This window comes from Paramormyrops kingsleyae, chromosome 21 (genome assembly GCF_048594095.1).
Source record: "Paramormyrops kingsleyae isolate MSU_618 chromosome 21, PKINGS_0.4, whole genome shotgun sequence".
Classification (NCBI taxonomy): Eukaryota; Metazoa; Chordata; class Actinopteri; order Osteoglossiformes; family Mormyridae; genus Paramormyrops; species Paramormyrops kingsleyae.
This window is the reverse complement of record NC_132817.1, coordinates 13,031,082-13,088,168: the sequence shown is the minus strand read 5'-3', so window position 1 is coordinate 13,088,168 and position 57,087 is coordinate 13,031,082. Positions and strand designations below refer to the sequence as shown.

General features: G+C 52.6%; 4 protein-coding genes and 2 long non-coding RNA genes across 17 annotated transcripts; 1 reads left to right on the top strand and 5 right to left on the bottom strand.

Moving 5' to 3' along the window:
* The first annotated feature begins 2,802 nt into the window (after positions 1-2,802).
* On the top strand, positions 2,803-29,815 carry klf2b (Kruppel like factor 2b). Of its 3 annotated transcripts, XM_072704130.1 has the most exons (8): positions 2,803-3,255; positions 9,499-9,661; positions 14,493-14,820; positions 14,932-15,074; positions 23,663-23,745; positions 24,848-27,833; positions 28,011-28,944; positions 29,070-29,815. In XM_072704130.1, exons 6-8 carry the CDS (start codon positions 27,762-27,764, stop codon positions 29,243-29,245), a joined length of 1,182 nt encoding a protein of 393 aa, XP_072560231.1. In that variant the 5' UTR covers positions 2,803-3,255; positions 9,499-9,661; positions 14,493-14,820; positions 14,932-15,074; positions 23,663-23,745; positions 24,848-27,761; the 3' UTR covers positions 29,246-29,815. The 3 variants fall into 3 exon arrangements, with proteins under 3 accessions (XP_072560231.1, XP_072560230.1, XP_072560232.1); XM_072704129.1 differs by lacking the exon at positions 2,803-3,255 and having other exon boundaries at positions 9,103-9,661; XM_072704131.1 differs by lacking the exons at positions 2,803-3,255; positions 9,499-9,661; positions 23,663-23,745 and having other exon boundaries at positions 14,502-14,820.
* LOC140581462 (uncharacterized) lies at positions 11,518-15,211 on the bottom strand. The gene is made up of 3 exons (XR_011984536.1): positions 15,062-15,211; positions 11,882-11,921; positions 11,518-11,732 (listed from the first exon to the last, which is right to left on the bottom strand). It is a non-coding gene; the product is annotated as an uncharacterized lncRNA (long non-coding RNA).
* Positions 29,745-33,784, bottom strand: LOC140581463 (uncharacterized). The gene is made up of 2 exons (XR_011984537.1): positions 32,052-33,784; positions 29,745-31,991 (listed from the first exon to the last, which is right to left on the bottom strand). It is a non-coding gene; the product is annotated as an uncharacterized lncRNA (long non-coding RNA).
* Positions 33,785-33,798: 14 nt separating this feature from the next.
* Positions 33,799-44,705, bottom strand: LOC111847688 (epidermal growth factor receptor substrate 15-like 1). Of its 4 annotated transcripts, none has more exons than XM_072704124.1 (23): positions 44,561-44,705; positions 43,203-43,244; positions 42,637-42,726; positions 42,495-42,542; positions 42,316-42,411; positions 42,125-42,187; positions 41,828-41,953; positions 41,672-41,731; positions 41,352-41,585; positions 40,914-41,071; positions 40,532-40,688; positions 39,483-39,545; positions 38,031-38,116; positions 37,615-37,687; positions 37,192-37,353; positions 36,914-37,111; positions 36,652-36,783; positions 36,428-36,533; positions 35,970-36,085; positions 35,852-35,885; positions 35,394-35,458; positions 35,189-35,279; positions 33,799-33,862 (listed from the first exon to the last, which is right to left on the bottom strand). In XM_072704124.1, exons 1-23 carry the CDS (start codon positions 44,585-44,587, stop codon positions 33,849-33,851), a joined length of 2,241 nt encoding a protein of 746 aa, XP_072560225.1. In that variant the 5' UTR covers positions 44,588-44,705; the 3' UTR covers positions 33,799-33,848. The 4 variants fall into 4 exon arrangements, with proteins under 4 accessions (XP_072560225.1, XP_072560227.1, XP_072560228.1 ...); XM_072704126.1 differs by having other exon boundaries at positions 36,428-36,530; XM_072704125.1 differs by having other exon boundaries at positions 33,836-33,859.
* A 1,640-nt stretch (positions 44,706-46,345) lies between these two features.
* Positions 46,346-50,507, bottom strand: calr3b (calreticulin 3b). 2 transcript variants are annotated; one of them, XM_072704128.1, is made up of 10 exons: positions 50,270-50,507; positions 49,664-49,847; positions 48,975-49,076; positions 48,375-48,578; positions 48,194-48,288; positions 47,888-48,097; positions 47,477-47,590; positions 47,224-47,367; positions 47,037-47,129; positions 46,346-46,942 (listed from the first exon to the last, which is right to left on the bottom strand). In XM_072704128.1, the coding sequence occupies exons 2-10, from the start codon at positions 49,749-49,751 to the stop codon at positions 46,754-46,756; spliced, it is 1,239 nt and encodes a 412-aa protein (XP_072560229.1). In that variant the 5' UTR covers positions 49,752-49,847; positions 50,270-50,507; the 3' UTR covers positions 46,346-46,753. The 2 variants fall into 2 exon arrangements, with proteins under 2 accessions (XP_072560229.1, XP_023674694.1); XM_023818926.2 differs by lacking the exon at positions 50,270-50,507 and having other exon boundaries at positions 49,664-49,904.
* A 282-nt stretch (positions 50,508-50,789) lies between these two features.
* cherp (calcium homeostasis endoplasmic reticulum protein) lies at positions 50,790-56,856 on the bottom strand. 6 transcript variants are annotated; one of them, XM_023818867.2, is made up of 18 exons: positions 56,743-56,856; positions 55,776-55,949; positions 55,460-55,632; positions 55,240-55,377; positions 55,004-55,155; positions 54,806-54,917; positions 54,625-54,714; positions 54,237-54,462; positions 53,738-53,883; positions 53,162-53,621; positions 52,833-53,077; positions 52,597-52,730; positions 52,430-52,516; positions 52,211-52,333; positions 51,983-52,099; positions 51,798-51,877; positions 51,543-51,728; positions 50,790-51,435 (listed from the first exon to the last, which is right to left on the bottom strand). In XM_023818867.2, the coding sequence occupies exons 2-18, from the start codon at positions 55,876-55,878 to the stop codon at positions 51,398-51,400; spliced, it is 2,610 nt and encodes an 869-aa protein (XP_023674635.1). In that variant the 5' UTR covers positions 55,879-55,949; positions 56,743-56,856; the 3' UTR covers positions 50,790-51,397. The 6 variants fall into 6 exon arrangements, with proteins under 6 accessions (XP_023674635.1, XP_023674634.1, XP_023674631.1 ...); XM_023818866.2 differs by having other exon boundaries at positions 55,460-55,554; positions 56,589-56,785; XM_023818863.2 differs by having other exon boundaries at positions 56,589-56,784.
* Positions 56,857-57,087: the final 231 nt, after the last annotated feature.

The window sequence follows — 57,087 nt, the reverse complement described above, 5'->3', positions numbered from 1 at the left end:
AGTGGGATTACAATATTAATAACGTTTGGGAAGAAAACCAGGTCAGAGAAACTGGAGATAGAGAGTAGTGGTGAAGGTGTCTAAGAGCTGGAGGAAGTTCATGATGAGTTTTTCTCTTCAGAGAGAAACGGTGCTTTCTGAGATGCTGGAAGGACAGCCAGCCACCTCGGGTAGAGTGCCAGTACAAGATGTCATTCATGAGTACTATACTGTCACCTACTGCTCTTACTTTTTATATAGTCATTTATATAACAAAAAATCATGTTGGGAAAACGCTCAGACTAGAATCGCTGCTCACATGTAATTTTAGTAAAGATGCTAAATAGTCATGTGACCTAGAAGACATTTTGAAATATAATCGGCGGATGTCCTACCGGTCTTTCTTGTAGGTGATTATGTCAGCGATACCTTCAGTGACGAGGAGAAGGGCTGGCTGTCTGTCAGCGATGATGTAGTGCAGAGGTCAGAGGAGGAGCTGGAGATGAAGAAAAGACAGAATGTACATGCTGTTCTACACCCAGTAGGTAAAAAAAGAAACACTGAATACACTCTGTTATATTACAGCCAGCAGGTAAATACAAACACGCTGGATAATGTCCCTCAAACAAAACACTCGGTTACACACCTTACAGCAATATGCCAAACCTACAGCAGCAGAGAACACAGTGTCTTGTAATTTATGCTACACTAATAAAAGGCAGCCGGCTGGACCACTTGATGCATTTGTAAGGTAACGTCGAAAGTGTGTTATTTTGTAGGAATCCTTCCAGAAAACCACTGGTGCCTCCAGACTGGGGACTGATACTTGAAAGGCAGGTTAATCTCTGTGTCTTCAGGTGTTCTCTGCTGAAAGAGGAAGGACATGGTAACAGTCAGTGTCTAATTACAGGCACTGAAGGACACGGAGGGATATCACTGCTGACTGGGGACAATAGACTTCAGTAAAAGATACAAATAAAGGAACTGATAGGTAAATAAGGAAGTATGCGTGCTTAGTCAAATCAGGTCATCTTATTTATGTAACACTATTAACTAGCTCAGGCACATACTAACCAAGATGCTAAAAGAATAACAGAAGTATATCAGACATCTGAAAGGGTTAAAAATCACCAAAGGTGGATTTAAGGAAATTGATTTGCAAAATATCTCGGGGCTCATAACTAGACCTGACGCTAGGGTGCGTGACAGTGGGGTCATCATGTCCCGTCATGTGTTGGGTTGGGGGGTTATGTTTTCAATCAGGGTGAAGACAATGGTAAGTGTATTCCAGCAAGCAGCGCCACCATGTGGCCAGCCTGTTAGTATACTATAAGACTTATTTCGCATTTACCCATGAGGCTGACAGCCTCCTACGTGAGACCTGCAGAGCCTCAGATCATCCAGCAGGATTGTTTTGCGCAGGAATCTGTTCCTCTGGAGCACTGACACTAATGGTACACAAGGTGGTGCTGTTTGACCACCTCTCATCTCACCTTTAGACCTTTTCCTGACAATCTTTCAGGCTCTAATTGCTGTAATATACATACTAAATAAAAAGTAAACTGATGCTTTGTACATGAATAAGTGGCGCAAGACCCAATTTCAGAAGATGTTTTTGAGACAGCATGCAAGCTGGGGACCAGGCATCTCACACAGATGTGAGTCTTGGGAAGTTGCTAGGAATTTATTTTAAATGACCAAAATCACTTCTCCGCAAAGGAGGGAGACCCCAGTGTCACCCCCTTCCCACTACAATGTTCTCACCCACATGTGATATTCAGCCTCACCACTAGGGGGCAGCCACACAACATCAACACATCAACTGCTTTGTGTGCTAAAAAAAAATCTGGATTAAAACACAAAAATGATAAAGAAAGAATCAGAAATAAATGCACTAATTTAAAGCCCTAGAAAAGAAGAAGAGGAACAGGGCCAGAGAGACTGTAGATCAGAGACGCCCCCCACATGCTGGCTGAGACCACCACTTCCTTGGTGTTCCGTACCACCCCCCACCCCCCCCAGCCGCGATGCACCAGGGGGGCCATCCTTATTACAGGGTAGGACCCCCTCACGTGGGGACAACCACGCGACCGGCGGGCTGATTGCCCCTGGCTGTGAATCAAAGCATCTGCAGGAACGTATCATTACATCACCGAGGATGGGGTTAACCCCCACCCCCCAGGAGCACGTGTGTGACTGTTGGGGGGAAATTACTGTGCTTGTGGGATGGGGGGGTGGGGGTTATGAGATGGCAGGGAGACCACATCAGGGCAGAGCCAAACACCTAATTAAAATTACCTCTGATTAGCCCCCTCCCTGAATAGAATCTTTTTTCTACCCTTACAGCCATCTTGAAGGGGATCTCATGGCGCTGATGGTCCCCCCAGGGCCTCAGGGGTTCTTAAAGTACCGAGAAATCAGGCAGTACATAGACAACCCCCTTCTGAAACTCATTCATTCCCCTTCAACCCTAATACTGTTCTCAGTCAATACAAGCGCACTAAGCAACATTTGCATCAAAGGAAAGTTCACCGTGGAGAATGAGACACAGTGCCAGCACCCCCCCCGCCCCGGGCCACACGCACCCGCCCCTCAAAACATTGAGGCTTTTCCTAGAAGCACGTCTCCTGTTGCCAGGGAACAGACGCCTGAAGGATCTGACCGGGCGACCTGGTCCAGTCCATCGCCAAGGAGACGGCGAGAGCGGCGGCTCGATTTAGCACGGCAGGCCATATTTAGCAGTAGCGCAGCCTTTCTTACCGCCGCGGCACTTTAATCAGCGGTAGCGGCCGCCAGACGGAGACGCTCCGGGAGCAGCCCCACCCGCCCCTGGGGAGGCCAGAAATCCAGAGCGTCAGCACTTTCTGGCACTTTCTGTGGGGTGGCCAGGACCGTACGTCTGCTCCGTCACCGTCAGCGACGCCGGCCCAGCTCCCGAGCTACACGCATGTGGACGGCGGTGCACCCAGAGCTTACCGAGTTCACCCTCGCCTTCATCGTGGCTGACCTCTGACCCCTAACCTTTCTCTGACCACCTGGCTCCCAGAGACAACCTGCTGGACTTTGGCCAACATCAGCAATCGGAGAAAACCGACCTGGTGTGACATAGGGGTTGTGATTTTCAGCATAAATCAGGATAATTCTGGAACCTTCAACTACAGATCTCCCAGAATCCTCGGGGCAGGCTCAGTGTCCTGGTTTTGGCTGGGAACGGGGAACCCCCAGCATGCGGGTCACCATCACCCAGCGCGACAGGGACACACGGAGACGGCTGAGGTATGACTGGTTTGCCGTGAGCTGTAACGGAGCATGACAGGCATTGGGCCGGTTCCTGCGAAGGCTGCCCCAGCTGGATTTCTGGCGAGCAGCTGCAGGAAAGCTTCCGGCTAACTCAGGCGAGGTTGAGATCGGTGCCCGTGTTTGCAAGGTCGTGGGTTTAAGTCAAGTGGAGAGCAACATGGGATATATGAGAACTAGCCAGTTTCCACACAGGGTCGAATAAGGTACGTCTAATCTATTCTATCAGACCGGGGGTGGGGGGGTATGGTAGCTTAGTAACACTGTGGTCTCACCCCTCCAGTGCTGGGGGTTCAGATCACACCGCTGAGCTGTGCGTGTGTGGAGTTGGTAAGATCTCCCAGTGCTGTCTGGGTTTCCAATGCACACCAGTCTTTTGGGCTGACTGCCATTTCTAGAAACCCAGCTTGTACGGGCACCAGCGCCCCCTGCAGGCCCTGACCAGGAGAGGCAGCTGAAAGTCGGATAACTGGGGCTTCCAGGCCCAGAGGAGGCTCACGTGTCACACTAGCACATGGACCGCAGCGAGGCGTGACCTCAGCACACGTGTTGGCTGCACTGTCAGAGATCCAGAAACACACCTGTTTGCAGAGTTAATACTTGGCTTTCTCCGTGGGGGGGGGGGGGGGGGGGGGGGGGGGATGTGTCTAAATGTGTCTCTATTTGTTTTCATGCACGCTGATCGTCTGGGCTGGTACACTCTGGCTCATTCTACCGTGACCACAAACATGCGGAAAGACGAGTTCTCCCGGCTCCGGAGAACGGTTCACGCCACACGTGGAACGCTGTGGGAACGCTCTCCATGGGGGCCTGGCTCGGCCGATGGCATGTTTAACGTCGATGGGAGACTTGCGTGTGCGGGGTGTTTACGTTCGGCCCAGATGGGCAGAAGATGCTGTAATGGACACCGGCAGCGATAAAAGAGCTCCTGGGAGGAAACGGAGGAATGGTGGCAGGGAGAAGAGAGTGACTATCAGCAGGAGGCCGGATGGGGGAAAACGTGGTTGAATCCCAGCCCTGAGCCCCCAGTGTGTCCTCAGTCGCACTGGCCATCCTCCTGACATCACTTCCTGTTTCTCTGATAGCAGGGGGGTGGAGGGGACGGGGCAGACTTCGAGCTTCAGTGATGTCCCCCGATTGTCACCGAGAGAAGGGAATCGCAGGTGTGCAGGTTGGGAGGAGGACAGCAGCAGCCGGACTGGACATGTTAGGAGTCCCACAAAGGAAGTCGGGAAATATGAAAATGATTTAGCTGCAGCCAAATTTTTCTACAATCAAAACCGGTTTGCTTTAGGGTCAGTAGACTGTGCAATTTCGTGAACTCCGAGCTGCGTAACCGCCATCCTGACCTGGCAAGAATGTAGCTGACACACATAAACCACCTGCCCCCCCCCCCCCCCCCCCCCCGCCAGGTCGCAGGGGTCTCCTCCAGCCTTAACCAACAATTAAACAAAGCGCACTTGACTTCTACAACGGTTCTCAGACCACTGCTTCATTGCAGGATACATTAGAGAAGTAGATGAGTCAGAGTAGAGAGGGCTTGTAGAGGGCTTTGTCTTGGGAGAGCAACTTGCAGCTCAACATCAGCAAGACTAAGGTGCTGGGGGAGGACTTCTGGTATAACAGGGAGCCCCTGAGACCAGTGACCATCTAGGGGGAGGAAGTGGAGGTGGTACAGGACGACCTGGGGGTTCACCTGAACAGCAGACTGGACTGGCCGGACAATATAATAACGCTGTACAAGAAAGGCCAGAGCAGGCTCCACATTCTGAGGAGACTCAGGGCTTTTAGCCTGTGTGACAGGCTGCTGTGTATGTTTTATCAGCCCATAGTGGTCAGTGTGCTTTTTAACGTATTGACCTGCTGGGGAAGCGCCATCGGTTCTGGAGATGAGCAAACTGATCAGGAAGGGCAGCTCTGTCGCAGCACTGACCCAGGACCCACTGCAGGGAGGAGAACAAAAGAGGATGTTGACAAAATTAGATATTATGAACAATTCTTCCGACCCTCTCCAGGGGGCGCTATCCTAGAGCACAACTAGCCATTGGCTCATTCCACCATAAAAAATTCTACTGGGGATTGTTCCTGCCTGCTTTTTAAATATTTATTTCTGTAGTATCACAATATTCTCTTTTAGAACATTTTATTTGTACTGTGGTCTTTTTAATACGTTTACTTTGTCAGCACGGTGTGCTGTGTTTGCACCTTGTCTCTTTGGCACTATTTGCATTTTCATGTTCTTGCTGCTAAATTTCCCACAGGGATCAATATAGGTCACCTTAATGTCGATCTTCATCTTAATCTCAATCTTAATCTTAAAACATAAAAGCTGTGCTGATTAAACCCTCCTAACTAGGGGAAGGCGACCTAGGCTGCATGCCCTCAGCGTGAAGGCAAGTGATGTGGGTGTTCTTAGGGGCGTTGATGTGAGACGAGTTGCATGCCAGCGCATGCTGGGTTACTGGGGCAAAAGCGGCTCCCATGGGAGCGTAAAAGTAGCACCGTTCAGGGGTTCATGTGGGGCCCAGTGGGGCTGAACGAGTCCAAGAGGGGCCGAGCAGGGCTGAATGAGTCCAAGACGGGTCAAACGGGGCTGAACGAGTCCAAGAGGGGCCGAGTGGGGCTGAACGAGTCCAAGAGGGGCCCAGTGGGGCTGAACGAGTCCAAGACGGGTCAAACGGGGCTGAACGAGTCCAAGAGGGGCCGAGCAGGGCTGAATGAGTCCAAGACGGGTCAAACGGGGCTGAACGAGTCCAAGAGGGGCCAAGTGGGGCTGAATGAGTCCAAGAGGGGCCGAGTGGGGCTGAATGAGTCCAAGAGAGGCTGAGTGGGGCTGAACGAGTCCAGACGAGTCCAAGCGGGGTCGAGTGGGGCTGGACGAGTCCAAGAGGGGCCGAGTGGGGCTAAGCAGAGTCAATTCCTGTAGACAGTCTTCCCGCACTCTCCAAAACAGAAAAACTAGAAAAGAGCTACTTTCATTGCTGAATATTTTTCCCCCTGGGGGAATGACTCCGGCTTAGTAATAAACACTCATATTGTCCTTGCGAAGCCCAGCAATGCTGACAAACTGACTTGCAGCACTGACTATGGGCACAAACCCAGGAACTCTTCGGGCTGTAGTTCCCCATCAGGGGACATAGAGGGCGCTGCTGTGCCACGTCTCTGTTTAGAGGGAAATGGAAAGCTGTCATGCATTCTCCCAGTGTGGAGAGACTAAGAGACGCAAAACACGAGCGTGAGAGACGGAGCAGCCTTCTGAAGGCAGCACACTAATGACCCAAGTGGCGAGACAACACTACTGTGGGCAGCACGCCAGGCACCATAATCATCTCCCTCCCCGAGAGCAGCCTCTGGCCCCTGCATCCCCAGGGTCGGGTCCGGGTCGTGACCTCTGACCAAACCGACGTGGCCGTCATCTGTAGTTCTTTTATCTCTCTTTACACATCCCCCCCTCCCCCATCATTAAAAAGTGATCCATTTACCCAGCATTGTCTGGGCATTGACTCATATCTGGATCTATCAGCAGCGAGCAAACAGGTCTGTGCATTAACCGGAGGATTACTGCATTCTCCCGGGAGAAGGGGGGTCAGATCCGTGTTTATCTAAGGTGAATGGGGCAGCTGAGCTCTGGGGGCGGGAGAGTGGGGGCAGCATGGAACCAGAAGGGTCTTGCTGTTGAACCTTTGAGAGAGGAGCTTCTTGCGGCTAGGTCTCTTCCCAGGCTTCCTCCACACACATAATTCTCCTTTTCGTACCTTAAACACCTGCATAACAGCAGGTTGCCGTCAGACCCCAGGTGGGCTACAGGTGTCCTCAGGCCAGCCTGAAACGCAGAGAGGCTAATGCTAGTGTGGCTAATGCTAACCCAGGATGTGGCGGCACTCCCCTCTGACCCCGTACCCATGCGTGGGCGAAAGTCAGCCTCCCGCCGGAGTTGATAAGGTGGAGTGGGCTGTGATAACACCCCCAGGGCGTGGAGACGCGTGGGCCCTGACAGGACAGACAGTTCGGCGTGTTTGTTTTGGCACGTCGCCTAGCGACGGGCGCTCTCAGAGAGGGAGTCCTGGCGTGTGTGAAGGGGGGAGGCACGGCTGGCGTCAGCTCGACGTCAGAGTGCTCACCCCCCCCCCCCCCAACCTGCAGGGGAATCCTCCTGCAGGGACCCACCCCAGGGCAATTAGCACATACGCAGGAGAAGGTAGGTGGGGGTGGCAGCAGGAATTCATTCCAGCAGATTGGAACCCTACTAACAGCTGGGACTATGACAGCTGCTTTAGAATAAGCAGCCCACCTGCAATCTTCCCTGTAGCTGCCATTTCCTGTCCACAGCCTTCCCTGTACTCTACATTTCCTGTAGACAGTCTTCCTGCACTCTCCAATTCCTGTAGACAGTCTTCCCTGGACCCTCCACTTCCTGTAGACAGTCTTCCCTGTACCCTCCATTTCCTGTAGACAGTCTTCCCTGTACCCTCCATTTCCTGTAGACAGTCTACCCTGGACCCTCCGCTTCCTGTAGACAGTCTTCCCTCGATCATCCACTTCCTGTAGACAGTCTTCCCTGTACCTTCCATTTCCTGTGGAGAGTCTTCCCCACGTTTGTGACAGCTTCAGGTGTCTCTTCAGCCCTTAGTCACCTCATTTTTTCGTTGATGTCCCTGTGAATCCAGAGGAATGGTGATAGTTTCAGTGGAAACTTTTAGATAAGGGCGGGATGCTGATTAATCCCCACCCCTGCCAGTCTCTTGATCGTACGGCATAGCAGACACCAAAAGATGTTTCTAAAAATTTCTAGAAGCGGTCGGAATTTTGTTTATGTTCCGATAGCCATCGGAACATAAACAACTGGGGTTTGCCTTCACCCCCAGAGAAACACATCTGATCTTGTACATGGAGAAAGGAACCTGACTCCTTCTTAAAAACATCTGGAAACTTTATAAATGGGTGAGATGGTGACAGAGCATGGGGTTCGAAGTGCGAGACCCTAACACCTGTGCACAGCTCCGGGGCGACCCAGCGGCCCAGCTGACAGGTCTGCATTTTCTCCTCTGCGAATGTCTGTCTCCAGGGCAGAGTCTTGGGCGGCAGTGTGCATATTTTCTGCCCTTTGAATTTGGTTTCTAGGCACCAAAATGACGTCTCAGCACATGGTGACGGATTCCTGGTGAAACCACTCCGGCGAATTACTGATCACGTCAAAAACCTCCATGGTTTCAAGATTGCAAACATCAGGGCTGTGAGGGCGCAGGCAAACCGCCCCCAAAATAGGAAGGGCTATTTCTGTTGCTCTTGGGTTTCTGGGTATGTACTGCCTGCTCCCGCCTTCAAAGCTCTTGACAGTGCTGACGAGTCGACCTGCTTGGATCGTCTCCCCGCCGTTCCAACCCGTAGCCCCGCCTCCTCTTGCGTGAGAGACCCCAGATCCTGTGCCTGTTCCTCACCTCACCCTCCCTGAAGGACCCCCACAAAACTCCTCAAAGCAGCCATAGTACAAGTCAGTCTGAAACATCTGGTTCTCATCTGAGGTGGGGGGGGGGGGGAGTAGGAATAGGGATTCTGGTGGTGACCTACTGGTTTTGATTCATCGTGTAGGGACGCACGATGGCCAGTCCGCTGTGCCCGCGGAATGTGCCCGTCCTCCCCCGGCAAAGAGATGGAGGCCCGGTTGCTCAGTGGAGAAAATGCAAGGGAAGGACGATCACACAGCAGGAGAGCATAGCTCAGTGTGTGGACAGGGGGGCAGCGGACCTAGGGTGAGGTGCAGGAGACGGGGCCCTGTGTGTGGTCACACAGTGCAGGGGGGACTGGAGCTTGTAAAGGCACGTGCGTGTATGTGTGTATGTGTGTGCGTGTATGTGTACGTGCATGAGTTTGCAATGTGACTCACAATAAAGTGTTTCTCAACACTTCCTGTGGGGGCAGGAATTATATAGGTCAGCTGATACACAATCAGTCCACACCTGCTTCTGTAGGTGCGTGACAGGTGTCATTGAGCCCTGCCCCACTCCTCTCTCTCTCTCTTTCGCCACACATCCGCTGAGTATAATCACGCTATGGGGTGACAGTCGACAAAGCTGTATCGGCCCTGGGATAGTCCACCTCGTAGAGCCTGTAATTAGGACCAAAGCAGCCAGTGTCCAATGAAAGTGCCAGAAGTTCCTGTGTAAGCTGTGCATTGCTGATGGTCTCATGCTTCTCCCGTGATGGACGGCTCTGCTTCTGCAGAAACGGCCAGAGGGTGGCGCTCCAACCTGAAAGGTCTCTGTCATCAGGCCTCTGCCAGAGTGTCATGCCCACTCAGTCCCCTGTGATCACGCCGGCTGGAGGAACCCTGAGGGTCGCCCGTAATTGACCTCACACCGTATCCATGAAGTATCCATGAAGTCCAGTAAGACCGTCGTGAACATGCCATTAACCATTGTCCGTCTGTAGCTAGGAATGAGTCAGGTCTGACCACGACCACAGCCTCAAAGCCTCTCCGTCAGAAAGCCATCTCCAATTCATAAACTTCCAGGAAAATGGTTTTCCGTGTGGTTTCGTTCCTTGTGTTGGAGACAGAGGAAGGCTGACACTGGGGAAATACCAGTCGTGCCAATCTGGCTTTACATGTGGCTAACCTTCTGGCAGATGGAGCACCAGAGAAGTTTATGAGGCTGTGATCAACTCCTCATGCATGACGCCGCAGAGATCTGGGGTCTCAAACAGTCCAATCTTTACAATTTAATCCAGCCCTCAAGTCAATCTTTACTTTATACTGTGATATTTTTCCTTCAGTTGATCAGTGGGTCAATTTTTATAGGTCATGGAAATAGGTAAGGAGAAGAGAAACATAAAACAGGCCTTTTTATGTTTTTTTTTGTTTTTGCAGCCCAGTCGCTGTAACAGTTCATTGGCTACAATCCACTGATAAACTACAGCGCACCTCAGCACCTGCCGCAAGTGCAGGGTAGTAACAAGACCATTCGCTGGTCTCTGAATGACTGATGTATGCCAGTCTGTGTTTGACAAAATGTCTCTTTCCAAACTGAAAAGAAAAGTTGACATGGACGGTTGCATGAAAGGTGGACAACTGCCTTATGTGCAGAGAGAAAGTAACTGTTGTAAAGGAATGTAATCTCAAGTGGTATTGCTGTAACTCTACTAAACACACCAAGCAGTGTATGCATGGCTGAGGGGGTGTGGAGGAGAGACAAGTTACTCAACTGCTTAGGGGAATGTCCATGCAGCGAAATCTTTTCCAGGCAGCGAAAAGTGACAGCAGTTGCGGGTAGTTTTGCGGTGAGCAAACTAATCCCAAAAGCTGGGAGACCGTTCACAGAGGGACTGAAAGATTACATGCTGCAGGTTGCTAACTTGCTCTGCACGGAGAAGGCGCAGTTGTTCAGAAACGTGAGTTTGACTGAAAATACCGTGACGGGGCGGATTAATGAGTCATCAGATCCTCACGTGGCCCCCTTGAGGGAGTGCTAGATAGCCAGTGGCCTTCAGGTAACTTGAGTATGAGACATCTGCCGTAGATTCTTGATGATTAGCAAGGGGCTATTATCCTGAGCTTCATGCCAGGCTTACAGGGCTGACACACCAAGCACCACGGAGAAGATTGCATCACCAGCTTCCTTAGGGGCACCAGACCGCACCACTCAGCAAGTCTAAGACCCGTTCTGCTAGAGTCATCAATATTGCAAAACATTTCTCAAGACCCACAAACAATTTCTTAAGTTTACTTCTAAGGAAAAAAGGTCAAAGACTAGCGGAGGTCACATCCGACCAGGCTTGTATTTGATTTTTTTTTTTCCCTGAAAACACAAGGATGGTCATGTCAACACTCTTGGGTACATCTAGAGAAACCGCATGCAAATCCCGATGGATCAGAGAGATCCGACAGCTGTGTTTACAAGAAGGGCATAGGTAGGGGCATGAGAAGGGAGGCGACGGACTGCACCATGATCTCCACGTGAAACGTCGGGTTGCAGAGGACTGGATTGTTAGTGGCTCACACGGTTACTTACCAGCATTCTGGCAGTCTGTCATCAACACTCTGGCAGGTAAATTGGTCAGCATACCATTACAGGCTATCACACGTCACGGTTTGGACGCAGACAAAACAAAAAGTTGGAGACACGTGGATACTGCAGCACTCTGACAGACAGCCGAACTAATGTCCGCACACTAGGTCCATCCAGTCCACAGGCATTGAGAAGCGCTTTGTTGGGGTCACGGGGATTATCCTCTGCACTTCTGCCAGCAACCTTTCTGGGGCTAATTATCAAGTCATGCATCAAAACCTATTCGGGCAAGAACTGATACCAGTGTCATCACAGAGAAGGGAAAAGCAGCTGTCTGGGTGGTGTGGAGTGTTCTTCACCTCATCTGGTCCACAGAGGAACCCTGCAGAACGGGCGCCCTCTTTCCTCAGCCGGAACCAGCTGGCCGGCTTCGGGTCGATCAAGGCCCAAGAGCTAGAATAGGAGAGATAGGGACAGCGAACTCATTCCAGGCTGAGTGCAGAAGAACGGAGGCACACCACACACCCCCGAATCCACGGGGACCTGTTCTTGGAAAAACAACAACAGGAGATTTTCCAGTGCATGTGGGCGGGGCCTCGTACCTGCAGCATTGTCACCTCAGAGGGGATATATCAGCCAGATCTGGGGAGAGAGGACAGGTCATTGACAGTGAATGTGACACGCCCATAGAGTGTGTCACATTCCAGCAGAGGAATGACATAAACAGGCATAGAGTGTCACTGTCGTGCAGACGATAAGCTGGGCCTCCCCCCCTGCAGCACTCTCACACAGTCAATGCACCCCCCCCCCCACATACACAGTCTTGCTTCCTCCCAGGCCTGGGCTTTGACCTACCACAAGTACCTTTATCTATCCTGCTTGTGGGGGGTCACATTCGTCTGAAGTTTCAAGGCACGTGGAGGTGTCAGTTTGATGGGCTTGATCTTTAGCAACTGTCTCCTGTAACTTTATTCACACTTTACCCTGGGGTTACTCATGCTTTACTCCGGAGTTACTCAAACTTTACTACAGTGTATGTCAGCACAGATCCCACTTCCCTGGACCCGAGCGGCCCGGCAGTGTTGAAGGACACACTGTCAGGTTCTCACCACCAGTGTTTGCTGTTTCAAGTGTGAGCTGAGGGTTTAACTGTGACCGGCTGGGTTTAAACAGTGAATGTGGTGGTTCCCTCAAGCAGGATCCAGATCCTGGAAGGTGTGGGGGGGGGGCATTGGCTGTGTGAGAGTGAGAGTGGAGGGGGGAGGGCCAGGTTACGGTCTGCATGACAGTGACACTCCATGCTTGTTTGTTTATGTCATTCCTCCGTTGTGGGGCCCGGAGTCACATGACTTCAGGAAGAATCCCCTGGCTCAGGTGTCTTTTCACGCTACCTGCTTGACACAATTCTCACAGCTCATTGCCTAGGAAGGCGTGGATGGTCTTGACATTCCTGGGAAGTTTATGTTCCCACAGGGCCCCAGAAGACCAGTCCCCTCAGGGGTGAGGGTCCGCTCACGCTCCACTGTCTGTCCCAGCCGCATGCAAGGCCGTTTTGTCCTCAGTGGTGGCGACACAGACTTCCCTGCCAATCCTCGGGGAGTCAGAGGGCATCGGCAGAGTAATGCGCAGCTTTGACAGGATCGGCCGTCTGGAATCACTAAGATTTACTCTGCATTTAGAACAGAGATCGAGCCAGAGCCTCAGTCATGCGACAGGGTGGAAGAGGGTTGTCACAAATTTGTTGGGGGTGGGGGGGTGGACTTGGTTCATTCCTGGCAAATTTTGTGTGATGATTTGTTATCTAAAAGAGCACTTCCGGGGGGATGCCCCCCCTCCCCTCCACTACTGTCCCATCCTGTGGGGGGGGGGGGGGGGGTGTCTGTGCTTTTAACAAGCAAGAGGCTCTACTTACCCACCCCCCCACCCCCAAAACACACTAAAAACCCCAGCTGCACGGTTTAACTGTGTAATTATCTCCGAGAAATGGCTAACTTCAGGCTTGCAGCTGAAGGCCTAAGCTCACGCTGACTGTAATTTGCAACGCGTGCGAGTGCCGTCAGACTGCTCTGCGACTTCACGTCCGCTGTGCAAGGTGGGGAATCGGTGGCAGCGCCAGGACCAGCGAAGCAGCAAATACGTTTGCCCTCCCTTCCAAACACCACGTGCCCTAAACAGAACTCACGTGTCTTGGCCCAGTCCCCAGAACGCCTGGGAGGGTTTCCACGGCGACGCACACACCGCTCGTCGCTGAGTCATGTGTGCCGGTGTCCTCCCGCCGATCTACCAACCTCAGCCAGCACCCCCCCCCGGTGACTGGGGCCCACGCCTGGCACCCGCATGGACGCGCCCGTTCACCAGCCGCCGTCGCCGAGGCACACGTGAGCCCCAAGACGTGCTTTTACACGCCGCCCCATCAGGCGAGGCCGGCGCTCCCAGTGCCACAAAAAGTGCAAAGAACAGACAGGATCCAGAAGCCAGACGGGCCGGCACATCTGACCACAGCAGACCGGCACGTCCACCGGGTGACGTTGACTCCCCAGTCCAGACCATCAGAGTAAAGCAGCCCCTGGTTCGAATTGCGGATCTGGATGGTGTGTGAGGGCAGCTGAGCGGTACCGTCTTCAGCCCCGTCCACACACCAGAGCAGCTTCCCACTCCACATTCCCAGTCATCGAGATCCGGTCGGGGGACTTTCTGTCAGGCCTGTACTCACTTGCCGGCTGGAGGCCGGACCCTCTCCTGCCGTTTGTCATCATCGTCGGCAGGGCAACCCAATGAGGTCATTCGTTATCCTGTCTTCTGGGCAACAGATGCAAAACTTTAATCAAGCATACCCCTCCCTCCCCAAGTACAACCTGGAAACACAGGGGTGTGTGTGTGTGTGTGGGGGGGGGGGGGGTGCTATTTGAAAATGGGTGTCCCTGGGGGGCTGCTGGGAAAACAGCCTTCACAAAGAACAGGACTGAGCACCGGGGTGTTCCTGGAGGAGTGGGAGGCGACGGTGAGGTCAAAGGTCACTATGCAGAGGGAGGGCCTGCGGATCCATGCTCACTTGGCGGGCGCGGATTGGCCGGATCACGGCCTCAGATGGAAATGCAGACAGGAGGGGTGGGGGGCAGTTAGACACAGGATGCGTCACATGACAGCCTTGCCTTCTACTAATCCCAGCGCCATTTTAATAACGATTTCCTGTGCCCTTACCCCATTACTCAGAGCCCGGCCACCCCCTCAAGGCCACCTCCCAACACGTGACCAATCAACCATACCCCACTCGCGTGTGACCGCCACACGTTTCCTGAAGCGTGCCAAGCGGCCATCGCTGACGGCGGGCGTGGGGACAGAGGTCAAAGAGCACAGTAGAGAGGATCCTTCTATCTACCACCCCCAGTCAGGAAGTACAACCTGATCCCCCACCCCGCTGTGTCCCTAAAGCTGGTACAGATCCAGCACCGCAGTCCAGCTCCCCCCGCCTGTCCTCACCGTCCCAACAGCTGATTTTCAGCAGACGGACATGTTCAGACATCCCCTATTCGGCATTTGCGTAAGTTCAACAAATCCAATCCTGCGAATTTAGGTCAGATCTGGGGTACGGCAAGGAAACATGAGGCTGACCCAGGTAACGTGTAGCTGAATGTATCCCCCACCCACACAGGTAGCCAAGGTGCGACTGAACACGCAGGAATAACGAAGAGACGGGGAAGACGGGGATTCCCCGGACAGAGCGGCGAGACCTGGACCGAATCGTCTCGGGACAATGGGCGGCAGGCGGCACATGCTCTCACGTCAAGGTTAATTGTACGTTATCCGTCTCATCACGGGCAAAATAGCTTCTGTCGTTCTTTTCTTCTTTTCGGGTCGTGTTTGGAGTCTGCCGCTTCTGTCTCCACATCAAAGCGCCTGCGTGTCGCTGGGAGTCCGGGCGTTCTGATCCGACGCTGCTGGGGTGGGAATGGCACTGCCCTGCTCCTGCCCTGGGAACAGACAGGAGAAAATAGACCGAGAGAAAACAGACGCAAATAGAAGAGAAGAGTCCGATACATAAGGAGCGACTCTATGTATACGCCGGAGGGCCATTTTCGGCACTGGAGGAGAGCTTAGGTGGAGAGGAGGGTGAAATTAGAGTCTATTTCAGTTAGAATGGATTTAAATGGAAGGATGACAGACTAAACTTGTACGAAAGAGGTCACTAGTTTGTATTTTAGGAAGATAACCACTGTTGGACAAGTAACTTAAACGAAATTAGTATGGAACAAAAAGCAGCTGTATAAACACAATCCACTTTAACCGTTTTGGGCATCGTCAGTATTATCGGTAGGTTTGACGTCACCGTGACCCCGTCTCCACTGAAACTCGCATCTCGGAGGGATTTAATCTCCCCCCCCCAGTAAAACCACTCAGAGCAGCTGACAGAGACACTGGGCCCAGATGTCAGGCCAGAGAACAGAGTTGACACGAATATTCTCAGAGGAATGTCTTTGCTGGGCTTTTAGTCAGTGCCACATTCCACCTGGGCCGAAGAATTATGGCGAAGAAATAAAAGGGATTCAATTGTATTTGTTGTATCTGTTGTATGAAACATCGTGTGTGAGAGTGAAGTGCTGAAGGTCATATCTGATATGCTTTTCCTGGAAGGTATTCAACGGCAACACAACAGGAATGTGCGGAATTCAGATTCACTTGAGACGTTGGCGTGTTCAACACCGTCGGGCCGAGCCCCCGTAAAGTTGGCGCGGCGTGGACTCCCACCACGGACGTGGCCCGTCGCTTGTATGGAGACGGACATCCTGGGAGCTTCCGGGGAATTAAGGGGCAAAGGATGCCAGTTTGTGAATGCCCTGCTTGTAACAGCGCCGCTTATCAAAGAGGCGCCAAGTAAACAACCGCGAGTGAATCAGCACCCAGGGCAGGGGGGGGGGCCACGTCAAAGCTCCCAGAAGCTCCTACACATTCCAAGAAAATTTCACTTTTCCTGCCAGACCCGTTCAGGAGAGCCCGGCTAGAAGGGGGCGTGAGACCCGTCCCAGGACCAGAGGCAGAGCGGGGCTCAGGGTGAAGCCAGATCGCACGACATGGACACCGTGCCCGAGACAGAGGCCGGTCCAGCGTCGGGTGCCACAGTCCTGCCCTCTTACCTTATCAGAGTGCCGGCTAACCTGCCACTGTGTTTTTCTCGTGTTTACAGGCCTTCTAATCAGGAAGTTATGAAACCATAACTTCCTTAGCATCTCCAACGCTGCACCTTATCGCACAAATTCCGACCGTGGCGAGGCAGGGAGGACTCAGCTCGTTACCTGGGCTGCTTAACGAGCAAAGCCCAGAGGGGCCTGGACAGACAGGCGGGATGGAGGATGATGAGGGGGGAAGTCACCCCCCCCAGCCCCATATCTGTCCGTCCCCTGTGCCTACCAGTCTCCCATTGAGGGGGGGGGGGGGGGGCTCACCTGATCCAAGCCACCTGCAGGGGCCGTTGTGTGGCTCAACGCAGCAGCACGAGGGAGGGAGACCAAGATGCCGGCAGCAATCTCCATTCACCGAGCCCCTTGTGATTCCTCTCCTATGCTTCCCGGTTGCCGGACGGGAAGCTAACAGCTAACGTCCCCTTTTCATGAGTCTTGACTCTACGAGGACGGACAGGTGGAGCAGGGGGTTAACTTTCCTGGGAAATGTCCTCAGATCATCTTCGGCATCTTGAAGGTTGTCCATCTTCAATCTCAGGCCAGTCTTCTGCTTCCAGCTGCCCTCATAACAAACTGAACAAGTATGATGATAGATCACATTCTCTTCTACTGATCTGGAACAAGTTTGTACACCCTCAGTGGTGGCGGCTCTGGGTTTTGGGCAGTGTAAAGGTCCTCCACCACTGGGGGAGAGTACTAGGCATTAACCCCCCTCCTTTCAGGTAACTGGAGCTCCCCCTTTCTGATGGGCCTGAAATGGCGAATATCCTGTTGGAATCTTCAGCTCACGTAATCTCTCTGGATCTTCCTCAACCTGATCTCAGCCCAGTGAAATGTTTTAAATGCTGTCACAAATCCTGAATGATACCCCCCCCCCCCTCATCATCCCCCCCCCCCCCCCCCCACACACACACACCAGAAGTCACAGTCTGAGTTCCTGGAAGTGTCTCATCACTGCTCCTGTGTAAGTTCCTACCCTGAAGGATATGCATCACTGCGTTATTCACATGGAAATCAGCCCGGTTTACCAGAAACTATTTGCCTTAATTTCTCAGAGGCATAACAGCAGCTTCTGCTCACGGGGCAGACAGAACGGCCTGGGGGAAGGCATCCTGTCCCAAGGCACATTGCTTTAATGACCGGGTGCTAACAGGGGGAATTCACTCAGTGTTAAATTGGTGTTTCGCTCCCACTTCCTCATGCTTCCCCTACCCTCAAGGAACAACAGAGGAATCTCAAACAGTCATCAGCTCTGCTGAGCCTCTTGGGGGGGGGAGGGGGGCAGAGACCAGGGTGATCCTGAACTTACACTGCACCTGGGGGGGGGGTCCTTCCCCAGCCCTGCCCATGTTTACATGGAACACGGCTCCAGGTGACTTGCTGCTGGAATGGATCTCACTGGGGGCTAAAGGCCTGGGGGTGGGTGGGGGGTCCAAGTCCTGTTGTCACCCGCATGCCTTGCTGACCTTGGCCCAAACCCCCCCTATTTGCCCCCAGGTGCACCATAAACTCAGGTTTATTGAAGAGGTGGGACCAGAGGAAAGAGTCCTATAAACCACAGAAAGAGAGAAGAGGAGAGGAAGAGAGGGAGAGAGGGAGTGGGAGAGAAAGAGGGAGAGAGAGAGAGAGAGAGAGAGAGAGAAGAGGGAGAGGCCCCACTTGTTCTGCTGCCTCTAAAATCACACCCAGCCTGCGTTTAAGAGGGTCAGATGCAGGCGAGTGTGTAAAAGCCACCCCCCCCCCCGGCCCAGCCCCGATGTCCCGAGCCACCGGCAGTAACAGGACTGAATGCAGCTCACCGGCCCCTGGCGAGTGTGGCAGGAAGAGGCTGCCAGAGGTTCGAGTCCCAGAGATGGGAGGAGCTTTATTAGAGATCCGGGGGGGTGGGGGGAGGGGCTTCACAGGGCTTAGTATTACACATTTTGGGTCACATGCCCCCCACGGACACGCCTGACAGGTGACTGCAGACATGAGATGGCAGTCGCACTGACGGCCTGGTTTAGGGTTTATGGTTCTTCTGAACAGCTCAGGACCCATCTGGTGGCTTCTGAGCGCTGATGATGGCGGGGCTTGTCACGATGAGAGTACACCTGCGAACTTATCCCTGAGGTGTGACAGTGGGCCGGGTGCGGTGACCGCGCCCCCAGCCAGCTCGCAGCAGCATCGTCAGCACGGAGCGATTTATAGATGCCCTTTATCTGACTGCTATAAAAGCACAGAGCAGCGTCAGTGTGGGGGGGGGGGGGCCTGCACAAGGGGGTGGGCCCCGCACAGGGAGCCGCTGACGCCATGAGACGCCCACGTAGCCACGTTCGTGGCGTCGGCCAGGCGGTGCTCAGGGCCGCACCGGGGGAGCGCCCTTAGCGCGTCACAACTCAGGTCCAGAAGGGGCCCATTGTGTTTGTTATGGGTGGGGGGCATTACCAAAAGGTGACATTTGCCATCTATCTATTAAACAGACTGCTTCCACAATTCTGTGACATGGTAGACTGGCGTACCTGAATTTTTTGTGTCCTGTGATGGACCTGGCATCTCATCCATGGTGTCCCTCATGTCATGCCTGGAATCCCACAATCCTTTGCCAGAAACATTTGGAGTAATAATAGATGACGGTGAATTGATTTTTTGTCCCTCCATCAGTACACTTTTCACTGATTCAACGTGCTGCACCATTGCGAAGAACCCATAGTCTGGGACCGGATTTCTAACCACTACTCCACCTGCTGGCCACTGACAGCGGTGCTGCATGCGCAGACCATGCTGAGACCACACGTACACCCCCCCACCCCCCGACAAACCCAAACACGGATTTTCACACAACGCCTGGATGTTCCCCGCGCTTCCTCGGAGGCTCCGGGGGTCAGAAAAAGTGCGTCAGTCCCGCGACACGCCGCCCCCCCAGTACACGCTATCGGCAGGAAACATCTTTGCCAGTGCAGGAAGCGCCACTCTCTGATTGGTCCGGTGTGATTCAGAGTGTCCCCTCTCTCGGCCAATGGGGCAGCAGCTATTTTAGGCCTAGGTATAAAATGCTCAGACTCGGAGACTCAGAGGGTGCATGGCGTGTCTGGGTACAGAAACGCAGCCGCTGTCACGCTCCCCCGTCCCGTGTGGCCCAGGGACTCTCTGCATTCAGGCACGTTTTTCGTTTGAAGTTTAAAAATGCAACGTCCGTCCTTCACGCCAAAGCGTCAGCAGGCTTATCGCGTCAGGTCCCTTCCCTCATCAAATTATGAAAATTTAATTATGAAATTAAAGTTCCAAGGACAGCCCCCTTCACAGCCATATGCCACCCTTTCTGCACGACCCAAACAGAAACACCTCCCAGGACCCCCCCAGGGACTTATAGGACTTCCCCCTGAAATGCACCCAACAAGTCAACACACCAAAATCAACAGACTCACATCCACTAAGGGGCAGTTTCAGCCCCCTTCGGCGCCCCCTACAGCCCCCTACAGCCCCCAGCAGCCATTTACCGAGGAATCGGCAGGGAATCCAGGCCTGCAGGGGCTGGGGATGATCGCAGCACGACTCGGATACAACTCACATGCCTTCCCGTCAATAGTAAGAATCAGCCCGTGACATCATAAGGCTTGTTACAGCACACCGGGGGGGGGCCCTCTACTGAGGATAAACATAACAATACAGTACAGAAAGGTGGAACAATCCAGACCGGGGGGGGTATTCTGCTACCGCAGATCCAGTCTGACAAAGTCACCGGAAGAGAGTGACACAGACATATGAGCACATAGCACCAGAAATCAAAGACAGGAGAGGTCCTTAATGGGATGAGGTTTTGAGGTCCGAGGCCGGATCCGACCCAAAATCATTCCGCTAGGCATTGCGCGTCTCTCGGGGTGACACCGGGGACAGAATGGCCACTCGTAACGCCAGTGTAAACATTCCTGGACGAGCTCACGTGTGTAAACCTCCGCTGCCTGTCCAGGATGTCGTGGGCTGACACCCCTAGGGGGCGCCCCCTCGTTTCCCAGTGCCGCCGGTTCCTTGCGGCTCCTTGCATCGTCTTTCCCGGCCGACCTGGGAAGCGTTTCTGTTCCACTCAACCGTCTTAAAAATGGCAACAGCGGAAATAAAGGCACACGGCTGCCGCTTCCTCGCCTTTATTCTCGAACCCTCGAGTCTCGGACGGGCCTAAATTTAAACCCCTGTCCCGTCTTTCCTCAAGTTATTTGCGTCCTGGTGCGTTTTTCGAAAGCGACTGAGAGGGCCGCGATTATCTGGGAAACCGCTGAGATCATCCGGGGAGGAAGACGGGCCGCCAGTGATGCGGAGAAGGATTGGGGAACACAAGAGGCTTCCTGGGAATCTTTCCCTGAGGAGCACCGCCCCCTAAAGGCCCCCAGGAGCCAGCCAGGGAACCTGGAATCGGAAGACAAGATCCCTGCCCCATTAGAGTCTATCTCTCATAGCATCACGCTAACACTACACTGATGCTAACATGGCCTTTAAGCGGCCCCACCCTGTTCCCATCCCAGTAAGGGCAGGAGACAATCCCAGAGCCGATGGCGACTCAAGAGAATCGCACAGAATCACCTGAGAAGAAAGCAGAACGTTCTCACTGAACCTCCCCCCCCCCCCCCCCAAAACGCTAAAAACACACCAGTTAACGTTGACATGTGGTTTTTGTAGCTTTCCTGAAGTGACAAGGTTGTTCATTCAAGGAGAAACTGCAGTTAGACAGTGAAAGGGGCTGAGCACGGCGCTTTCGGCTCTGGTGGGAAGGCTCCGACCGCCAGGCGCGTGCAGGAAGCGGTTACTGCACGAGCCCAGCGACGACGCTCCTCCCAGAAGCAGCCGCACCCCGGCTCATGCTGCTTTTCTTACGCCTTGCAACGCACTCAGAGGTGTCAAACTCCTGGATGTGCTTTAATTGGAGGTAATAACCGAAGTCGGTGCACTGAGGTCGCATGCGACGGCGACTTTCTGAGACAGACGGTTTAACCGACCGCCGAGGGTGGGGGTGCCCATGACGAGGCCCAACTCACCAATAGGGCGGCACTGTCTGCAGGGGGGGGTCCTGTTTTCAGGGAGCGGCAGAGCCCCTAAGGGCCTCCCAGGTCTCCGTAATCCCTGACACCTGTGCTTCTGTGCCCCAGGGATGGCGGGGGGGGGGGGGTTAGCGCAGCACCTGACACCTGTACGAGACTGACTGCAAACGCAACGAGCCAGGTGGGAATTCGCATGAGAGGCAAGCGTATCCTGGGGGCGCCTGGGGAGGGGGGGATTCACCATGATATCCTAAAGCACAACCGGCACAACGAGTAACTGGGTGACCTTTAGGCCGCTCATCACGCCGTTTACTTTAATTAACATCTCAGAGCCGGGGGCAGGAAGCTCAGCTGGAGGGTCTTCAGGCAGCAGGTGTGATTGAGAGAAGCACGTGGCAGCGGGCGCGCAGAGCGGAATAACAACGGGGGAAGCTTGGTGACACAAACTGATAAGGGGCGTCTTCCAGGGCTCCTACGGTGATTTGAGGAGGTTGAATGGTGAGTCAACCTGATAACCTCAGTCAGTCAGACCTGAACCTCATGCTCTGGGGCGCCCCCTGCAGTCGCATGTCGGCACCGTGGGAGCCGTTTAAAAGGGCCCATCCGGTGGCATCACTGCAGCCCGCGGGCTGTGCCCACTACCCATCTGGGGCAGGAGGAGCGTGGCCGCGTGGCAGCCAGGCGCTGGCGCCGTCCCCCTCTACCTGGCAGGCCTGCTCCCAGGAGGGCAGCTTTTCCTCGAGGTACAGCGGGGGCCTGAGTACCAGCGGGAGAAGCGTGAGGCCGCGGAAGCTCCCTGCGGTCAGACTAACCCACACTTCCTGTCCCCGCGGCTCCACGTTCGTTACATTGAAACCAATCTGGACGACTGAGGTGCAGCCCAGTGATATCAAAGCGCAAATCGCGGGGGGGGGGGGGGGGGGAAGCCGCCGTGGGGTGGGTGGGGTGGGGGTGCACTCAGAGTGAAAAAACAAGCTCAGTGGAGTAGCTCTGCGGCTGACACGCGCGGCCAAAACCCCCCAGCCGCCGCCCCGGATTCTCTCCATATTCTGGCACCTTCCATCCACCACCTTACAGCCATGTGGCGTAAACAAAACCTCAGAATTAGTAAAAGGGCGTTAGAAACCGAGGGAACGTTGGCCCTGCCCTGCGCAAGGCGCCAAACTGATATTACCGTAGGATTCTGCCCTCGCCGGTCCGTCTTCACGCCCATATAAGGCACTCCTGTCCCGGGACTGGAGGGGGAGGAGCCTCGAGTCCAGAGAGTAAACGGCATGTGATTCAAATGGAGCTGAGAACGCGACAGGTGACAGGTGACAGGTGACAGGTGACAGGTGACAGGTGACAGCACCTCCGGGACCCTGAGGAGCAGGACCTCACACCGTCCGCCGAAGATGGATGGATGGATGGACGGACGGATAGAGACTATGCTACTGATTTTGGTGTGTAGACTGAGAGTGTATGTACATACCTCAGCATAGAGATGCATTCCTGTAACCTTCCCCTTCACTCCGCATGGCCCCCCAGGGCAGGAATTGAGGGGGGAGGGGCCACACAGGTCAGGCCGCCGTCTCGGTTTACGTTGCACCATGATGTGCTACAAAGCAGCCGTGGCTGATTCTGCTACTGCTAAGAAGGCACCCTGTCACCCCGTCACCCTGTCACCCCGTCACCCTGTCACCCTGTCACTCCGTCACCCTGTCACCCTGTCACTCCGTCACTCCATCACCCTGTCACTCCGTCACCCTGTCACTCCGTCACTCCATCACCCTGTCACTCTGTCACCCTGTCACCCTGTCACTCCGTCACCCTGTCACTCCGTCACCCTGTCACCCTGTCACTCCGTCACTCCACCACCCTGTCACCCCGTCACCCTGGATGGCGCCGACATGGCTGCAGACATACAGACTGGCAGGGGGGCCAGGGAGGGGTGTCAGCGTGTCACCATACCTGAAGCGGTCTCCTCCCGGACACAAGACCCCCAGCGTGTTTCAGACGCTTCAGACACGGTGAGGTTTAGGCTCCGCCTTCACAGGTGGAAGGGCGGCCATGTGCCAGAGGCTGGGGGGTCCGGGGTCCATCCAGGCCGCCAAAGGTCGTGCAGAGGCCCCGCTTTCCAACGTCAGCCGGGCCGTTATGAAACCCTAATAGCCCAAACTCGTTAAATGAAACAAAGCTTTTCGTTCTCCTTACGCAGGAGAGCTACTGGGAGTGAGGCCAGGCACGCCGTCGCCCAGCAGACACGCACAGCGCTTATAAGGAGACGCGGCCCTTTCTCTGGTATGTCTGCAGGCGTCAATGCGACACACCTGTTCACATTCTCAAAAATCTGCCACAATTCCCAGTGTGACTGACAGAGCTCTGCGCTACGATCAGCACACTGCCGTGAGCGGGGAGTGATTCTGGGCTGGCGGCTGCTGCTTACGGGCCACAATGAAACATGTCTCATGCAGAACAGCATGCAGCAAGTTGTCTTGGTGTCGGTGGGACACGGTTATGGGGGGATTAGGGCTGTAGGACCTGAGGTTCACACTTCTGTCACCGGAACCCATCCAGCTGTATGCGCTGTCCTGTGGCAGAGAGGCCAGTCTGAGACAGTCAGCGTTCCACCACGTTCCACCACGTTCCACCACATTTTCTCAGACCCCGGCTCTCCCTCTTTCCCTCTTTGTTTCTGCCATTTTTTTTCCCACTGGCTGGGGGGGGGGGGGAAGGAGGGGTGAGCGCTATCACTGTGCAGGAAAGCCAGTTATGTCGACTTCCTGACAGGAAGGCCACGGAGAGGGGGCTTAAAATAACCGGCGTATAAAAGGGCCACACAGAGGCCCCCCATCCCTCAGAAGGCCAGTGCCGCAGTCACAGGAGGAGAGGGGGCGCCGCGATGCTCAAACACAGACTCGCTGTGACTCCCTCTGACCAGTAAATCCAAGTATATGTCACCACAGTCCACCGGACAGCGAGACGCCGGTTCAGTTTGTCGCCCATCCTGACATAATACGATTCCAAAGCACAGATTTCATTCCTTTGACTGCAGAATGCTCTAACCCATTTCTGAGTCATAAATCCCCCAAATTTCATTTTTTTTCAGCTGAAATCTGGTACGAAATCTGTAAAGCAGGTGTGTCCTTCGAGGTTACCTATCTCCAGGCCTCTCCCCTCTGAAACAGACCTGAAACATAACAGTTAAAAGTTTGCCCCATTTCAAAACCACATAAAAGTCTTGCAGATAGCGGCGCATGCTACGTGTTTAGCCAGATCGTCATGGCAACACGGCGGCTTACAATGCCGAAACTAACACTGTTGTTGCTGCAGATCTATATGGGGTTAATGCCTTTATGGGGCTATTAATCTTTGACCTAAATCACTGCTGGTGTATTTTCAGGTGGCGTGTAGATGGCAGCCAGCTCCGAGCGGCGGGTGAAGGCCGCAGTGACGTCACAACACAGGGCCACCAGGCCGCACGAGACCTGCAAATCCACGAGATGCTTTTGCTGGAAACCATGGACTTCCAAACCACTCCAGTCTAACCACAACCCTAAAGATATAACCCTGATATCAGGCAAGACTTGGGGGGGTTGCGGGTCATGTGTTCGCCCCCTATAGGCTAGTCACGTGGCTGCAAGGACGCTCATCCCGTGAGACACAGGAATTCCATGCCATACAGTGTCACTGGTGCAGGTGAGGACACGTCCTGCCGCACAGATGACACGTTTCGCCAAACGCCGCTCACCTGCCTGCCTTTTCACTTGAACTTTAATGTTTTATTCACTGGAAGCCGCCTTTATTCACTTACACGGGACAGAACAAAGACTAACATTACTCCGCGTTGCGTAAAACCCTTTCCAACAGCCGCAGTTGGCTCTTAACATTAATTTCTTTGTTTTTAAAATTATTGCAATAGTACGGTAGATTGCCAAACTGCCCGGCAAAGCGTTGTGTAATCCCTTTGACACATGGAAAAAGACGCCGTTCTCACAACTAATGCTTCTGGGGAACAGCGGATCAGCAGAATCGGACCTTACTGTAGACCTGACACGGGGCCAAGGTGCACGCTTTTAGCTACTGACGAGTTTCCCCAAACCCCAGATCCCAGCAGGGGCCGGCTCGGAATTCCAGATGACCGGCTGATAACCAGCTCTTCCTAAAACACCCCCCCCCCCCCTCCGGAAGCTGCTGTCCAATCTGCCACGGCCATTATCCAGGATGCGTGAGACACAATGGAGACAGAGTATAGACCTGGGAAAGAGTGAAAGGTCTGTGTAAATACTGTGAGAGTAGATCTGCACGTGAATAAAACTCTACGTTATGTCCTGGACAAGATAAAATCCTAAAGATTTCAGAGATCAGTGTTAAGATTGCATTAACGCTGTGCGTTTGATGCTGTTTCGAGGAATCTCCTTGTAATGTGTCAAGTAGCCAATTAAGCAGCATTTAAACAACGTCCAATACATTTTATGATTTTCTGTCTAAGGTGCTGCAGGGTTTATGCATGGTCTGATACCAGCTGCACGAACGGAACAGCATCAGCAAGGCTGTGCAGAGGCGCCATTAGCGAAGCCCAAAGTCAGGGGCCATCGGACAGGCATCAGAAAACATCCAGAGACACACTGCGTTACTGTGGAAGCGGTTATCAAGTGCCACGTCACAACAGCTTTGTTTTAAATATCCCAAAAAAATCATGCTCAGAATAGACTAGCATTTGGCCTGCTGTTTTCAATTGATTTCAACTAGCAAGATGCAGCAGTACAATACCTAACTGCTTTGCTCAACAGGAAAAGATGTACGAGATGTACAGATAATCCACTATTTTTAAAATGATGAAATCATGTATGTCCTTTCACGTCTTGTTTGCAAACACTTCATTTTGGCCACTTCTGTTTTTCGGCAAAGGCTACTTTATACACCCGCAAAACAGCACCAACTAGCGTTAGTAAATGTACGCGGGTTAATTTCGGTCTTCACTTAAGAGTGGGTTTGTACGAATACGCGCAAAGACGCACCGGGTCCCGCAGCTCTGCGCCTCATTGAAAACCACCCAAAGAGGCACGTCAACGAAACTCTCTAATGGGCCCGATACCGGATAAAATGTCCACCTAATTTCCATCTCAATGGATCATGGAAATAAACCCCAGTGCGTAATGAGCCGACGTTTAGAGATTATTTAAAACTCTGAAAGGACTCCGGGTACCACTGCAGAGGAGACAAACTGGTTCATAATATAAACGATGGAGCTGGGGGGAAATGGGCTATATGCAGGTCTACATAACTGGCTTCCTTGATGTTTAGATACGTTTCACAGAAATGTTTGATTTGGTGTTAAGTTTTTGTGAGAAAATGCGCTAAAGCCTATATAAATCACGGCGTTTGGCACAAGTACAGCTGGGAGGCAATTGAGTTGGAGCAAATCCAGGTTACAATGTAAAAGTATTACAATGATAAACGTTGCCGTGACTAGAAATGGACCCCCCCCCCTCCCTCGACGTCAGGACGAAACCTAACGAATTCTTGCAACTGTCAGAAAAACACTCGCTTTACACGCAAGTTATTTAATCCGTTTCCACGCCTTGCAACCTTTCGATAGCTTAACCGTTTTAAGTACACGATTCACTTAACAGCAATGCTTTCTGAAGATTTATTTTTGAACTTTGTTTCGAGTTCATTTGACTATTGATCGTAATTTTTCTCTTCTCCTGACGAGTGGGGCTGAGCTTAAGCGTCATCCGCTGTTACACTAGTTCAGCCGGAGTCGCTCCAACCCGGACTGTGCCCCCCCCCCCCCATCCCGCGTCTGTATCTGCGCATGTGTCGCTTCAAAGCATCGTCAAACTGCGCTCCCGGTTTAAAAGGCACGCTAGTTTCGGCTTGAAGGGAGACTCGTACTGTAGCCCGAGGGGTAGGCGGCGGTTTCAACTTTGAGCTGAAGCGACCGATCGAGACGCTTCTCAGCCGATTTTCGGTGCGCTACTTGCGATTTGCCCTTTTATACCTCAGCTAAATTTAGGGACAGACCTCGCTACGCTCATCCTGAACGCGCTTCCTCCGCACTGCTCAATTGGTCCAGCGTTTGAACAGCAATATTTATAAGGTAGGAGCCCCACTAGGAGTTAGAAAAACTATTTCATAAGAGGCGAGGATTTAAGTGTGCAGATTACTACTGCTTCTGGAGACGGGCAAGGTGGATAAGGAGCGCACGAGCCAGTGCGTGTTTATAGGCTACAGCTTGCAAAAGGATCATTTTATGGTTTATTTTTTTTCCTGTAAGAAACACCGGTTTTTGTCTTGGAGAAAGTCTGGATATGGCTTTAAGCGGGGCAATGTTGCCATCGATTTCAACATTTGCGTACCAGAAGGATAAAGCTTGGGAAGACGTAAGTATCGATCTAACCCAAACCGGTGCTGAGATGTGGGGCTGCAGCCTATGAAAGGAGGGTCTTTCTACTTTACATCACTTAAGTAATTAGGTTGTGCATTTACTATTGTTTGCACCAAGTGCCATTTATATTGGTGTGTATGTAGCGCAAAGGCCAATGTGTCTCTTCTTGCAGAGGTGGAAGTGCGACATGAGTAAATCCGGCATCCCAGCGCTGGACGGGTCACAAACCGCGGATAACTTCTTTATCAGAAAAGACGAAGAGGACCTGAGCAATTACCTGGATTTGGACTTTATCCTCACCAACACGGCGGCCCCGGACATGTCGGCACTTGCGGCCGGCGCTGAATACCCGGTGCTCTCGGAGGCTGGCAGCCTGTACCAGCCCGGTATGGTGCAGGGTCAGTACACCGTGCCCGAACCCAGCGGCCCCCCTCCGCCCTACTCTTCCACCCTCATGGAGGAACTTATGAGATCCGATGCTGGCAGCGGTTACTGCGTGTCAAACGGCCCTGTCGTCCAGGGCAGGTTTTACATCAACCACCACGCCTTCCCGAGGCAGGACTTTGACGGACTGAAAGTGGAGCCTCCGATGGAGGACTACGGACCAGTGATGGGCATGGTGCCTCAGACCTGCTCCAAGATCAAACAGGAGGGCAGCAATGCTTGCAGCATGTCGGTGGAGCAGCCCAGGCTGGCCAACTCGCCACAGACGGCCGGTAGTATAACCCCTCCGCTCAGCCCGGACGACCACATGAGCTCTAGGTGTCAGAACCAGATGCGGAGCACCATGGGGTTCCCTCAGAGCTACCACGCAACCGCGGGATTCCCCCACGCGCACCCGCAGCCTCCGCATCCGATGCCGCTCGCCTTCCAGAGTGCGCACCAGTTCGGCTTGTACGACGACGGCCTCTGCGTGCAGTCCGCGGCTCCCAGAATGCTGCTCACTCCGCCGTCGTCCCCGCTGGAGTTGATGGACCCGAAGCCGAAGAGGGGGCGCCGATCGTGGCCAAGGAAGCGGACCGCGGCTCACACCTGCACGTTCGCCGGCTGCGGGAAAACCTACACGAAGAGTTCACACTTGAAGGCACACCACCGGACCCACACAGGTAAATAACCCCTGCTGTATTTGAAATAATGTTCAAATGGGCGATGTATATAATTCATTTAATTAATGCCCTGGTCCGTCGTGATCTGTAGGACATAAACCTAAATGAGGGCTCTCTGATTTCAGGTGAGAAACCATACCACTGCAGCTGGGAGGGATGCGGCTGGAAGTTTGCCCGATCGGACGAGCTGACCCGCCACTTCCGCAAGCACACGGGCCACCGGCCCTTCCAGTGCCACCTGTGCGAGCGGGCTTTCTCCCGATCCGACCACCTGGCCCTTCATATGAAGCGGCACATGTGAGGTGCCGCTGCTCTGGAGACTCTGCGCAAGTCAGTCAGTGCCGGGAAGATACTGGATATCGAAGGACAATCGCTTCCATTTAATGGCTTTTTAAAGTAAATAAACATTTGTATTTTTAAAAAATACTGTAGCGGGTACTACGTTTAGAATACATCTTAAATACTGTACATTTATTATATAGTGTTTGTTCTGGGGCAAACATCAAACTAACAGGCTGGTCCTAATCTCTGTGGTAACTATTTAAGCAGACTTCACCGTAGTGCCTTTCATATGATTAATGGTGTGTTAGGGCTGAGGACCGAGATGTCGACAAACTCCAGGAACTGCCTTTTTGCCTCGATGTGCTTTATTCCGTGCTTCCCGTTTGTATATCCAGGAAGCCGAAGACACCATGCAGAGCTTAACGTTGGTAAAGATGTATTGACACCTGCCTGTATTTAGTCCCAATTTACACTATCGGAGCAGGAATATACGACTTGTAAAATATTTTTTTAATTCCTGAAATGTTGTGTACATACTTTGGATACTGTATAGTGTATTTATTGTAAATATTAAACAATTGACACAGGGTGAACTTGCAGTGTGTGTTTTTTTTCCCCCTATCTGACAGTAAAGACCTTTCCCAGAAGAGGTGCGCGGGATCGTCCGTGCGAAGTGCGCCGTGGTCTCGTTTTGCTTTGAAACCCCATGCAGACCATGAAAGTGCCTTTAAGATGCTCCCACCCCCACCCCCACCCCGGGTCCTCATTATAATGTACGCTCCGATGTATCCCAGCTGCGCGAGCGGTGCTGCCAGTAGCCCGCGACCGCAGCCTATAAATACAAACATTACATTTACATAATTACAGAGGCCGCTTTTAGAACCGTCTGGACCCGGGGTTACGGCGATCTCCAGCGAAGGAGCCGGGCTTCGGGGATGGCGCACGGACGGATGAAAGGAATCGAGACTTTTACTGGGTTACAATAAAGAACGTGGCTTCTAAAAATGTACCTACGCCGCGTATTCCTTCATGGGAACTATCGTCCTTAATATTAACACTAAAGCCGGGAAAGGGGTTCGGAAATAAGACCCTACAATCAAACTTCAGTTAGAACCTTTCTAAACAGGTAGAAAGGCTGCACACCTTCAGTGCTACAACACAAACCTGTACACTGATACGTTTAGCAACGCTTAAAATACCATTAAACTGTCTCAGCACATGGCTTTAAGTTTAGACTTTTACGCTTTAAGGTTTAACGGCTCTCCCTAATCCCTTCAAAAGTAGCTCATCGGTGTACTGATTCCCAGGAAAGCATCCCGGTCCACCAGCACCGACGCCTTGGGAATAAAACGTGTCCTCAGTTGGGCTGAGGGGATTCACCGCCTCGCTGAGCAGCACGCCGCCAGAAAACAAGAAATACGTACACAAACTGCTATTAATAGGCCATCCAGTCAAGTGGGAAAACATCAAACCTCTCATTTCACTTTTTCCACCTCGCCTTTGCTTCTACAGTCAGTGAATTTGACTAACAGGTGTTGGGGGGCCGGACCGGGATGGATCAGAGCCCTCGTACAGCTTTGCGGGAGTTTGCCCCTGCTCCCGGAGCTCAGCAGCCGCAGACAGCGCCAAACACAAACAAACAAGTATAAACACGCAAATAATATATCGGTGCCAATCTTGCGCAATGACCGGTCGGGGGAAAATTGTTGTCACTTTTACTATACTGACTTGACGTTTCTTGGTATTGTGGAGGATTTGGCAGAATTGCACTACTCTCTCGTGGAAGTTATTTATCGGTGATCTGCTTGCGGTGAATCGCTACACTCTTTAATTTGCTGTCCCTTCAAACGTACCCGCAGAGCGAGCCCGTCGAACCCCCCACCCCCCTCCCTGTCCGCACCACGAGTCCGCCGCATTTCTTAGACTGACTCTCCCCTTTCCCCAAAATCACAGCGGTGGGTTTAGCGTGGGGAATCTGCGTCAATAGTCAGCAATCCACAACTTGAGATATATGAATATTAATATAATGTGTTCTGGGGGACAAACGCACATTACAATGTCCCTCATAAATTGAGGGGGCGGGGGGTTATGGACTGCAGTCAGCTTGGAGTTACATGAGATGATACCGGTCAGGTACTGTACACTAATGCTCTACACCAGGCCAGTACTTCAAGTGATAATGAATGAATGAATGGAATCCTAGCTCCAGGGTAAAGGATCCCTTTCATCTTCACCTGCTTACTGTCATTCAACACCTCAGTTTCAGCCAGTAATTGATCTTTGAGGACATGCATAGGAACACTGCAATTTCACCCCCCCTCAAGGAAGTCTTCTTCAGTCAGACCAGACCGCTGAGCCGTGGTCATCCCACTGGCCTCCCTGGGGGCTGGGAAACTAGAGTGACTGGTAAATGACCAGTAAGCAGAATAGCGTCCCGCTCAACCGCCAGACATAGAGGATGACTCTACCCCTCTGACCTTGCTAAGCTTATATTTCCCAAGTAGCCACCCTGCTTTGGGATTCTCATTCCCAGCACTGCAGGAAAACAAGAGCCAGAGCTCCCTCTGCTGGAGTGCCTATGTCATTTCATTTAGCTACCATAGCAAGTACTCTGAATAGCTGCTCTACCACAGCGAATACCCCATGTAACTGCTCTACCCCAGCAAGTACCCCATGTAATTCCTCAACTGCAATATTCCATTTGACTCCTCTATTACAGTGAGTACATTTTTTAACTCTTCTACCACAGCGAGTACCCCATATACCTCCTTTACTACAGCGAGTACCCCATATACCTCCTTTACTACAGTGAGTACCCCATATACCTCCTCTACTACAGTGAGTATCCCATATACCTCCTCTACCTCAGCAAGTACCCTATGTGCCTCCTCTACTAGAGTACTTCCTCTACCACAGTGAGTACCCCATATACCTGCTCTATTACAGTGAGTACCGCAAATAATTCCTTTACCACAGTGAGTACCCCATATTACTCCTCTACTGCAGTGAGCACCCCATATGATTCCTCTACTATGGTGAATACCCCATACAACTCCTCTACCACAGTGAGTACTCCACATTACTCCTCTACTGCAGCAAGTACCCAGTATGTATGTCAGTCTAGCATTTAGCGCTACTGGAATCACAACTCGCAGTTTCAGAGAGACACACCAAGATGTACAAATATTCAAGATGTAATAAGGCATTTGCTGAAAAAAAATGTTTATTCCAGTTTCCTTTTCTAAACAAAACTGTTTCCCTTCATGGAGTTCAGGAGTCCAGCTCATTTGGAGTAATTAATAAAAACCCATCAGATCACACCTAGGATCCACCTGCATCTCAAGAATGCAAAGTGGGCGGGGTTCCTACAGCAGCAAGGAATTATGGGACATCACGGGGCCTAGTCCTTGTTGCCCAGACGCACAGCTAACTTCAACGTGTCCAGATGATCCAGTGGTTTAAGTGGGATAAACGCCCTCACAGAGGAAAAGGCCTGAAAACATCCAGTTACTACCCTGTGTACATCTGAGGCAGCATCTCTCATCACTTTCATAAAAACACATTGAATTTGCAGTCTGACAGCAGCCCCACGCACAAATCACACCCCTGAATCATCACAAACACATACAGCTTACCTCCAATTTCACATCACTAATATTAAGAAACAAATCATTCTCTTAAATCCCAGGAAAAAAAATGTACCTCTTCTTACAGTGCCCTATCATGATGCGCATCTTTAATTTTTGGACTAACATACCGTGCATCAGCTCTGCATAAACATGAAACTACATCCGTATGATGAGTCGTGTAAACAGAAACACTACAGTGTTTGCATATTGCTACCAAACCCATGTGACGGGATCCAAGCCCCCCCCCCCAGTAAGAGGACCCCCCCCCTCCCAATCACTCACAGAAAGGAAGATCGCTTTAGGTCATCTAGCATTACGGCTGGTGGAGAATAACATGCAGGGTATCTTAGAGACAGAGAGCCGCAAGTTTGAATCCCGAGCAGTGAACAGCTGTTGTACCTTTGAGTAGGGTACATTACCTGAACCGGGGAGGGGTTTAAAAATATCAAGAAAAACAGGGGTTTGCAGTTGGGGGGGGGGCGTGTGACAGTGGGTCAAATCAAGTCTAAAATGCCTGAATGTAAAAGTGCGAAACCACAGCAGGACAGTTGATGAAACTCCTTTTTTTTATCCATCCGAGGCTGAGGGGGGCAGGAGGGCAGAACTCTCCCCATTGCAGTCAGAGCAGTCAAGGGCACCTCTGACACCTACCGCAGCACCACCAGAAGGTCAGCACATGAGATTAGAGACAGAGCAGGGACCTCGAGAGCCCCCCAGTCCATTCCATGTGCGAACAGAGAGGAGGTGTGAGAGAGAGAGAGCGCCGCCCTGGTGTCCATACAAGCCCAGCACGGTAGCTGTGCAGTTAGCAACCTATGTGGGTTGCGGCTCCTGTCCTCCCAGCAGCATCCTCGCTGTCTCTCCGTCTTCTCCCAGTTTGCAGTGTGTGTGTGAGTGTGTGCATCAGACTGTCATGGTGGGGTGGGGGTTTCGGGGGGGGGGGGGGGGGGGGGGCAAGCAGGACCTCCAGAGCCTGACTGCTCCAGCCTGACCTCACTTCCAGGCTGCTGCAGAGGAAGACAGAGACAGACAGAGTGTTACACACTGACACACACACACACACACACACACACATGGGTAAACATGTCTTTATGGGGACCGCTCATTAATTTCTATGGGAAAAATGCTAACGCTAACTATGACAACCTTAACCCCTATCCAACCCTAACCATAACCAAAAGTTTTTTTTTACATTTTAAGTTTTTTCATTGCAGTCACAGATTTTTATTAAAACTGGTCCCCATAAGGGAAAAAAATGGGTATTTATCACATTGTGGGGACATTGTGTCCCCATAAGGTAAGGTATACCTGCTCAGACACACACACACAACCCTGACCTAACGAAGGGCCAGTTTAACAAATGGGACTAATATAGACTGATTAGAATGAGGATGCAGCATAGCGGTGAACCACAGAGATGCGATACAGAGATTCAGTGAGCAGAGTAAACACCCCCCCCCCCCCCCCCCACACCCCCTCGCCCCCAGGACTCCTTTTTTAACATCAGGGACACAAGCACATCTCTACACATTTTATTCTTGGTCTTTGCAAATAACTTTGTGGGGCAGAGAGCAAAGTCTCCCCTGTGGCAGGGGGGGGGGGGGTCATGCTAGAGCTGTGGTGAATCAGGGCCAGGGTCACGCAGGGGTGAGCGGGCTCCCAGCGCTGCCTGAGAAAGGGCGGTGGCCTCTCAGGGCGCTAACCGCAGCGCAGTCACAGTGCCAGCGGCCACAAGCGGCACCCCCCCCCCGGTGGTAGGCGCAAGCAGCTGGAGCCGCCAAGGCAACTTGCATGACGGATGGCATGAATGCAGCATGAGCACACAGAGGGCAGACCTGCTTCAGGAGAGCTGGGGGGGGGGGGAGACACCCCACAACCCTCCCAGGAGGCCACACAACTCTGCTAATAATTGACTCAGAATCATGTCAGACACAATCATCATCACACACACACACACACACACACACACACACACTCACAGCAGATAGTCGCTCCTGCTTGCACTTGGGCAGTGACACTGACAAGCACGGCCTCTGAACACGCGGTTTGGACGGGAAGCCGGTTGAGTTGATAACACTTCTGCTTTTGGCCCTGTCACCCACGAGCAGAGCGGTGCCATAGAGTGTGTGGGGGGGTGCTGGCCTATCTCTGACTGCACGGACACACACAGCCACACACACGCGGCGCAGAGATCATGGCTTATCTCGGCCCACACGCCCTTCCTGTTTATAGTATCTAGCGAACCCGTGGGAACGGTTGCATATGTTAACTGGGGGGGGGGCTGAACATCTGACTGCCCCCCGTTGGATGCTCGGTGATGTCGGGCCGCTCACCGCTGGGGGGGGCGGGCCGGGGGGGTCCCATCCTTGCCGGGGACCTCGCCGGGCTGTGCTGCCTCCGGGCCAAGGGGTCGTCCACCAGGCCCTGCGGAGTAACAAGGCAGCATGAGACCTGGGAGCCTAAACACCTACAGCCTTAAGGGGGCAGGATCCAAGGAGGCGCCTTCTGTGACAGTCACATGATCAGTGCTCCCCCCACCTTCGTCATGTGACTGAAGTCGGCGAAGTCGCTGCTGCTGAAGAGGTCGGAAGCTCTGAAGAGGTCTGGGAGGGAGTGAGAGAAACACGGCAATGGTGTCAAACGCAAGGACCCAGGGTCAGGTGCCGGGGAGCGGGAGGGGAATGCTAACTGTGGTGGGGGGGGGGCGAGGGGGGGTTGAGTAAGCAGGAAGGTCCTGATCACGTGGAATGACACAGACGCACATGGTCACTTCTGCCTGCACGGTTTTCACTAGTATGGAACAGGAAGGGGGTGTCAGTGTGTACAGGAATTGGGGAAGTGTGTTACTGTCAGTGACAGGGTGGGGGGGCATAGTGACACACACTGCTCACCGCAACCAAACTGCACACTCCGTATAATAATATCACTGGGGGAGAGCTGTTAAGAGCGACCCCCCAGGACCCAGGCCTTCCCCGGAACCTTCTGGACCAGCTTACCTGAAGTGTTTGATTTGGGCCCAACGGAGGCAGCCTGAGAGAGAGAGAGGGGTGGGGGGGGTTAAACTCTCACAAAGAGGTCCTTACAGATTTGGATGCGATCTCACAGCTCTGTTACCCTGGAGGAGGGGCCGAACGACGCAGATGGCGAGAAGAGGTCCCTCTCGAAGAAGCCATCGGATGAGGATGTCTTGAAAGGGTCACTGCCTTTGAAAGGGTCACCGGAAAACGTGTCTGTAAGGAGCAAGGGTCAGAGGGTCAGTTTGAAGGTGAGGCTTCAGCGTGGAGGGGCAGGGCTTCAGCGTGGAGGGGCAGGGCTTCAGCACGAGTGTGGGTGGGGCTTCAGAATGGAGGCGTGGCTTATTCCCCCAATACCGACCCACACTCGGATTTGCTATCTTGTTGGCAGTTGTGCAAACGGCATCTCTGCAGTGCGAGTGTGGGCACCCAGATCTCCTGCCTCTGCCCTCCCTGAAATAAACCCCCCTCCACTGCACAAAATTTGCAACAGATCCCGTGAGCCCCCACTGGGCCAGCAAGGCCGTCGGCAACCCCACTGCGTCAGATTAGGGGTACCTTTGAAGGGGTCTGATTTGAAGGGGTCCTCCGTCGGGAAGGGGTCAGAGGTCAGCTCCTGGGACGGCACCGGGAACGGGGAGGCCTTTGTCCTTAAAGGGTCCTGCTGGGAGCAAAAGCAGTGAATCCCATCACGGTTACTAATCCGTCTCCAGGGTCGGTGTCATGGAGCCAAGAGTAACGTGATGCTACAGAGGAATCAGCTCAGTCCCATGATTCCTCACCTGGGCGTCTTCTAGCGGAAAGGTGTCGGCCAGGTTGATTGAGCCGGTTCCGTTTAGGATGCTGCCGTACTCCTCGATGGTCCTCTTCACCTCCTCCTGACTGGCCTGGATTTGGGACAGCTTACTGCGTGCCTGCAGGGGGCAGAACCACAACCGGCACCTGATTGGTCAGCCTAACCATCAATCAAATTAAGAAGCCCAGCCCCTTTGCAAACAGGGCCACGCCCCCCTGTAAGCACCCTCCCCACCACCACCACCTCACCTGGCTGATCTCCTCCTGTGTGGCTTTGAGGGACCTTGTGACAGCATCCAGCCGCGTCCTGCCCGCACGCACGCTCTGATCCAGCTGAGTCTCCTCGTGCTGCAAGCGCCCCAGCTCCGCCCTCGCCTCTCCTAGCTCCGCCTCCTGGCTCTGAATGTCCGCCTCCTGCGACTGGATCTGGCTCTGCAGAGAGGTGACCTGCGGGTGCACATGGCCATTAGGGACTGTCTGTTGTATGTCGGAGCCCCCAGAGGCAGACAGGCTCAGCAGGGCCGCACCGTGTGGGATTCCTCCCGGCACTTGAGCCGCACGTCGGCCAGCATGGATTCCAGCTTCGCCCTCTGCTGGTCCATCTCCTGCAGCCGCTCCTGGGCGTCCTGCTTCTGCGCCTCCAGCTGCTGCAGGCCACTGGTCTCCCGCTCCAGGTCCCTCTGCATCTCCTATCACGGTGGGCAGGGTGCGAGAGAAGGAGCTGCTGTTTATCAGGTCGGACAATAGGTGTCGCAGCCGTTAAGGATGCAGACCACCTTCCAAGGGACCCAGGATCAAACAGGAAGTCTATAAAAAACCTATAAAAAAATGGGGTAAACAGCCTAACAGCAAAATGATGCACCTGACCTCGGGATTTGAACCAATAATCTTCCTGTCACAGGCACAGCATCTGAACCCGCCCGGCCGCACCCCCACGTTGACTCCCTCACCTGCACCTCACTTGATTTGTGCCTGATGGCCTCCTCCTTCTCCCTGACCTCCTTCTCCAGCAAAGATTTCTCCCTGAGCAGAAAGAGGAACAAAACACACTCTGGTTTTTATGATCTGCAATTCTGAATTGATCAGAATCAGCTACACAAACCGCAGAAATGACACATCAGCACAGCACCCTCTGATGCCTGTCGGCCTGTATGGCTTCCTGTCCACTAGGTCTAAAACCTGATAGGGTCCTTTTATTCATTCAATCTCAAGATTAAATCCACACAAGTCACCACAGCCAGATAATAGACATGTTCTTATGCACTTTAAGATACACCTAATAATCATGTTTCACCCCTGGTGGACAGAGGAGGTACTGCAGATAAGCGGACAAATACAAAAATAATCCATCCCATTGCCAGCTCACCTCTGCAGCTCAGCAATCTCCAGGCTCACATCATCCAGATCTTTGATCCCAGTGAGCTCAACCAGCCCCCCTGAGTTCAAGCTTTCCTGAGGGAGGGGGAGAGACATGGCGCATGAACCAGAAGCTACGGGTCATCTGTGTGCATGTTGTTGACATGTTCATTTAGGGTTTATTAACCTAAATTAAATTAAGTGGTGCTACCAGCAGGGGGCAGCATTGACATCTGAATGCTCACACTGAGATGAAGCCAAGAACACAGACCCATACAGATGGCTGTTACCCAGGGGTGTGTGTGTATGTGTGTGTGTGCACATCAGATATATACACACACACACACACACACACACACACACACATACACACAGTGGTACCTCAGAACTCAAATTTAATCCGTTCAGAACTCCGGATCAAATCCTAAAAAGTTTGAGTTGTGACCGAATTTTCCCCATAAGAAATAATGGAAAACCAATTAACTGGTTCACGGCCCCAAAAGATTACACCTAAATATGTTTTTTTTTTAGCATTTAAACACAAAATGAACTGGATAAAACAAGAAGAGCATATACTGTACTAAACACATCTAAGCACATTTATCAAAACAGTAATTTGTAAAGTGAGAAAATAAATGTATCCAAACAATGTGTAAAGTTAAAAAAAACAATGTGTCCTGCCCCGATCGTCCGCTCCTTCCGTGTGCCACGCCCCCTCGTTAACCTCATGTAGAATCCCAGTGTGATCAGCTGTTTCTGGTTGTTGTCATTAGCCCTCTGTATTTCTTCCATGTTTCAGTTTGTTTCCCCAGTCCGGTCATTGTATTGTCCGTCTGCGTTTTGCCTGCCTTACCTGAAGTTAAACCCTTTATTCCCCGATACCCTGACGTCTGCGCCTTTGTCTCCGTTCCGTCCCCGCTCGGCAGGACAATATTATTATAATTAAATGTATTAATGGTTTATCATTAATATTAAAATAATTAATAAGAAATCTTTATTTTTAAATGTATTTTATTATACAATAATTACTGTTACTGTCTATCATTGTCTAAATGTATTTTTACTGTCTAAATATATGTATTCAGCTAGTGTAAACATGCAGGATGCTATCACAGCGAATGTGAGGCTGAGACTGAAGCATTTCCCTTTGTTTCCGCTGAGAGACGTGTGGCGTGACTCATTTCCCCGCACATACAAGTTATCTTAGGTCGGCGTTCACGGTTTGACTTCTGAGATTCAGATCGAGCTCCAGGTAATTTTTTTTCCGAACTGATTGGTTCGACTTTTAAGAAATTCGAGCTATAATGAGTTTGAGAACTGAGGTACCACTACATGTGTGTGTGTGTGTGTGTGTGTGTGTGTGTGTGTGTGTGTGTGTGTGTGTGTGTGTGTGTGTGTGTGTGTGTATATATACATATAGTGAATACTGAGGATATAGGAGTGAGTAACATGAGTTACTCACATGCTGCATTTCCGACACGCTTGTTGTGTCTAACCCCCTGTGGGGCAAGAACCCCAGAAAGCTCTGGAAGAGAGAAACAGAAGATAGAGCAGGGCTTGGAGTGAGGTGTGATGGACATTGTGGAGAGAAAGAGTGAGAGACCAAGGGGAAGAGAGAGAGGGGGAGGAAGATAGACACATGGGGGGAAATTTAGGGGGGATGAAGACGAAGAGAGGGGGAGAGAGGGATAGAGGAAAGACACATAGGGAGAGAGAGAGGGAGAAGAAGAGAGGGTAGAAAGAGAGGGAGGGAAAGAGATAAGGAGAAGGGGAAAGACGAAGGCAGAAAGAGGAAGAGAAAAGGGGAGAGAGTGAGACAGGGAGGGAGGAAGAGAGAGGGCTGGAGGAGAGAGGGGGAGAGAGAAGCTACTCCAGAGAGGAGGTTAAGGCCAGCCGAGTGGCGAGTCACAGCAGACTCCCTGTATTGTCAGTCCTGAACACCTAAGGGTGGCTGGGTGGCGAGTCACAGCAGAGTCCCTGTCATCTCAGTCCTGATCTCCTAATGGCGGCCGGGTGGCGAGTCACAGCAGAGTCCCTGTCATCTCAGTCCTGATCTCCGAAGGACAGCCTAAGTCACAGCAGAGTCCCTGTAATCTCAATCTCAGTCCCACAGTCGGTTTTATTCCCCAGTCTTCTTCATTAATTACAGGTTCGCTGATTAGCCTGATGGCTGAGTGAATGGAACAGCTGAAATCACATGAAACCTAAACTGGTCCAGAACTTATTTAACACAATAACCCAAATATGGTTCAGTTCAGGAGCTATTATGCTGAACTTAAAAGCCATTCATTAACTGATTTAGTAACCGATTGTTTCACTCAAACCCGGGCCCTGGAGCTGGGATTGAAGGGTAGCTACCTCTCTACATGAGTCCATACGCGGTTTCTTCCTTTCTTTCTTCACCAGAGATTGAGGATGACTTACACCATCATTCACCACCAAGCCCCCAGTGAGAGCCGCCAGCCATTTCCCACAATCCAGTTCAGCAGACCAGCCGCTCAGGGTACTCACAGCCTCCAGGGCAGCCCTCTCTGAGGGGGGCAGCATGTCGGGGGTGAGGGCCTGGGGGGGGTCCAGCCCTTTGGAGACCTTTTGGTTGATGAGGTGCATGGCCAGAGAGAACTGCTCCTTGGTCAGCTTCCCCACCTGCCTGGTGTCAGCCAGGGACCTGGGGGGGAGGGGGGGGCACCCTTTGTGGTCTTTCTACCCAAACCTGCATCGTCCTTAGCATGATAAAGGTTCCATATATTTACATGTATCCTGCATTTCTGTCTGACATGGTCCCTCTGAGAACATTTTGGTTTATAAGACCAGTGGTTAGATGCTGCGTCCTGCACAGGGCCGGATCGGGCCAGACCACACACCCTAGACAGCTCCCCTCCCCCCCACTTACCAGATGTGGGCCAGCAGGTTTTGAGAAAGCCCGGAATGAATGAAGATCTCCTTCACTTCATGGCCACCGACCAGGCCATCCATGTCCATGTCTGTCTTCTGGAAGATGTCGTCATAACGCCCCCGGTCTGCCGCCGGCACCGCCCAGTTTACGGAGGACTGAGGTGAAGATGCAGGGAAAACCCAACGATCAGGAAAAACCAGAATGTGGAACGACAGGAACGACAGGAACGACAGGAATGTGACCAGGCCGGATCTCAGCATTCCAGAAACTGCGTGCAGATCTCAGGGAAACAGCCGGCTCACCCTAGAACCACAATCCGCAGGACAACCAACAGTCCCACCTTGAAAGCACACCTGGCTCAGAGACGCTAAGCTAACACGCTAAGGCATTCGCATGGTACCATGGAAACGCAGCCCACCGGGGTGTCGCACGCACCTGTGGCTCGAGTGAGGGCCTGGGGGAGGGGCTACTGGGGACCGATACCAGGCTGGTGTGGGTGGGGGTGGAGTGTAGGCTGTCCCTTGCTGGGGGGGGCGTCAACGGGAGGACAACCACGGAGCCGGGGAGTGTGGAGCCGACCTTTTTCCTCTTGGAGGGTGGGATGAGGGCGGAGGGGAGACTCGGGGGGATGGGCTCGTGCTCCAGGCTGCGGTACACCAGGTGCATTGCCTGGGGGGGGGGGGGGGAGGGGGATCACCAGTGCTCAGCCTGAGAGGTACAGCACCGGAGATGACAACAGAACCTCCGTAACTCACCACAGCAAACTCCTCTCTGTCCAGGCTTCCGTCTTTATCAATGTCGCTGAGATCCCACACCTGTGGATCATGGGGAAGTGGGGGGGGGGGGGGGGGCATTTACAGGGCAGCTGGATGCAGCCGGACACAGCAGGGGGCAGATGGACACAGACTCACCTTTCCCAGGACTTCCATAGGCAGGTTAGACTTCATCAGCACTGGTTTTGCTTTCTTGCCGGACAACAGTCCGTTTACTGGGGACAGGCTCTCGAAAATGTCACTGAATGTCTCCCTCTCCTCCGGCTGCGGGGACAGTGACAGATAGAGTGTTTTTTCACTGGTCCACGGGCCACCCAGAACTTAACAAAGATGCGGATGCGGCAACTTTTGAAAGTCCCCTGTATTCTGGGGGCAGAGCCAGGCGACCGCCACGGTCACTCCTCCAGCACGGTCAGCAACATCAAGCTCCCTCACCTTCACAGCCCAGTGGGCGTCGCCCAAGGACATGCTGCCCAGAATCGGACTGCCTGTGTCAGTCTGCAAACAGAACACTCCAGGTTACAGACACACAAGTGAAGAAACATCACTCCTACATTGCTCAAACATTACTCAGATATTACTCAAACTTTACTCAAACGTTAGCCACACTGTGCTTCAGCACTCACAAACGTGGGCGGGGGTCCCGGGAGCTCGAGGCCAGTGAGGCTGATTTCCTGACCACTCTGGGCTCGACCCACAAGCCTCAGAGCTACCAGGAAGCCCTGCAAAGACAGGAGAACAGCAGATGAGAATGAGCCCCCCGGCCAAGTCGAGCTGGGGGATCTGTGATAGCGGCTGGCTCCACCTGCTTGTCCAGGAAGCCTTTTCCATTGGGGTCTGCCAGCTCCCATATCTGAAGGTCAGAAGTCGCATGTCGATTACCTTACATTCCAGTCACACATGCAGCCACACACCTCAGCATCCCCGACACACATGCTCTCACACACCTGGCCCAGAGTACTGTCAGGAAGCTTTGACTTCTTCAGGAATAGTGCAGCCTCACTGGCTCCCACCCTGCCTGTACTTCTGGGATCGACCTTCAGGGGGAGACAAAGTGCATCCACACAGAGCCAGCTTCACCCACAATAACACTTAAGATGTTTTTCAAGGAATTATTCTGAATCAGGGCAAGGCTGGCAGTATCCAGCGCTCGGTATTGTGGTTCGACACCATGATTGATAGAGGTCAAATTATGAGTCACTGAAGTGTATCATCTACCCCACCCTGCAGCAGTACAGGTCCACCCTACAACTGTTTAACAATCACTATGGGCTCTTTCACTATGAAGTGATATATCATCCCAACCTACCCCATAGAAACATGAAAGTCGACCACAAGTTTCCATTTATAAAAAGTAAAATTAAACTTCTAAACTACAGCCAGGACGTCTTTACAATGTGACCCCCCCACCCTCCTCCAAGTAGGACAGCATGTTCCCTCCCGCACACACACACACACACACACACACACACACACACACACACGGGCAGGTTGGCAGCCTCATTGTCAGTACCTGTCTGTAGAAGTTCTCATATATGGGGTTTCCACCGGACAGCTGCAGGGACAGAAAAACACCGCTTTAGGAAGAGAGTAACACAGATGCCATGCAAACATTCTCCCTCGCAAACACAAAGGAGGGGCGTGTGGTACGGAAGGCCGCTTTAGGTAAACAAAGCCGTAACGAGGCTGGCCCGTGACTGAGAGCGCGAGGCAGGGCCAGGCTAGCACACGGCACTCTCCTACAGGGTATAGCGTTAGCTACCTCTCATTTATGGAACCCACGGCGGTCTGCTATGAGGGAGACCCTTCCTGACTCCCTCAGCTGTTGACAGAGATGTTCAGCCTATATGGGGACATCTGCCTGCTGTTTCAGAGGTTAAATTTCCAGGATGGGCCGTCCGGACGACGAGCCAGATGGTGCCAACTCTGTCCTAATCGCACTTCCTTCTGTGGGTCTGCGTGTAAGCAGCCCTTCCTGGAAGACCCTCTCAGACAGCCACGTACCGCCATGGATCTCTGGGTTTGCTTATCAGGGTGACGACACCACAGGGACAAGGGACACGCCTGCTTTGGTCGGTTTCACTTACTAATGGTTAATAGAAAGACGATCAGCTCTCATGGGATTACCCCACTACATCAGCCAGACCGGCAAGTTTCCCAAATTATCCTCAGCTAGCCCCAGGATATCACTGCAGATTGATCAAGGACTTTCAGAAACTGACACTAAACACTTCAACATAAAACTAAACCAAGAAGCATTATGCTTCAGTTAAATCCTTAATACATTTATTGTATCATAGTCTATTAATAGAGCCTGTCACCTACACATACTTAAGGATGTTAGGTTAAATCTTACACATATCTTACCAGACATAAAGAAAAACATGGGACATCTTGTCACACGTGGAAAAATTATAAGGAGGAAATCAAAGCAAAAAACATTTAAAGGTTTAAAAAGCCAGCCGGAAAACATAGAGGAATAGCGACAAAGACGATGTCAGCTGTATGATTTAGGATCTTTTATGAAAATACACAGGCGGCATTTCAATTAAAACGGCAGTTCCCCATTAAAGACCTGACCGGCTATGCGGATCTGTAAGAGCGGATCGGTGTCATTTACCAGCGGACATGTGCCGGACTGGGACACGGACAGGAGAATAGAGTGCGCGCCAGGCAAAGCCGGGCTCTGATTTTAACAGGACCGCTCCGTGTCAGCTTGGTGACAGCTGAATAGGACAGCCGAACCCAACAGGGACACCCAACCCGGCATAAGCCCAGACGAGCCCGTACACCTCAATCATCAGCTTTTCCTTCAAATAATATTCATCAGGCAGTCAAAAGCGTCCTAAACATCATTCAGACAGATCATACCTGTGCCAGAGACGGGAGCGCCGCCATGTTTCCTGCCGCAGCGGGGACGCGCTGCGGGGACGCGCACCCAGCTGTCCGATTATCCGCAGGGCGCACTGATTCAAAGACCCGACCGCAGGGCTGTGTGCCCTGTTTTTCACACCAGTGCCCAGTTTGGGTTATACGTTTAATTTAAAAAGATTTCTTTATCTAATTTTATTTGTATTAAAACATAGCCGGCACTCATGACTCTTATTAAAATCATAATCTTTATTTTTATGGTACTTACGAAAATAACAAATATAAAATTACGATACTGGGGAGTTATGTTTGTGCAGTTTCCCATTTTAGTGAGAGAATAAAATCGAGGTTTTTATTTTCAGCACTGTGTCGCCATCTGGTGGGGATATGTTTTAGTACAATGATTTGATTTATTCCAGATGTTACAAATAAAACTTCGGATTCAGTTAAAAAGACATAGACTCACACAAATTAAAATAAAAAGTGTCACCCGGAAAGCTTCACAAAAGCATCTTTGATTATTCTGACACGTACCCTATAAAAAAAACTCGTCCCGCAATAGAGCGTGACTAATGCTCGTATACAGAAAAAACTTAGTTCATTAAAAGAATGACTCAGTAGTGATAATAATAGAGCGTTATTTAATACTACCGCCAAATCAGGCCCTTCAAAGTACACATCCCAGGGATGAGGGAATGATCACATATTGTACCGTCTCCATTCGTCACTTATATTCATATTTTAAATCCTGACACTGCGCCCATTACGATCAGGGGCAAAGATTCGAAGAAGCAACCTCTTTGAGAATTCCCCTGGGGGCAAAAATCACAGTGAAACTTGTGAAACTGGGACAACCCTTAATCCAATGCTTTGGGTGGATTTAGCATGCGTTAATAATCTGAACACAGCAGTCTGCGGACATGTCTTCTTTTTAGCCCGATCTGAGGTAGCAATACAACAAAGACCTGCATACGCAGTGCGTCGCCAGAACCAGGAGTAATAAAAAAAAAAGCTACTGTAGATACTGTAAATTAACTTCCAGTGGCACTGCAGTCTACGCTGCAACCTAATTAAGGGATTTATACTGAAAGTAGATGCCAGTCTTTGTATGACCGCGTAGAGGCGCGGCCTCCAGGGAGCAGGAGCGCCCCCTTCGGGCAGGTCGCCACATGCACACTAATGTCCCTTTGCAAATCAGAGCTGTCTCTGCTAACCGGCCGCCAGATGGCGCTCAGCACTGCGGATCTCCGCTTTATGCATGTAAATGGTGATTTGTAAAGAAAAATGATACGGATGAAGTACAATACCTTATATTGCATTGAATCCTAATTAAAACAAAGAAAAACACATACAATAAAACTGCTCAGCCGGAGTGCAGGCTGTAAGGGGTCATGGCGCCGTACTGTCCTACTCAAGATGAGCAACTAGAAGATGGGTGGACAGAAGGTTTTGCGGCACTTTAGATCAGTGTTTCCCAACCCAGTCCTTGGGGAATCCCAGACAGTCCACATTTTTGCTTCCTCTCAGCTCCCAGCACACCTGTACCAGGCATTCGGTGTTCCTGATTGGCTGGGAGGGAGCAAAAACATGGACTGCCCGGGGATGCCTGAGGACTGGGTTGGGAAACACTGCATTAGATAATCTCTCCACGGTCATGTATCAAAAAGGTCAACACACACACACACACACGGCAAGCAGTGCGTTTGAACAAGCAGTGAGCATCCTCCGCTGTGTAGAAGTCAAGAAGTGGGTCTCTGCTATTAGGGATAACAACCACAACAGAGCTACTTAAAGAATAAGCTTTAATATCAACCAAAAAACAGTGTTTTCATTCTAAACACACTCAATTATTCAATTAGCCCAATCAGGACAGGTACAATCAAAGGGGAAAAAAAAAAAATCTTTAAAAAAAATTAGAACACAAAACGCACTCGCGCGCACACACACACACACACACACACACACACGGGGCGTGCAGAGACCATGTGAGGGGGGAGTTTGCTGAGGAATTAGCTCCATATTACCCCCAGCATGGCCTTAACCCCACTTGCACACTCACAACATTCAAAAACCCTGCCTTCACCAGTAACCCCTTTCCTGCAAATAAAAGTATCAACAGCTCAAGTCCAAATGGCATTGCTGATTGGATGGACCCATACAGGCCCCGCCCACAACAGCCTGTGGGCCCACCCCTCAGAGCTCATCTTTGGATGCCACATCCTCCTCTTCCTCTTCTGTAGGGCTTGGGGCTTCCTCCTCTTCGTCGTCACTCTCATCCTCCTCATCCTCTTCCCCATCCTCCGTGTCCTGCTCTTTGTTCTTCTCCTCATCCTCTTTGCGTTTGGCCTCCTCCTGCTCGTCCCTCATCTTCTTCTCCAGGTCCTGTTTGGCAGAATGGTGACAGGTGGTGTCCCAAAGGGGGTGGCAGTCATCTTTCGGAGTCATGCCAGGAAGGCAGCCCTCAATCCCGACTCACCTTGGTGACGCCCCACGTCTCCTTCCCGAATTCCGCAGCCGCTTTCTCGTCATCGGTGATGAGGATGTTGTCAAAGACGGTGCCGCTCTTCACCTGCAAATAGCAGTCAAGCAGGCAGTAAAAATCAGGCCGCCCCCAAAAGCCCAGGTCACCGATCAGTCCACGAGCCGCTGGCTGCGGAACCCACCTGCCAGAGGTCCAGGCCCAGAACTCCAATGTTGTCGTACTTGTAGATGGCGGAGTCTGGTGTATACTCTGGGTTCTCGATCTCTGGGTGCACCCACACGCCTTTGTAGTTGGGGTTCTCGATCTGCTTCGGTTTCCATTCTCCCTGAAATGGCAGAAGCGTGTATACGGAATTTTACAGGCTCGAGGTCTTCGTCAGGTGGCACGGCACTTGCGGAACCCAGATCGGCACACCAAGCAAAGCCGGTACGCACTTTATATTCCGGGTTGGGAACCATCGGGGGCTCCCACTCTCCATCCATGTCCTCGTCCCAGTCGTCGGGCTTCTTGGCATCAGGGTCTGGAATGTTCTCAGGCTTATCGAAGTCCTACAGGGACAACACACTGGCTTAGCCGGCAGTGCAGCGGAGAAACGGCAAAGGCACTCGCAAAGAAGAAAAATAAATTCACGCATCATCTGAATGAGGACCAGACTGTGGCTGGCTGGACAAACACCTGTAGCAACTCCTCACCCCAGTGAGCAGAAAAGTACAACTCAATGAAACAAGGCTGATACTGGGAGCGACCAGCCAATCACCCGTCTAGACTGAGCTGTCAATCACCTGACAGGCCATGTAGCCATTCAGAGGCTCAGGGGCGGGACCAAAAAAAAAAAAAACACACACCTCTGGCTTAGTGTCCTCAGGGTCGTCGATCTTAGCGCGATCATCCCAGTCTTCCGGCTTCTTGGCCTCGGGGTCCTTGATCATCTTTGGCGGCAAGAAGTCCCAATCTTCCTCCAGGGTGCCCGACTCCACCTTCTCGTTGTCGATCTTCACCTCATAGGTCTGGTCTGGCCGCAGGATCAGTGTGTAGAGGTGGGTCAGCTCGTCGTCCTGGAAACAGCAGAACACACATGCGTTAGACCGTCACCAGGACACAGAAGGAGGCGTTCCGGGACCCTGAGGGGGGTCAGAACTTCCTCAGCTCACCTTGCACTTGATCTCCTTCTTGATGAGGTGGTTTTTGCCTTTGTAGTTGAAGATGACATGGACCTTCTTGGTGCTGTAACCACAGATGTCAGGCCCTGTGCAGACAGGCAGTGATATTGAGGTTAGCCTTCAGTACCGGCACTCAGGAGTGAGAATGTGTCGCACACTTGGCCTCACACACCGAACATGATGTTATACTGGGACTCTCCGTGCATGTCTGCCTGGTCCAGGTCCGCCGGGAACACCTTGACGTAGCCCCCACCGCAGTCGATCTTCTGCTCATGTTTGACAGTAAACTGGATCACCAGAGTCTTGTCCTGGCTGCTGAAGGGCTCGAAGCGGGATGAAACGGCGTAGAAGCGAGCGTCCTGGCTAGTCTGAAGGCCTGCAGGGGGCGATAGACACAGCTGGGGTCACAGCCTCGGAACCGATCCAAACCATTCCTCCTGTCTGCTCTAAGGACAGAGCTCTAGATCTGAAGTACTGAGCCTCGCCCTAGAGCAGAAAATTAACGCACATTTTTGTGCGATGCCCAGAGAACATAGAAGAGACACGTGACGTGTTAAACAAGGTCCCTTTATCTCTCTGTTCCCGTTTCCTCACAGACCTTCTTATGAAATGTAATCATGATTTCATTGATCATACACAACTAGCAGATGCTGGTTACTGTGTAGCAGTGCTGTTTTTGACAATGAGTAAACAAAATTCAATCTGGTTGCGATTTCACAGCACAGCAAACAAAGTTAAAAGGGGGGGGGGGGGGGGGGAACAGACCCCTAACCTTTGTCCTTCTCAGCATCTCCATAGAACTTTCCGGCTGTCAGGATCCACTTTCCGTAGTCAGACTTGTGTTTTGATTCCACCCAGCGGTTCTTCCACTCATCTACAAGGGAAAAGGAGTTCAGCAGAGACCCAAAGCCACCAGGGGGGAAACCGGTGCGGATTTTAATCGAGGAAACGTCAGTCAGAACGTATGCTCTCTCACACAATATCACAGGTAACTGGTACATTTTCCTACTTTGGAAACGATATTCAGAATTCATCCCATGCGCATAACACTTTACTGCACGTTTCACTGGCACGGATCAACGAGTGAGCAAAAGTGAAACCAAAGACAAAACGCAAATTTTCTACTCAGCAGCATAACACGATGCTACTCATGATGCTCCAACGCTTTGTGTTAATATTGAACCGTATTGTAAAAAACATATTGTATATCGGAGAGGGTGGGGTGTGACCCACCCATTTTACAAGCGGCTATAAGTCATGCTTTTCACTTGCAACGAAATTTCCTCACTAACAATGGAAAAATAAGTGACCTTAACGCAAAACAAAACAGATTCAATACTTTATAGGATCACACTAACTCAAGCAGGACCATCATGCGAAAATGGTGATTGTAATACCGTTAACGTGACAAACCGATCAACCAGGGATCTGTAATTCGGGGAAACGCTAAAGCAGCCTTACCTCCGTCCAGAAACTGCTCTTTAAAGTACACGGTAGCGTTGACGGCAGCCAGGGCCGCGAAGACCGGGAGGAGGCCGAGGAAGCGCATGGCGGAGATGAAGCACCGGGAAACAGGGGACGGATCTGCCGCTAATTGCGCTGCATGAGGGGATCCTCGGCTATATCGGTGAACAGATGGCCGCCGCTGATTGGACGAGCCGCGGGCCAATGAAAGCAGACCACGAGTTAGCCGTAGGAAGTGGCCGGGTCGAGACGCGGGGCGGAGGCGGAGCCCGTTCGGCGCTGATCCCGGATCGGCTGGGGGGGGCACAGACCTCGGAAGCGGTTATCTCCCCAAGATACAGATGTCGTTTTTGACAGATGAATGTTACACAACAAATTGTTGTTCGATTGTTACCATAAGACCTAGTTATGTACTGTAAGTCTACTTATTTGTGCATCGTGTTTGCTCTTTTCTCTCCCCCCCCACGATCCACCGAGGATTATTCGAGAGAAACTGAGGGACGCGAGGTAGACACAATGGGGGACGGCAGTTCAACCACATTTACTGACGAATCATAAACAGCAAAATGCCACGCATAATAAACGGAAAGTACGCTGACTTACCCCGGTAACACACGCCTTTGAATTAGCGTGTGTTAATTATATTTATTTCCCTGGTCCTCAGTGTCCCGATTGATCCTTTGTTTACGCTGTAGTGCTAGGTCTAACTGTACTGTGTGCGAAGGCAATCCATCACTCCAGGTAACTGCCTCCCAAATTAAACAACACTATAGCGTTATAAAAACAACAGCAAAGGTGACGAGATAAGCCTGCTTTGAAAAGGGAGAGGCTAGTGTGGCTTATGTTGCAGTTGTGTCGTTTATTTGTGTATTTTTAGAGTATTAAATAGTTACTGTGAGGATCCCACAGTCTGCTCAGCAGAAAGTGGATGCGGGGGCCGACCGTCTGTCAACATCAAGCGCCAATCAGCCTGTCACACATAGCAGACACACCATAGTGACCATACACATGCGTTTGCAGCACACTTCCTCATTCTTCCTGACCCCCCATCTCTGGGATTGAAGACTTACCACCCCTGGTGGTAAGGTGCAGTTACTGCAAGTCAGTGTATGGGAAGGACAAGTGAGATTGAGAATCAGATTTATTCAAGTACATCGCTGCGTACATGGAGTTATTTCGGTGCAAACAAAAGGACCTAAACTGCTCTAAACAGAATATGGGACAAAAAAAGAAAACTCACTGAGGCTCATTACTGGACTGATCTCACACCAAAGCTTGAAATCTTTAAATAAAAATAAAAAAACAGGGACATTAAGCTTCCAGCAACAGCGACCAGCAAGAGAAACGCTGAGTGGGGAGACAGACTCACTGCACAAATGAGCAGGACAACAAAGCTGCCTTGCATCTGCCCTTGAGTCTGACTGTTTGCCACTCAGCACCACGTCAGCATGGCTACTGATCCTTGTCCGGGGGGGGGGACCTTTTACACCGTTTGGTCATTTTAAAAAGACTATTACAAACTATCTAATTAGTGTTTCCTCGCCAACCTGCAAACGGTCCATATGCTCCCTACCAGGAGCTGGGAGGGAGCAAAACCGGGGACTGTCTGCGGGTCCCAGAGTACGGGACTGGGAAACACTGATCTAACTGTACAAACGGGAGACGACCAGGACTGGGGAGCCTGCCAGCTGCTTCGAAGGTCAGTCAGGCCTGCAGGAGGGACCATCGCCGTCACTGGGGGGCTGAGGACTGCTGGGGATCCCGATTCACTGTCAGGGTGACGGATAACAAAGACAGGGAATGAAAATGGATGAAAGAAAAAAAACAAGGAGAAAGTGGGGGCAAAAGAGGGTGGGGAGGAAATGGGGAAGGTTACCGTCCTCCCTGGCCATCATGCGTGCGATGAAGGTGTGACTCTTGTTGCGCCGGTAGTTCTCATAGGGGTCATCCAGCGATACACCCACCCCCTTGTACTGGTCCCACTTGTCCCGAACGTCACCCTCCTTCACGGGGTCTCGGATGCCCTGCTCCTTGGCCCCGAGCCCCCCCGAGCCACTCCACCCTGTGGGGGAAAACCAATGAGCACCGTCCGTCCAATGGCTTGGGGCACCCCCCCGCCTTCGGGACTTACCCATCTTCCTCAGCATCCGGTGGCCCTTGTTCTCCTCTCCCAGCCTCTGCTCTGAAGTGGAGCCCAGTCCAGATGTAGACCTGCCAACAACGCCAGCACCCATCACACACCCCCGTGGCTGCACGAACCCCCCCCCCCCCCCCCCCACCCCCCCACCCCCACCCCAGGCGGCCCAAGAGACTTACGGAGGGGAGGCAGTGCGGGACCTGGCCCGGCGCCTCCTGCTGGGAGAGCCGGATCTGGAGCGGGAGCGAGAGTGGGATCGGGAACGGGACCTGGAGCGGGATGAGCGGGAGCCGCTCCTGATGGGTGACAAAGGAAGGTTCCTCGACCAGGTTCTGTACCAGGCTGACTTAATACCAGACAAGAACAAATTGATGCAGAACCTCTGACCTGTGAGTAAGCAGCCTTACCTGGACCCAGACCTTGAGCGGGACCGTGAGTAGGAGCGTGAGCGGGACCGGGAACGGGACTTAGACCTGGACGAGGAGCGTGAGGACGACCTTCCCCGGCTGCGGGAGCGGCTGCCGCGTGCACTGGGGGGAGGGGCACACAGAGATGGGTGAGGTGGCTGCCAGACAGGGGCCTATCCACCAATCAGAGAGCGGCCCACCAATCAGAGAGCGGCCCACCTGCTCCGGTCCTCCTGAGCCCGCTTCCTCCTCGCTCGCATCTTGGCCCGGAAGAACTCGTAGAGCCCGTTCTGCTCCCAGCCCTCACTGGGGGGGGGGGCACAACACACATCAGCAAAAGAGCCTCCAAAGCCACAGCTCACCATTAACGCAGCAGCGCCACCTACCTGTTTCTGGGCCGCTCGTGCGAGGGGGGGCTGTAAAAGGCCTCCACAGCTGCCAGCAGCCTATCGCTGGGGGGCATGGGGGGCGGCAGCCGGATGTCCTTGGGGTCCAGAGCCTTGTAGTCATGGTCCTCCAACTTGTCAGAGTGAGAAAGGGACAGACATCAGGGTCTGGCGGGAGTGGGTGGGACGCAGGATAGGCACGTGTGCAGTGGGGAGGGAGGCATACCCCCCCTCACCTTGATCAGTGGAGCCATGAGCCCAGCCGGCAGGTCGAAGTAGGGCACATTGGGTACCAGGCTGGGGTCATCCTGGCTGACGTGGGAGGGGGCCTGACGCCGACCGTGGGGGGCCTGGCCGTTAAAGCCGCGCGGTGGCGGGGGCCCGAACTCCGGGTGCTGGCTCCCCCCCCAGGGAGGGGGCTCTGTCATGCCAGGGGGTGGTATCCTGTGGCTGGGAGGGGGGTGGGGAGGAGGGCCTAGGTCTGGAGGACAGAGACACACAGTGGGTAAGAGACAACCAGGACTGAGGGGGGCAGGGGGGCTGAGAGACGTGAGCGCAGGGTCACCTGATGGGAAGTCGCCCTGCTGGTACTCAAAGCCAGGGGGCGGGTAGGGCGGAGGCTCAAAGTGGTGTCGGGGGGGCAAGTCGTCCTGCATAAAGCGGGGCGGGAAGCGGCCAAAATCGTGGGGAGGTGGGGGCTGGTTGAAGGGTGGGGGCGGGCCTCGGAAAGGTGGGGGCCGCTGCATCCGGAAGGGCGGTTCCCTCTGGCCCCACGGCGGACGCTCGGGCTGCCCGCTCCACGGCGCCTCCCGCTGCCCGCTCCACGCGGGCGGTGGGGGCGGCGGCTCCGGCTGGCCGGCCCAGGGGGCGTTCTCCCGCTGCTCACTCCAGGGGGCGTTCTCGCGTTGGCCACCCCAGTTGGGGTTCCGCTGCTCACTCCACGGCGCCTCGTGGCCTGCCCAGGGGGGGCACGGAGGTGGGGGCTGTGTGGGGTCGAAGGGGGGCTGCAAGTTCAGGTCAGATGTCTGTATGAGTACAAGGCATTGTCGATCTGAGTGAGGATTTTATGACAGCTCCCCCTTGTGGCTCATCACCGAATAAAGCCATGAGGTACGCCAGTCCAATTACAGCTGGCACCTACCGGCTGCTGCTGGGGCCAGGCGGACAGGTTGCGCTGGGGGTCGAACCAGCCGGGTTTGGGGGCGGGGATGGCGTCTCCGGGTTCACGGGGCGGGGCCGTCGCAGGCAGAGGGTTCCGGCCAACCTCGTAGTCCCCTTTCACCTCTCCTGCACGCAACCCCAAGAATAAAACATATTATAGCCACGAAAACTCTAGACAGAACAGGTGCCACTCAGCAGGATCTGCCAGGACACTGGACCCCACCGAGCGCTGAACAAACCGCGTGCGACTTCCTATTAAACTTCGATGCTGCTACTCACATTTTATACAAAACATACACAGAACATACTCCATGGTCTGGGTTAAAAGTACAGCAGCAGGACCTGTCAGATTTCACATCCAAAACCACTGCACCACCTGATGGATCTGCAGGGAGCCCCATCAGCTTCATCGACACGGAAACCACGCACTAAATTAAGCAGGCGTGCAGAAGTTGAGAGCGGCGGCCCGATTCCTGTACCGTGCTGCGTAGTGGGGGCTGGGGCTTCTCTCTCCCCCGCGGGGGCCTGCACCACGGGCGCCGGGACCGGGCTGGGCTGCGGCTGCGGTTGCGGCTGCGCTGGGGCCGGCGACTGTCTCAGGCTGGCCACCAGCTCCTGGTGCTGCGCCTGCAGGGCCTGAATCTGCTGCTGGAAGGCCGTCTGCACGGGCTGAACCACGGCCGCGTACTCTGTGATTAATGAGGCCTGCCAGGGGGGATAGCCGAGCCCAGATCACACACACAGGCAGACTCAGCCAGCTGAGAGCAGATGCAGAACCATCGTACGTCAGACTGGGAAAGCGTGTTAAATATAGGCAGAGGTCACACACACACACACACACACACACACACACACACACAGCCTCACCTGATACTGGCCCAGCCCCAGGGCAGGGCTCTGCAACTGCTGGATGGTTGTCTCATCAAAGTAGCCATTCTTCTCCCAAAGCTGCAGCAGCTGCAGGATTTAGAACAGAGAAGGTGAGTTTAGAGCACAACGGAGCACTCACACACACCCAGACCCCAGCGGCAACCGGCCGGAGGTGTACCCGAGCGATCTTCTGCTGTTTGTCCTCCTCCACGGCGAGGAAGCTGGTGCAGTAGATGGGCACGACCACCTTCTGCAGAGCTGCCAGCAGGTCTCTCTGTTGCTTCCTCTGACTGCAGCCAGAAGTGCAGATGCCACATTGTTACTAAGGCTCTAGGGGGTCCCTCTCCCCCCCCCCGAGACCCTCCCCAGCACTAACCAGTGATGCAGAACGTCGTTGATGAGGTAAATCAGGTGCAGGCGCAGCTGGAAGGGGGCACCGCTGGCAGTCACACGGTTGCGCAGGTGCCCAGCCATCAGCTCGCAGTGCTGTGGCGACTTGGCGTTGCTGAACATCCAGTTCTTGCCAGCCTGCAGGGGACGACAGAGAGTCATCAGACTGCAATAAAAGAGCCAGCGCCAACAGGGGACAGGGGACCTGGACGAGCGACGAACCGAGATAGCGTCCTTGGTGCAGGTGTCGATGATTGGCTGCAGGAGGCCATCAAACTCGGATACGTCCAGTTGGGTCTCATGCTGCAGCTTCTGGGTCTGCTGCTCCAGGGCAAGGGCTACGGCGGCCGTCACCTGCTCCTGGGGACCGGAGGCCATACACGCCCTCAGTTCGGAGCTAGGGGCGTCCGCTCACCTACCTTGATCATCAGCCACCACTCACCTGTCTGAGGTTCTGCAGGTGCTGCTCCTGATGCTGCAGGTTCCACTGGCTCTGCTGGATGAGCTCGTCCACAGAGGGCGTGGCCATGGGCGGGGCTGGGACAGGGGGCGGAGGCAGTGTGTTCATTGGGGGAGGGGCATCTGGGCCATCTTGCCCAGGCTGTTTACATAGCACTGTGGGGTGGAAGACAGTTAGACTGTCAGCATACCTTCTAACTACCACCAAAAGAGGCCCTTGACACCCAGCTCCAGAAATGAGAGAGGAATATGTGCAACAGCCCACAGCATCCTGCCCCAACACCTGACCCACTACGTACGTTGCTGCTGCTCCACGGCCAGCTTGTACTTGTAGTAGCCAAAGAAGTCACCCCCAAACAGGAAGGAAAACTTGGGGTTCTCTTTCTGCTTCTCCATCGTCATTTTCTCGAACTCAGGGCCATTTCGGGCCACAAACTGGGCCAGCTTGTCAATCACATTCCTCAGCTCCTGATCTGAGGAAAAAAACAAGATAACTTATATTAACATTAATAAAATAATCACACATGGTCCAAAAGGCGTTTTCAACCACTTAATATAACGTTTAAATAAATCACATCACTTATCGATCCAAACTGCATCCATCCCATACGGGTGAACAAAATGCATTCTAGAAACTGGTGGTACGGGCACTAAGCTGGGTATTATTAGCAGATCTATCACAACTTGAGATATTAAAGGTAAACGGATTATTTCATTTTAAATACTCAGTTAAGTACCATCCAGGCCGGTCCCGATCTCTGACATGCTTATCGGAACGCCTTCTAAAGGCGTTTTTATATAGATCCTATCGCATACGTGCTAGTTGTTCTTCTGCTTGATAGATAAACGGGGTTGCGGGTTAGGGTTAACTAGACTAATGTTATAATGTTAACTAGGTTTAGCGGTGATAATCACTGGCGGGAGGTTAGGGTTTAAAAGTACAGACAGTAAAACCCTAGAAACGGGACCCCTGTCTGACTGAGGGGTTTATTTTAAAGGAGACTCATTTCTTAACGCACCCAGGTGGTTAGCCTGCTTGGATTTAATACAACATGTTAGCTAAACTGCTAACGCTCGCCATTATGCACCATTAGCAAACCGTCAGCACCGACCTTCGGGAGGCGTCGCCATCTCCACCACCCAAACAGAGCTCGCTTCGACCGTGTACTTCCTGAAAACACCACGGACTTTCGGAGTTGAGCCGCCTGCTGAACTGGGAGAAGGCAAATTTACCTGGGCGACGACACGGCGGGAAGCTACACTTACATGCTACACATGCTATGTGTTAGCCGCATGCTAAGCGTGGCCAACGTCGCGCTGGCGCGTCGCGGCGCCCCCTGTCGGATGGGAGGACACGTAGGCGCCCTCTGGTAATTACAGTAAGGTATAAAAGTTTTGAGTGTAAATAAATAACGAAGAAGCATATAACAGTTGATTCCTGGAAATGCAGTTTTGAATTAGGATATTATTCGAGATTTTTTCTGTGTGTTTGTGACCAAATCAGCTGAGGTTTCCTACGTTTTGCTTCGAAACAAAGACCTTTTGTTTCCATCCCCCATCCACCTTTGATTATGTCATGAGAGAAAGCTTTATTGTTTCCGAAAAACTGTC

Coding starts and splice junctions, on each gene's coding strand:
- calr3b (XM_072704128.1), bottom strand. CDS start 49,751: ATGCGCTTCCTCGGCCTCCTCCCGGTCTTCGCGGCCCTGGCTGCCGTC. Junction 47,130..47,223: donor TGGGCCTGGACCTCTGGCAG/GTGGGTTCCGCA, acceptor TGCTATTTGCAG/GTGAAGAGCGGCACCGTCTT. Junction 46,943..47,036: donor AGACGTGGGGCGTCACCAAG/GTGAGTCGGGAT, acceptor TCTGCCAAACAG/GACCTGGAGAAGAAGATGAG.
- cherp (XM_023818863.2), bottom strand. Junction 55,156..55,239: donor GCACCAAGGACGCTATCTCG/GTTCGTCGCTCG, acceptor CGTCCCCTGCAG/GCTGGCAAGAACTGGATGTT. Junction 52,731..52,832: donor TCATGGCTCCACTGATCAAG/GTGAGGGGGGGT, acceptor CACTCTGACAAG/TTGGAGGACCATGACTACAA.
- LOC111847688 (XM_072704124.1), bottom strand. CDS start 44,587: ATGGCGGCGCTCCCGTCTCTGGCACAG. Junction 37,112..37,191: donor GCCGGGAGGAATCCCACACG/GTGCGGCCCTGC, acceptor GTGCACCCGCAG/GTCACCTCTCTGCAGAGCCA. Junction 36,784..36,913: donor CACAGGAGGAGATCAGCCAG/GTGAGGTGGTGG, acceptor TGCCCCCTGCAG/GCACGCAGTAAGCTGTCCCA.
- klf2b (XM_072704130.1), top strand. CDS start 27,762: ATGGCTTTAAGCGGGGCAATGTTGCCATCGATTTCAACATTTGCGTAC. Junction 27,834..28,010: donor AGGATAAAGCTTGGGAAGAC/GTAAGTATCGAT, acceptor CTCTTCTTGCAG/AGGTGGAAGTGCGACATGAG. Junction 28,945..29,069: donor ACACCACCGGACCCACACAG/GTAAATAACCCC, acceptor CTCTGATTTCAG/GTGAGAAACCATACCACTGC.